General features: G+C 42.8%; 1 protein-coding gene across 1 annotated transcript; it reads left to right on the forward strand.

The window, feature by feature from the left end:
* Nucleotides 1-5,930: 5,930 nt before the first annotated feature.
* On the forward strand, nt 5,931-51,300 carry RUBCNL (rubicon like autophagy enhancer). Its single transcript, XM_054719759.1, has 14 exons — nt 5,931-6,085; nt 7,526-8,138; nt 11,947-12,029; nt 12,707-12,917; nt 24,058-24,159; nt 24,654-24,714; nt 25,276-25,408; nt 27,468-27,613; nt 30,712-30,776; nt 40,879-41,117; nt 42,854-42,915; nt 47,093-47,246; nt 47,867-47,957; nt 50,749-51,300. The coding sequence occupies exons 2-14, from the start codon at nt 7,619-7,621 to the stop codon at nt 50,859-50,861; spliced, it is 1,980 nt and encodes a 659-aa protein (XP_054575734.1). The 5' UTR covers nt 5,931-6,085; nt 7,526-7,618; the 3' UTR covers nt 50,862-51,300.
* The last annotated feature ends 20,789 nt before the right edge of the window (nt 51,301-72,089 follow it).

Raw genomic sequence — 72,089 nt, forward strand, 5'->3', positions numbered from 1 at the left:
AACAAGTACCCTTTTCCCATCTTCAACAGTTATCAATATGACCAATTGTGTTTTATCCATATTCACTGACAGCACTTCCCACTGTATTATTTTAAAGCAAATTCAAGAAATTCTGTAAATTACTTTTAAATACTTCTGAATATATTTCTAAAAGATAAGCACTTAACCAAACAACCATGGTACTGAACCTCTTTGACTTTGTTTCCCATCTATAAATCGGGACCAGCCGAACCTTCCTTGTAGTGCTGGTTTCAAGATAAGGAAGGATGCCAAAGCCCTTAGTGTAGGATTTGGCAGTCAGTGCCCAGTCACTGCTGGCCATCATGCTGATGATCTGTCTTTACCAGCCCTTGTTTTTTATCTTTATTTTTCTAGATGGTGCTGTGGTGGTATTTTCACCTCTATTTCCTCTTGTCTTTCTATACCTATGTTAGACACATTTATTAAGTATTCCTTTGTAGATTAAAATTAACTTTAGACTATAATCCTATATAATAAAATCCTAATATGCTAAGTGTTCAGTCATCTGGTCGACCATTCAACCAATCAAAGCATAATATGCTAATGATATGCTAAGGCCACTCAACCGCTTGCCATGATGTGCACTGACCACCAGGGGCAGACACTCCAACTGATAGGTTAGCTTGTTACTGGGCCCTGGAGCCCTCCCACAGTCACTCCTCGGCTGGCCAACCTCCTATATCCCTCCCTGGTGCTGATTGTGCACCGGTGGGGTCCCTCAGCCTGGCCTGTGCCCTCTCGCAATCTGGGACCCCTTGGGGGATGTCAGAGATCCAAAGCCCCATCCCACAGGCCAGACCGAGGGACCCCACTGGTGTATGAACTTGTGCACCAGGCCTCTAGTAAAGTATAAAAAGCATTTACTTGATGAAAATGAGCTATAGCTCAAGAGACACAGATTCATGTAGAAACCTAAATTGTATTCAACCAAGCCTTTTATAGCCAAAGTTCCCACCCAAGTTTCCAATTACGTCTGTTTTTTGTAAATGAGGCATCCAGAGTGAGCTGTTCAATTTGGATGGGGCTGGTCTAAGTTCCTTGGTCATAAAGAGGAAACTAGGAACTCCCTTATAATAGTTGACTCATGTGGCATGAACAAGCAGGGCATAGTGTGGGAAGCGAGGATTTAGTCTGAGGGTCTTCCTGGTGTAGAGAGTGCATGAGAATCCCTTGTCAGCAAATGGCTCCAGGCTCATATTATTCACAAAATTTGGGCTCTTGATTGACCATAGGAAGTCCATCTCAGCAGATAAATTCCTTATTGGGGTTCACATCAAGTGAATCTTTCTTCTGAAGTCCACAGCCTTCATTTATTCTCTATTTCCCTTTTAACTTTCAATGCCTTTGTTTACAGCCTAACTTATAGCTTATGCTCCTTTGATATCTGTAACCTATGAAATACCAGTGCTTGCTAGTCTTCCTAAACTGTTTTGATGAGAGATGGGTACTTCTTCCCATTTCATTTTTTTGACAGCATTATTGAGATTCAGATAGAACTCACATAACATACAATTTACCCAATTCAAGTGTACAATTCATTGGTTTAAGTACATTCACAGGTATGTGCCATTATTACCAGTAGATTTTAGAACATTTAGAACCTCAAAAAGATATTCTAGAGGCCCAGTGCATGAAATTCATATTCATGCATGGGGGGGGGGAGGTGTCCCTCAGCCCAGCCTGCACCCTCTCCAATCTGGAACCCCTCGGGGGATGTCTGACTGCTGGTTTAGGCCCGATTCCACAGTCAGACATCCCTCTCACAATCTGGGACTGCTGGCTCCCAACCACTCGCCTGCCTGCCTGCCTGATTGCCCCTAACCGCTTCTGCTTGCCAGCCTGATCACCCCCTAACTGCTCCCCTGCCAGCCTGATTGACTCCTAACTGCTCCCCTGCTGGCCCGATCGTTCCCAACTGCCCTCTCCTGCTAACGAAATAAAAAATTTCTTGCTAATTTTAGTCCAAACAGAACATGTAAATACCAGTGGAAAGAGCTTTGGATCAGGTGTCAGACTTTTGGTTTTGTTCTACTTTTGCTAATTACTAATGGTGAGACATTGGGCAAGTCCCCTAATGGTCTCCATTTCAGTTCTCAAATAGGCATAATAAAACCTGAAATATCACGTTATCATTGTTCAGAGTGAGAATGGGAAGCATGACATATGTAATGACCACAGGATGTTAGTGATTTATGTGTCTTGGGAAACCATGCAGTATTTCTAGATAAAATACGTAGCGTGCCTTCATCTTTGCCTTCATTGAGTTTTCCCCTTCTCATCCCACCCCACCCCACCCCACCTATTTCTCTTAACTGTTTTCTGTGCTTCCTCTGTGTTCTTTTGACAATAGACCTTCAAAACTAAGAGTCATTGCCAAAGGGTAAATTAGTCATAGAGGAGTCCATGTGATGCCACCATTGCAATATGTTTCCCTCCTAGTTTTTTAGTATTAGAACAGAGTGTTCAGGTTGTACTGTGGTGAAGGTGCAGTTGTGTGAAATTGCAGTTCACTCTAATTCCTGGCCACTGTGATGGAAGCTGTGGCATCACATTATTGAACATCTTCATGGTTTCTGTTGGATATGTGATAGTTTGAGTCTATCAACATCTTTGGGAATGTGAATCTTTGTTTAAAGTCAAAGCATGAAGAGACGTGTTTGGTTACAAAAAGAGGTGAAGAGGAACTGTGTTAACCAAAGAGCTCACACGCTATGGTTAAAGATCCATTCATTTTTTTTTTTTTTTGCTTGCATTAAGACATCATAAAATTGATAGAAATAAATTTCACTTTTTATCCTCAAGTCTTGTTTGTAATTCCTATTCTCTAACATCCTTTCTAAGGAAGTGGTTGGCAGATATTTTAGGCCATGATCTCCAATTTTTTTCTAAACAGTGACGTCTTTTCTTGACTTTCTTTCTTGGGCAACAGAAATAATCAACATAACCATACTTAGATACTGCTCATTTGTTTGTTCATTCTTTCATTTATATACTCAGTATATATTTATTGAGCACCTACATGTGCCTCTTTCTAGTTCTGGAACAAAACAATATCTAAAATAAAAAATTTTAAAACTTGCTCTCAGAGATTTTACATTCTAGTGGGTATTAGTCACTGAGCTTAAATAAAATAGGGATTAGGGCTAAGGAGTAAAGAGAAAAATAAGAATTGGGAAGGGGAGAGGAACTATTAGGGAGAGGAACAGTTGCCATTATTTATAGAGTGACCAGGGAAGCCTCACTGAGGAATTAACATTTAAGATGAGTCTTTATTATGATGGTCCTATTTATGTTTTCAGTTAGTAGTGCTGGGGCAGAGAAATCCTAAATCCCAAGTCTGCCAATTCAAGAAGTAACTTCAACATTGTTAGGGAAATTAGGAGCTAAAGCCCTCATCTGCCAACAAAGTGCTGGCTGCTTATGGTCTGAAAGACAGTTGTGAGGTCCCTATAAAGGTCATGGTGGCTCATGTCCAACCGTCTTAAAAAGGTTGCATCTTTACAGCCACTAATGTGGTTCTATAGCAGCCCTAGTGATGTAGTCATTCGCGACAAGACCACTGACTGATGGACAGGGACCCATCTAGAATGACTTGGCTGGGGAGTCTTGGAGTCTCTCTTTGTCTCTAGGGCCTTGGCTGCTGCCTGTGTAGGAAAATCTCAATAGAAATGACGGTAAGCTTTGCAACTTGACTTCTCTACCTTTAAAATGTTTTTGGAAATTGATTTTATCTTTGTACCTAACCATCTCTTATTCAAAAGACCCCATTTATGACAGTGGGAAGCACTTTGAGAAGATGTCACACATTGCTTAGACGCACATTACCTACTGCCTATCAGTACCTGGAATGTATGAATGTTTGTTTAGTCACTATCTTTCCTCCATCAGAATGTAAATAACTGGAGGGCAGGAAGCCTATTTTAATCACAACTGTTAACCTAGTGCTACCAAAATAAAGACAATGTGGTAGATGATCAAGAAATATTTGTCTAATTGAATAACTAACAGACTTCAAGCAGTGTGGCACCAAGCAACACAACTAGCAACTATATGATAGTATCTTATGGATTATCTGAAGATCAAGAAATGGACATGTTGACCTCTTATCACTAGGGGCTGGACTTATCAGTAGGGCCCAATCATTGCTCTCTCCTCTGTGTCAATCTGCCTCTCAGAGAAAATCATGTTCCTTAATGAGTGTTCAACCTGGCTTGTCATCTTCTCCCTGCCACTACCCAGCTGTGACCTTAGACATGGCTTTGATCTCGGTGGGCCTATTTCAGCTCTCAAAGATTATCATTTTATAACCTGGAAAAGCCAACACCCATTGGTGTGATGCAAGAATACGTTTCTAAAGGAAGTGGAGCAAGCACCTGCTTCTGAAAATTACTTTTTATAAGGAAGTCTGTTTTTGTTCAAGGCAGTTAAGTCAATTCTGTACCTGGGAGGTTTGTAAATAATATCATTCTTTTTTAATTATTGACTTCAATCTGTTTATAAAAAATACTGGGATTTGTTTGAGGCTTTGTATTTTTTATATGATTTTATATCTGTCATCTCTCACACACGAAAACAGATATGAAGTATAGAGAATTGAGAATAAAACATGACTTAAAACATGACATAATTCTCTTGGAAATAGAGAATGTCATCATGAACTATGGAGGCAGAATTAAAATTGGAACTAGTAACAGAAAATATTTGGTAAAAGAAAGCCAACAAGAAGCAACATGAGCAAAGATGTTTATTGCTATATATTTTTTGTAGTGAAAACTAAAAATAAATTTCCATCAATAGGCATCTGAGTAAACTATGATGCATTTATACTATAGAAAGTGGTAAGACAGTTAAGACGAATGATATGATATATACCCTCAAGAAATAGTATTGAGAGAAAAAGAAGGTAGGTTATAGAATATGGTCAGTATAATCCCATGTGTGTCTATAGAAAAGAAAACAAAGCATATTTCTGATCTGACATATGTATGTTAGCTCATGAAAAGGTCTCAGAGGAATAAAATGGTTAACAATGTTATAATAAAATGGTTAACAACATAACAATGTTATGTCTGGGAATGAAGTAGGGTTGGTGGTGCTTGGTGCAATCAGAGTTCTTCACTTTCTGCTCTAGGCTTCTGTGCTTTGGACATTTTATTAAAGCATAGTTATGGTTTTCTTTTGTAATTATAACATTTAAAATGTTATAATTTTGGAGAGCAAAAGATGTGACAAAGAGCAATTGAGATACAAGGTAAGATTTTAGGTTGGGAGAAGGAAGATGAAGCACTTCAGGGTAGCAAGTTCTGCCAGTTATCACCGTATTCTGTGATATTTTGTGAGAGATGATTTGGACATTGCACAGTGGTTTCAGGATGGCATATAAACATATCTACATTATTCCAAAAGATGTGACCTCGAGCAGAAGATTCCCCCAATAGACAAAAGCCAAGAATTTTTCATAGAATTTTCACATGTACCTTTTTGTCTATTTGCTTGGTGGGAAAATTTTCATATATTTATGAAACATGGATTATTTCTATCTCTGTATGAATAATTCTGCCACAATAATAAAGCAGTTATATCTATCACAGAAATTGTTTCTCCAGCTTGTGACTTTATTTCCACTTCGTTGGATTTGTTCATTTAGTTTGTCATTTTTATTGAGTCCTTGTATACAACTCTGTGACCTGGCAGAGAACAGACAACAAGGCCTCTGCTCTCATGGAGCTTATAGTCAGGTGGTGAAGGTGAATGACAGTAAGAGCCAATAAAAATACCAGGAAGTGAGAACTCCTATGATGAAAATTAAGCAAGGTGATGTGATAAGGTGTAATGGGGGAACAACTTCAAGATAGGTAGTTAGGAAAGACTTCTTGAGGAAGTAATTCATAAACCAAGGCATACAACAAGACAGGAAGGAGCCAGATGAGCGATCATTTGGAGGAAAAACATTCTGAGCAGAGGGACTAGGGTGTGCAAGAGTTTGTAGGACTAAAAAGTTTGCTGCATGGTTTGGACAAAGATAAATGAGAAAAGCAGGAACATGTCATGCTGTAAGGACAAGGTAAGGATTTTAGATTTTATTCCCAATTTGATGGGCTGCTATGGGCAGGGATCTGGAGGGAGGTTAATTACAGGAATCTGATATAAGTTTATTAAAAAATATCTCTGAATACCTTTTGATTACAAATAGATAATAGTAGAAGTGGGGAGACCCACTGGAAAAATAGAGGAGGTCCAGGTGGGAGAAGATGGTGACTTTAGAATAGGGTGGTAGCTATAGATATAAACTTGCTAGGCAAATATAGGATCAGAGATAACTCCTAGATTTTGTAGCTTCAGCTATTGGAAGGTGTGTTTCCTGAGATCGAGCAAACCAGGGAGAAACAGGTTTGGGGGAAATCAGTGTCTTTTTTGTATGTATTATGTTACGATGCCCACTGGACATATGACAGGCAGTAAAATATGCTAGCCTGGAGTTCAAGGAGAGATCAGGAATAGAGATCCATGTGGGAGCCATCTACGTACATAATGATGGTATTGAAAACCCTAGAAATGACTCCAAACTCTCATACTCACTGTGTGCCCCACCCTTTATTTAGGTAAAACTCGCCTAAGCAGAATGCTTGTTTCCAGGTCTTCCCCTTTCTGACCTTGTTTTTGCTGTTGAGGTTGCTTTGAAGCCGTACAGTGTGAAGAGCAGTGGGAGAAGAGCAGAAAGACACTGTGCTGGGCCTGTAGTTACAGTGACAAGAGTGCTTCTCATTTGTGTAGCTCTTGACATTTTAATCATTACCTCATTTACTAAAACTAAAAACTGAGCTGAAAGTGAGCAGACCATATTTTAGATAGATTCTAGATTTACACTGTGTTCTTTAGTTATGATAAACTAATCATAAATTTATATTGCTATTATAATATAAACATTATATGCTAATGTAAGTTACATGTTTTTAGTGCTATTGATTGTTCAGTCTCAAGTGCCATTGTCTACTTTGTTGAATTACAAACACAAACTAAATAAAAATAAGAAACTTTGAAAATGTGCCTTTACTTCTAGATAATATTTCCAATTTTGTTTTGACATTTACTTTTATTGGAATAATGCATGGATGCTTTACATTTTTATTTGTTTTATCAACAGTATCCTTATACAACTTTATACTTATAATAAAAACCCTCTTCAATTATGTTTATGCTTTGAAAACTCTTTCTTACCCTCATGTTTGCTGCTAGTTTATGACAGATTTTATTTTATTTTTTTATATTTATTGTTGAAACATCCCCTTTCCCCCCATTGTCCCTTTCTAGCCCGCCTCTGCTCTGCACCCCAGGCCTTCACCACACTGATTTATTTTATTTTTTGACTTATAGATCCAAATGGATTAACTGTGTTGTTTAGGGTGAAGTACAAACTCTTTGTTTTTCATATCCTCAACAGAAATTGCATTAAAAAAATATGGTTGAGCCCTCATTTATCTTGAATGATTCTTACTCACTGCAGATCAACTCTCCAGCCCTCCTCCTGGCACACGGTGAAGCCAAGGCCCTGATCTAGTAGGACAACGGAATTCGCATCCACCCTGAGCCTGGAAAGATGGTGTCCCAGTCCTTGGGCCAGCAGGATTTTCCTGTGGAGCCCTGGGAAGCGGGGAGTGATGACTCTGGTGACACTGACGGTTCACCCAGCCTCCTGGACACTGACTGCCCCTCTTGCCCATCAGACGTCAGGTTCACGAGGCACAAAGCTGCCTGGATGAACCCCCAGGATACGCAGCCTCCGCTGCAGGATTTGCCGCCTCAGGTGCCAACAGTGAGGAACCCTGGCAGCAACTTTGTGGGGGATGCTGCCTCTCCGGTGGGCACTTCACCTTTGTCTCTTGAGAACTCCGTGGTGGAGACATCATTGTGGAAGGACACTGTGGGCTCCGTGGGCAGCTCAGGTACAAAGAGCAGCGACTTTTCTTTTAACCCCATGCAAGAGCGCGCAGTGCCCCCAGGACGCTCTCCTTGGATGTCTCCGTTCACAAGCTCCAAGGTATTGACTGCTTCCCTGTGTTCTGAAGCCGACAGTGCTTGTTTCAAGCCTTCTCACCTGACAGCTTCCACTGACGCAGGTAACTTTAGTCAGGGACTTCCCTCATTCCTGTCCGTTCACACACTTGCTTTGTCTTGGTCTAAAGGTCTAAAGCCTGCCTCACTGTCTTCCTCTTAAGAAAAAAATGTCATGGGTTTACTCTTAGACCAGAAGCCAGTGCATTAACTCATGTAATATTGTCTTTGGCCCATCTACCTGGACCGTCACAGCTGTGAAATCAAGTATTTCCTTTCTCCTTAGACTGCAGGGAAATGCCATCCTAGCTCAATGTAGTTGATAATCAATGCCACCAGTTAATTTTGAGCTGCTGTGTGCCTTCAGGGACTTACAGCTTATGAAATTACCTGCAAGGCCAGGCATTGGAAGAACTCTCAATTCACTGTGCTGGTGTTTCCAGACAGAGTGGGCTCCATTGCACACAAGTACTTACTAGGAAATGAACTTGCCTTTCCTGTTATATTTACCTGGATAGAGTGTGACTAGAAAACAGTCAGTTTTAAAAGTAGTAACCATGCCCTGGCTGGTTTGGCTTGGTGGATGGAGCATCGGCCTGCGGACTGAAAGGTCCTGGGTTCGATTCTGGTCAAGGGCACATGCCCAGGTTGCAGGCTCGATCCCCAGTGGGGGGTGTGCAGGAGGCAGCCGATCAAGGATTCTCTCTCATCATTGATGTTTCTATCTCTCTCTCCCTCTTCCTTCCTCTCTGAAATCAATAAAAATATATTTATAAAAATAAAAATAGTAACCACAATTTCCCAAAGGCTATACAAAACTCTTTTTAAAAATTAAATTAAGGGTTCCCATTGCTATGAGGTGATGCACATATTCCTAAAATAATGAAATTCCTAAAAAGAGATAATCCACGCAAAATGCCACTGAGGAGTCAATAAATTAGCTATCGTTGTTATAATTTGTAGCATGCTTATTTCATTTTAAAATATTCATTATTTTATATTCATGCTTTGCATTAATTTATATTTCTGTTAGTCAATGAAGTAAAGTAGTCAATGAAGTTCTTTCTGTCAGAACAATTTTAAAAGCTGCCTATGTGTTGTGTGTGAGTTTGTATGTGTGCATGCTTGTATGTATTTATATCTCACTAGCAGGAACCAGTCCTCCCCTTTCCTAAAATATGGGATTTATTTGCTCTATTGGAAACTTTGAAAAGTCAAAGATGATGATAGTCTTCAACACATTAATCATTGCTGAAGAGTAGCAGATTTTGGGCAATCTTTCAATGGACTAACTATAAATAAGAACCAAATTTGAGCAAAATAAAACACTTTGATTATAGGCTTTTTTAATGTATTTTTGCTCATCTGCCGGGATAGTTCTCAGGCAAAGAGTAATATGCAAATTTAGTGGTTGCCAGATAGGAGGTTAGCCTCCTACTAGATTGCCTCACAGGGGAGAGTGAAGAGAACACGGAGAAAAGGGAAAGCCCTCTCCCCTGCAAACCACCACCACTATGACAAGTTATATAGTGACAGAAGGGTCTCTTTAGGGACTGGTATACGCTTGACCCAAATCATTTGTTGTATCACTGCATAGAAGTGGTTGTGCAATTTTAAATTATCCTGTAACTTTGTCTTTATAGAAAATAGGTACCCCAGCCCCAACAATCTCTCTGAGTACCTTTAAAAAACCACTCTGTCTTTTGGGAGTATTTCTTCAACTTGGCAAAGGGATTCATTCCATGGGATTAAAAAAAACAAACAAAAAAACAAGTCCTGAGTGATCGGGTCTTTCTGTCTCTGGTGTGGGCGGCAGCCATGGGGAGAACAGGCATTTGCCTCTACGACTTGGGATTTTCCTGTGATTGGTGCATCTCTAGTGGCAGCAGCAGGGTTTTCCTTTCCTAGATAAAATGGTAAGGAAAGACCCCTTGAGCTGTCAGAAACAATTCCACAGTTTCTTCATTTGCATAGGACCTACACATTTACAAAGCACTTTCACAATCTCTACTCTTTTAATTTAATAAATACCCCAATTCAAGAGATGAGAAAAATTTTTTTATTTATTTTTATTTTTTAAAATATATATTTATTGATTTCAGAGAGGCAGGGAGAGGGAGAGAGAGATAGAAACATCAATGATGAGAGAGAACCATTGATTGGCTGCCTCCGGCAACACACCCCCATGGGGGATCAAGCCCGCAACTCGGGCATGTGCTCTGACCAGGAACTGACTATACGCCCCCTCCCCCCCTCCCCCCGCCCCGCACATGCCCTCACCCCACCCCCCCAGTGTCTTGTGTCCATTGGTTATGCTTATATGCATGCATACAAGTCCTTCGGTTGATCTCTTACCCCGCCCCCCCAACACTCCCCAGCCTTCGTGCTGTAATTTGACAGTCTGTTCAGTGCTTTACTGCCTCTGTATCTATCTTTTTGTTCATCAGGTTATAATGTTCTTTATTATCCATAAATGAGTGAGATCATGTGGTATTTTTCTTTCACTGCCTGGCTTATTTCACTTAGCATAATGCTCTCCAGTTCCATCCATGCTGCTGCAAATGGTAAGAATTCCTTCTTTTTTAGGGATGAGGAAATTTTAATGCATAGACTCAGCTGGTACATGGAGAGCTGGAACTGGAATCTACACTGTCTGATTTATCTCTGTACTTTCCTCTACGTTCAGGGTACAAAAACGATGACTGGGTCAAATTCAGCCAGCCTCCTGATTTCACAAATAACACTTTGCTTGTTTTGTCTATAGCTGCTTTCTCATTACAGTGGAAAAACTGAGTAGTTGGAACAAATGCCATATGGACCGCATATCCTACAATATGTACTAGCTAGTTGCTCTTTTCTGAAAAAATTTGCCCACTCAAGATGGCTTCTGATTCTAAGAGGTTCAAAGTTTTCCATGGCCCCGACCAGCATGGCTCAGTGGTTGAGCATCAACCTAAGAACCAGGAGGTCACGGTTCAATTCCTGGTCAGGGCAAATGCCCAGGTTGCGGCTCAATCCCTATTATGGGGCGTGCAGGAAGCAACCGATCAATGATTCTCTCTCATCATTGATGTTTCTGTCTCTCCCTCTCCCTCTCCCTTCTGCTCTGAAATTAAAAAAAAAAAGTTTTCCATGGAACCAGTGGCTTCCTTAAAGATGAGGCAAGGGATTTGAGTGATCCTGCTTGTCTCTCTGTCACCCTGAAAGCTGTATAATCATTAAGACATTGGCAGCATTTTCTTCTAATTTAGTGGATTGGGACAACCCAGCTTTTATGGCTCTCACAATGTTTTGACTTAAATGCTACAATAAGAAATCACATATGTTTTGCTGGCGTTCATTGCCAGTAATGGAGTTGCTTAAGGGTACAGACTGGATGAGTCAACTGAATATACTTTCTGCATTTTCTTCTTATTTTTGATTGTAGGAAAACCATTTTAGAGAGACAAAGCTGACATTTTTCAGATACTTTCTTTCTGCAAACAGGAAGTTTGTGGTCAATTGCAGGGAGTTAGAGAAGTGAGTCCATGACTCTTATGGCTGTTTCTAGACTGTTTCTTCTCACCTTTCTTCATCTCTTTTAGGTAGTTTCCATAACTCTCTTCTCTTTCTGCCTCATTGGTCTCCTCCATCCCAGGGTTCTTCCAGGTGTTCTTATTGTTCCAAGGGCCTCTTGTAGAATGATCACCAATAAGGCAATATCTGCAAGCCCTACCACCAGAAGAGTCATTCTTCTTTTGTCATCCTAATTTATTCTAGAGTTGTGCTAATTAAAAAACAATATTTAAAAGCCACTCCCTAGAATTATTTTGTTTTCGTAAATAATCTTTGGACTTCTTTTTCTCTATTTTTAATAACTTGCTGTATTGTCAGGTGCTGTTCAAATCAATGGAAGAAGCATTTTGTTAAATTCCTTCTCACAAGAAGCATTCATGCTTCCAGTTGATGTAGAAAAGGTGAATATTTTACTTTTACTTTTTTTTTTTTTTTACGCCACAGAGAGTGTTAATCCTTTAGATAGTGCTGTTATGATTCATGAGGCATGGCAAGTAGGTTTCATTTCAGCATTTGATTGATAGAGGGTGGAGGCTGCCAAGAGCCCCAAGCTGAGAAGGGCTGTGAGGCAGTGTCTATGCTCAGCTGGAAAGTCTGCCATGACTGATGAATGATGTCAACCATTGGGCCACCACCAACCTAGGGTTTTATATCACAAGAAATTCAAATTGGGTTGTTTATTGATTGCAGTGGACTATGTCTTATGTCTGGAAGATATGGGCTATACTAATTAACTCCATTTAAATATAGCTTCTTGATATATTTTTTTTGGTAAGAGAACGTGTATTTGGTAAACTACAGAGGTAGAAAAAGTAATTCCTAGAAGAAATGGGCTTAGGAGACAATTTATGGAGGTAAAGGAAGAGCCCTTGGAGCTTGGGAGTGAGGAAGCTAATGGCAATGTGCCTGGGGTGGGGGTGGAGGGGTGGTATGGGAGAGGGAAGGAAAAGGAAAGGGAAAGGCACAGGTAGCTCCTGGGAGGGAGAGTGCCTGCTTCTTGATTTTTTTAAATCTAATATACCTCAATGAAAAAAAGTTGATTATCCTTTTGTATTTTAACTGATGATTTTTTCTATAGGAAAATGCCCACTTTTATGCTGCAGATATGATTATATCAGCAATGGAGAAAATGAAGTGTAACATCCTGAGTCAACAGCACACAGAGAACTGGAGTATAGAAGAAGCCAGTGGGTCACTTGGGAATGATCAAAGTGACTCTGAAGTGACCTTTTATACCAATATAAAGCAAGAATCCGGGTCTTCCACTTTTTCAAACAGTGGCTATGAAGGCAAGTGGGGCAAATATGAGAAAACTTTATGCTGTAATCTCTACACATATTTATCTCCTCTGTTAAATCTGGAAGTACATCTTTAAATCCTTTGTCTAAAACTTCTGAAATAACCTACTAGTATATTATCCTCATCATTTGTGCCATTTGGTCTTGGGACCGGTTAGTATGCTCCACTCCATGGTTAAATCGATGTGTTGTTGTTGTTTTTCTTGGACTTCATCCTAATTTTCCTTTTGGCAATGGCCGAAGTTTTCCATCTTCCTTTGCTTTCTGTCAACATAGCATTCTCCTAACTCTTCTTCCCTTCCGAGTCCTCCTTCATTCACTCCACAATCAAGGAGCCTGAGGGGTGCTGGGTGCTGGGCATCTCCAGGCAACAAGATGTGCTCCTTGCCTCCAGGATCTCTCGTGCGGGAGCCCGGCTGTGTGGGATCACTGGGTAATAGGCAGGGACCCAGTGCAGCGGGGCCCAGAGTAGAAGGAGCTCCAGGGAGTTCTTCCTGGAGGGGAGGATTCCTAAGCTGAGAACTGAAGATAGGGTTTGTCATTTTCTTACCATTTCTTAAGTGTGAGTCCTGCTTCAGTCCTAGCTTCTTCTCTTTCTACCCAGAGATTTTATCCACTGCAACATCTTTCCATTATTCCCTCTCTGTTGACATCTCTCAAATCTGTGTTTTCAGTCCTGCAACTCTTTTACATGCTTGCTCAATATGGCTGGGACTTGTGGAACATCTCCACCTGAATGGCCTCCCAGGATCTCTAGCTTAACATGTCTAAACCAGTCATCTCTCTATCACTTGCTCACAAGCCCCTTTCTGAAAAAAGAAAAAAAAAAGATTAAAAACGAATGCTTGCTTTTCTTTTTGATGTCCTTTACCTGCATTTTAATCAGGACCCTTTCAGGAGGGAAGAACTCACTCCCTGTGGCACATATGTAACACAATGCCTGGCATAAAATAGGTGTGTAATAAATTGTTGTTGGATCCACTACCTGGCTCAAATTGAAAGGAACATTATTTAGAAAGTATATAGAGCATCCTCACAGAACCCAGTGATGGGAAATATAAAACTGACCAGTAAAAAGGCAGCTCTGGCATCTGTATTTTCTGGGGCAACAAAATGCAATTGCTATTCTTCATGCATGCAGTTGCTTCATTCCCCTTTTCCACAGCCTGACTTCTTCATCCCTACCCACCCCTTAGCCCTTGTTTCTGTCCGCCATATCCTTGACTTCTCAGTCAGGGCCTCACAGCTCAGCCTAGTCTTGCTGGACCCCAAGTATAGGTTACCAGGAAGAGCATGTGGTGGCACCTGCTTTAATTGGGTGTCCACAGCTGGTCAGCTAGCTGTGTGACCAGTTGGGCCAGGGAATGCAATATAGATTATCATCCCCTCTGAGGCCACCAGTGGAGAGAAAAGGCATGTGGTTCATATTTCAGCACACTATCTTTGACGCTTTCTTCTTCCTTGTGCCTATACCCCTGTCCAGTTCCTAGTTAGTGAACAAATCAATTCTGACTTCTCAGTAATAGTGACATCCCCTCCATCCATTCTCCAATCCTGCCTTTTACCTGAACCACTGCAGCAACCCTCTGGCCAGTCATTTTGTAAGAACTGCATTTAGGTCCTCCATATGTATTTGCTGCCTTTAATTTTCTCTCTTTGCTTTCAAACTCTTTTCCCTTATTATTGACCCTACACACATCTGTCTCTCTAGTCCTCTAAAATGGCCTGCTGATTTTGTTCCACATGGATTTTTAGCCTCCCGGGAACCAACTTCTCCATACCCTCTCACCAGGCATATCCTGCCATTTCTGTCGTACCATAGGCTTCAGTTATACTAACCTGTTATACTTGTTTGTAGACATTTCTCATAAGCTCCCGCCTCCCTCCCTTTACTTCAGCGAGGCTCTCTTGGAACACACATTAGTTCCTTCATCATTCCCATTCTTCCAAAGTAGTTTTTTTTTTTTTTTTTTTGCCACCAGCACTGTGATGTGTTCCCTGATTTCTATCAGGAGAGGAGTACCATTCATATGGGATGAAACGTAAGTTGTGCTCTGGAATGCTCTCTAATTGTCTAGGCTCATGTCTCCCCCTGGAGTTGTGCAATGTGGAGCTCGCCTCTGAACTTCTTAAAGCCCATGGCATACAACTGTGTTTCCTTAAATTCTTTGGTAGATGAGATTTATCTAATTTGTATATGCATTCAGCATAGTGCCTTGTTTGAAATGGGTATTTTATAAAAATGTGTTAAATGGTTGAATACTAATGTTTAGATGAAATTTTAAGAATATATATGTTAAAGAAATTTAAAAATATTTCTACCATCCAAATAAAATATTTATCTTTTACTAGTATTAAGTATCATTCTTTTAAAATTTATTTATTATTCATATTTTTTATTATTGACAGTATTATAGCTATCTCTCATTTTCTCCCTTTTTGCCCCCCTCCACCCAACCCTTGCCCCACCCCAGGCCTTCCCCAAACGATTATATGTGTCCATGGCTTATGAATATATGCATATATGTTCCTTTGTTAATCTATTCCTGTCCCTTCCCAACCTCACCATTAGAGATCTATTATTCTGTTCCATGCATCCATATTGCTGGACCTATTTTATCCATCAATTTATTTTTTTCATTGGATTCCACATATAAGTGAGATTGTGTGATAATTTGTCTTTCATCCCTGCAGTAAATCCCACTTAATGTACTGCTGGCTGATTTGCTAATATTTTAATGAGTATTTTAGCATCTATGTTTAGCAGGTTATTGGCCTGTAATTTTCTTTCTTTGTAGTGTCTTTATCTGGTTTTGGAATTAGGATAATGCAATCCTCATAAAAAGAGCTTGAAAGTGTTTCTTTCTCTTGGGCTTTTTGGAGTAGTTTGAGAAGGATAGGTGTTAGTTCTTTGAATGTTAATAAAACTTCCCATTGAAGTCCTCTGAACCAGGGCTTTTGTTTGCAGGTTTTTTATTTATTTAATTATTAGTGCTTCAATTTCATTAGTTGTTTTCAGACTATTCTGGTTTTCTGATTTTTCCTGATTGAGTTTTGGCAGATTGTATGTTTCTAGGAATTTATCATTTCACCCAGGTTGTCCCCTTTGTTGGCATATATATGTTCAAAGTATTTTCTTACAATCCTTTGTATTTCTGTGGTGTTAGTTGTTACTTCACCTCTTTCATTTTTTATTTTATTTACTTTGTTTCCTGGTAAGTCTGGCTAAAGCTTCATCAATCTTATTTATCTTTTCAAAAACCAGATCCTGATGTTACTGATCTTTATTTATTTATTTATTTTTTACTCTCTATGTCATTTATTTACACTCTGATCTTTATTATTTCCTTCCTTCTACTTTCTCTGGACTTTTCTTGTGTTCTCTATCTAATTCTTTAAGTTGTAGGTTTAGATGTACGTTTGAGTTTTTCCTATTTCTTGAGGTAGGCCTGTAATGCTATGAACTTCCCTCTCAGGACTGCTTTCACTGTGTCCCATAAATTTTGGATTGTTGTGTGTTTATTTTTGTCTGTTTCCAGGAAGTTTGTTATTTATGCATTGATCTCATTGGTAATCCATTCATTGCTAATAACAAGCTATTTCATCTCCATGTGTTTGATTGTTTTTGAAGTATTTTTTTTTATTGTAGCTGATTTCTAGTTCAGGCCATTGCCATCCAAGAAGATGCTTGATGTGATTTAAATCTTCTTGAATTTGTTAAGACTTATTTTGTGTCTTAACATGTGGTCTATCTTTTAGAATAATTTATGTGCACTTGAGAAGAATGTGTGTTTTGTCCCTTTGGGATGAACTGTTCTGTAAATATCAATTAGATCCATCTGATCTTGTGTGTCATTGAAGGCTATGGTTTCCTTGTTGACTTTTTGTCTAGAACAGTGGTCAGCAAACTGCGACTCGCGAGCCACATGTGGCTCTTTGGCCCCTTGAGTGTGGCTCTCCACAAAATACCATGTGCGGGCACGTACGTACAGTGTGATTGAAACTCCATGGCCCATGCGTAGAAGTCAGTTTTCGGCCTGGGCAAGTCTATTTTGAAGAAGTGGCGTTAGAACACTCAAGGGGCCAAAGAACTACATGTGGCTCATGAGCCGCGGTTTGCCGACCACTGGTCTAGAAGATCTAGCCAGTGATGTCAGTGGGGTGTTAATGTCTCCTACTGTGACTGTACTGTAACACATTTCTCCCAAGTTATATATATATATATATATAGTCTTCCAAGTTTTATATATATATTTAGGTGCTCCTTTATTGGGTGTGTATATGTTTATCAGTATTATGTAGGGTCCTTCCTTCCTGGCCTCTTACTATGGCCTTTGTTTAGAAGTCTGTTTTGTCAGATATGAGTATTGCTAACCCAGCTTTTTAAAAATTTCCATTTGCATGGAATATTTTTTCCCATCTCTTCACTTTCAGTCTGAATGAATCTTTTGTTCTGAGGTGGGTCTTGTATACAGCATATATATTGGTTATGTTTTCTTATCCATTCAGCTACCCTATGTCTATTGATTAGAGCACCTAGTCCACTTATATTTAAGGTTATTGTTGATAGGTACTTATTTATTGTCAATTTTTTTAATACTTATGTTCCTCTCTCACTTGATTTCTTCTTCTTCTTAAAGCACTTCCTTTAACATTTCTCACAGTGCAAATTAGGTGGTAATGTACTCCTTTAGCCTTTTTTTGTCTGGGAAGCTCTTTTATCTTCAATTTTAAATGGTAGCTTTGCTGGATAGAGTAGTCTTGAGTTCAGTTCCTTGCTTTTCATTATTTTAAATACTTCATGCCAGTACTTTCTGGCTTGAAGTGTTTCTGTTGAGAAATCAGCTCACATTCTAATGGATACACTTTTGTAGGTTTTGTTTTGTTTTTGTTGTTTGTTTGTTTGTTTTTGTCTCTCTCTCTTGCTGCTTTGTCTTTAAGGTTTGTCATTTTAATTATGATATGTCTTGACTGGGCCTCCTTAGGTTTATCTTTATTGGAACTCTTTGTGTTTCCTGAACTTATGTGACTTTTTTCTTCACCAGGTTAGGGAAGTTTTCTGCCATTATTTCTTTAAATAGATTCTCTATACCTTATTTTCTTCTCTTTCTCTTACCCCTGTGTTGCAGATATTGTTCTGTTTCATGTTGTCCCAAAGTTGCCTTAAACTATACTCCTGCTTTTTAAAATTCTTTTTTTTTTTCTGCTCTAATTGGGTGTCTTTTTCTACATTGTCTTCCAAATCACTAATTCGATCTTCTGCCTCATTCCATCTACTTTTGATTTCTTTTAGTGTATTCTTTTTAAAAAATATTTTTTTTGTTGATTTCAGAGAGGAAAGAAGAGGGAGAAAGAGATAGAAACATCAATGATGAGAATCATTGATCAGCTGCCTCCTGCAAGCCCCCACTGGGGATCAAGCCCACATCCTGGGCATGTGCCCTTGACTGGAATCGAACCCAGGACTCTTCAGTCTGCAGGCCGATCCTCTATCCACTGAGCAAAACCAGCTAGGGCCCTTTCAGATATATTATTCTTCATTTCTGACTGGTCTTGTTCATGGTTTCTATTTCTTTTTTTATGCTGTTGTAGTTCCCACTTAGTTCCTTATAATTCTTACTAAGTTCCTCAGGCATCCTTATAACCATTACTTTGAGCTCTATGTCTGATAAATTGCTTGCCTCCATTTCATGTAAATATTTTTCTGGAGTTTCCTCCTTTTCTTTCATTTGAGGGTTTTTTCTTTGTCCCCCCATTTTTGCTGCCCATTTATATTTGTTTCCATGTGTTAGTTCAAACTGTTATGCTTCCCCCATCTTCGTGGGGTGGCCTTATGTAGTAAGTGTTCTGTGGTGCAGCCTCTTTAATCTTCTGAACTGGGTGCTCTAGGAATGTCCTTTGGTTTATTTGGGCTCTCCTGTTGTAATTTGGCCTTGATTACAATTGTTCCATTCATGGGTTGGATCTCTTCTCAGGCTGGCTGACTGTGAGGTTTATCCCCGACTATGTTGTGTGAGCTATTGTGACAGGACAAAGCAAAACACAACACAACAAAACAAGAAACAAAACAAAAACATACAATATGCCCCTACAACAACAACCACAAAAGCAACCACAAAAGAAAAGAGAATTAGGAAAGAGAACAAGAATAATAAAAAAAAGAAAAAAGAAAATCTACAAGAAGGAAAATACAGGGAAGAAAAAGGGATATGAAAGTGCAGAGGTGAAAGAAAATAAGAATAAGGAGTAGGGGAAGAAAATGGTATAAAAGAAAAGAGGAAAATAAATTATGAAATGGAAAAAAGATGAGAAAGAAGAAATACAAAAAATAAGAAAGAGAAAGCAGGAGAAAGAAGAAAAAATAGAGTAAGAAAATGAAAGAAAAATGAGATATATGAAAGAAAAAAAGAAAGGATAGAATAATAACAAAGCAATAAAGAAGGTAATGCAGGGAAAAAGCAGTGAAGTGGCATTCGTCTCAGCAGAGTTTAGTGCCTCCTGGGAGCTCCCTTTGGATCCTGCTCTTCTGTTGGCTGAGGCTGACTGTTCTGTCTCCCAAGCCTGGGCCTCTTGGGAGGTACTTTGGTGCTAGCCAATGTCAGAGCTGTCCACGTTTGGCTCTCAGCAACCTGTTACAAGCTTTAAGTGATCCAGAGTTTGTGTCTGTCCCCACAGCACTTGACTGCACATGGGAGGGTCCAAGCTGCACTCTCAGGCCTGTTTGTTAGCAGCACAAAACCCAGTTAGCAAACTTCCTCATTTCCCTGCATTCTGCCTCCACCTGCCTTCTCCTGCCAGCCAGCTGTCAGTCTTAATACCTGAAAAGGCTATTTTTGAAAGGGATTTTGGTGGAATTGGAAGTCTAGACCTCTGGGTCTTCTGTGTGTGTGGGGGGGGGGGGGGGAGGGGGGGGCGGTGCCTTTCAGATTTCAGGGAAAGTGGTGGGTGTGTTTCCCCAGAGCTACTCCTGTGAGAGTGTTCCAGAATATTTCACTATCCTTAGCTGGGTAGAGATCCTTGTATACAGTCTAGTGGGTTCTGCTAGAAAATGGGAGTTTCTATCAGCTCTCCTGTGAAGAGTGAGCAGGATGGTGGGGCGGACAGCTCCACCCCCAAACCAATCTCTGAGGCTCCCTGAGACTGTTTAAACCCCCAGGCTTGGCCTCTGCTGCCATCTCGTCTACAGTGATTGAGATGCAGAGTGTGGAAGCAGGTTCCTGAGGGTGGGACAAGCTGTATCCCCTGGGGTGGGGTATTTGACTTGTCTTGAGCTGTGGCTTCTGGGTGGGGTCTACACATCTCAGGAAAAATGGCCACTTCAATTTGGGGGTTTATGACAGATTGCAGATCTCCTGGCTGCCACTTTTCCATATCTACCCCGAAAGCTTCCCACTCCAGCCTCTCCTCAGGCATCTCCAGTCCACATTGCTCTCTCTCCATCAAAGCCTCTAGTGAATAGCTACAAAAAAAATCCTGTGCTCTGGATTAAAAAATAAATAAAAATGTGGCTTTATCTTCAACCAGCTCTGGTCTTCCCAGGAGATAGAAGCCCCCTTCTTTTCATGGCTAGAAGCTCTTGGCTCTGGTGCTCCGGCCTGTGGAGCCCTCAGATTCCTCCTCACTCTTGGCCTACTGCCTGTGGAAGCTGGGTCAGCCCCTCTTGTAACCTCCCCTTCCTTCCAGGCTCCAGGTGTTTTCTGCCCTTCCTTGTTATGTCTTCTCCTCAGCTGGACTTCAGTTGGTAATTCCAGGTGAATGTTCCCCAGTTTAGTTTTATTTCTAGTCTGGCCCTGGGAGGAGGTGCCACCATCTTCTCCTCCTAATCACATTATGGTGACAGATGCTACTCCATGAGGTAGGTCAATTCTTTAAATTGTAAGTTGAGCCTTGCCAGCATGGCTCAGTGGTTGAGCATTGACCTATGAACTAAGAGATCATGGTTAGATTCCCATTCAGGGCACATGCCCGAGTTGTGAGCTCGATCCCCAGTGTGGGGCATGCAGGAGGCTGCTGATCAATGATTCTCTCATCATTGATGTTTCTATCTCTCTCTCCCTCTCACTAACCTGAAATCAATAAAAATATATTTAAATTGCAGGTTGGTCATGAGAGCATTAAATTAAAAAAAAAGAAAAAAGAAAAGAAAGTATCAGTGTGCACCTCAGTGAGGTTAGTGAGGATGAGCAAGGAGTGCTTCTTGGAACTTTTTTAACAGTTAAATATATGTTTGTGCTTACACTAAGTTGCAATGTAAATGGTCACTACTGTGGATCATGGTCAAAAGATAGTGGGAAAGACAGAAATAGGTGGCATTGCCCCCATTTTATCCATGAGGAAACCAAAGCTGAGAAGTTTATTGCCTATTCTTACCTGGCTGGGATGGGGCAATGCAGTGTTAAACTGGCCAGTCACCTATGAAGCCCACTCACATAACCACTCTGTAACACATGGACTACACTATTTCCCTAAACACCTGTGTTCATTTCTATGTTTATTCAAGTGAATTCAGTTTTACAGTAATTATATGCTCATATTAATGTAATTACATCACTAATCTATCTATATAAAAGACTAAGTGTCCATCTGTCTGACTGGTAGCTATGATGCACACTGGCCACCAGGGGGCAGATGCTCAATGCAGAAACTGCCATCACACGCACTGGCCATTTAAAAATAAATGGTGTGGCGCCCACAAAGCAACACTCAGCTTCCCCCAAGTGGGTCACAGGCCCCACCACCACCCTGGAGTGACACCCCACCAAATTGCAGCCAACGCTGCCAAGACCCCATGGTGCAAAATGCGGCCCACAGCCCAGCCCAGCCCAGAAATGGTCACTGTGGGCGCTGGGTAATGATGTCACGTAGCAGCACTCCACTTCCTCTCCCTAGTGACTAGCCTCCTTGGAGTTTCTTCAGCCCAGGAACCTGACTTGCTTTATAGCCAGGTGCAAACATTTTACACTTTAACCAAATGTTTGTGAAGCTTTTGCACGTGCCTCATCTCATTTGATCCTCACAGAAGTCCTAGAGTAGGTAGATAGGAGACTCAGTAGAATCCTATTTTCTTTTCATTAGCAAGATGTGAATAGCGATATTAAAATATTTCTTCTAATTAATTTCCCTTCAATGTGCACAAATACGTGCACTGGAACACTAGTATGATTATATTAACAGTATTTCATGTCCAGTTTTTCAAGTTGTTATGACTTTCACATTTTTCAATGATGTTATTTCTTGAGTTAACAGTGATTTACAATATCAATTCCCTATTATTTGGCATTAAAGTAGCTTTCAGTATTTTAAATAGACTACAAATAGCTCCTTGGTGATGAAAGCCTTCTTCTTTCTTTAAAAACAAAAAAGTATTTATTGATTTGAGAGAGAAAGAAGAGGGAGAGAGATTGATTAGTTGTTCCACTTATTTATGCACTCATTGGTTGCCCTGACCGGAGATAGAACCCACAACCTTCGTGTATTGGGATGACACTTTAACCAACTGAGCTATCCAGCCAGGTCCCAAAGTCTTCCTCCTTCATTAAATTTTCTTTTTAATGACGTTCTTACGACAATTCCCCGGACTGGTATTAGGGGTAGAAAAGTATGTACATATTTTATTAGTTTCCTAGGGCTGCTGTGACAAAATACCATGAACTAGGTATCTTAAAATAATAGAAACTTATTGTCTCACATTTATGGAGTCCAGAAGTCAGAAATGAAGTTGTGGGAAGGGTTGGATCCTTCTGGAGACTCTGAGGGAGAATCTGCTTCATGTCTCTCTCCCAGCTTCTGGTTGTTGCTGGTAATCCTTGATGTTCCTTGGCTTGTAGACGCATCACCCATTCTCTGCCTCCATCTTCACATCTCTTTCTCTATATATATCTGTGTCTGTATCCAAATTTCCCTCTTTTTATGACCAGTCATTGGATTTAGGGCTCATTCTACTTCAGTAGTACCTCATCTTGCAAAGACCCTATTTCCAAATAAGGCAACATTCACTGTTTCTGGGTAGACATGATTTTTTTTTGGGGGGTGGGGGGGTAGTGGGGGGAGGGATACCACACTATTCAACTCAGTACAGTATTTATGTCACCTATATTTTTTCCCTCACTGTGAAGCTGAATTTTTTTTCCCCGTTACCATTTTTTAAACCTTTGTATTATTGGAATTTTCAAACATATGTAAAAGCAGGCAAATTACTCTTATGAACTCCCACAGACTCAGTGTGTTTTACTTAGTGATAGTGAATGTAAGAACAACACAAAAATAGTTCCTTGTGTGGTAGGCAGTTAGACATGAGCAGAGCAAGGATGATGGGTCAGGTGCCACAGAAGGTCACCGGGGAGAAAAGCTCTGGATGTCTAGCAAAGGATAAAACTGGGAAAACAAGAACCTCATCCCCAGGGTGACCTTTTCTTCCCTAGCACATTGCTGGTCATGTGGTTTAGACCCTCTGACCTTTATAACACTGGTCATGCGGTTCGGACCCTCCCCTGACCTATCCTCCCATGGCATGTTGCTAGGCATATAGGCTAGACACCCACCCCTCAGAGGGAAAACAAACAACGGGGGCAGAGAATAGCCCTTAAGCGTTAAGCTCCCAGGACAACGAGGTTTTGACCTGCATCAAATTCATCTAGGCCTCAGTTGTATTTCAGCTCCAGGCCCAGAGAAGCAGCAAAACCAGACAAGCAACACCAGTGCCTTTCCCCACACCCTCCCACTCTTCTTCCCCCAAGGCTCATTTTCCTGGCTTCTCTCTTTCTCCTAAGCTCCAAGGACCCTTCTTTTTCCTCTGTAACTTGTTTCCTGAGCTCATTTCTTCTATATCTCACTTCTTCTAACTCTATGACTTTCTAAATAAATTTTCTCTTGTAATTTCAGTCTTGGCTCTGAATTCTTTCCTAGCCAGAACTCCGTTACCGAAGTTGCTGAATGAAGGTTTGTTCTGACTCCGCTGATCTAACACCTGGTGCCGTTTTCTCTGCTTACTACACTTGCTTTTTAAAAAGATTCTTGAAGCTGAATTTTAAAATTCTTAGCCCTTTTTATTCCTAACTTCTATAGAGTTGCATGTTACAGATTGTGCACTTTTTTTCTTGTTGGTAAAACCCCCTTTTCTTTCTTTCTCTAGGTTGTGCTGTATTACAAGTCAGCCCAATTGTTAAAACACCGACTTACTGTGATGTGGTGAAAGAGGCCTGCAAATGTGACTTTGATAAATTTGTTATTGTAGGTAAGATTTAGATACTCCTCGGATATGACTAGATCCCTCCCTCCTGTCCCCTTTCTATCTCCCCCTCTCCCTTCCTCTCTGAAATCAATAAAAATATATTTAAATGCTATTTTTTTTTTAAAAAAGAAAAGAAACATCAATGATGAGAGAGAATCATTGGTTGGTTGCCTCCTGCACATCCCCCACTGGGGATTGAACCCACAACCCAGGCATGTGCTCTGACTGGGAATCGAACCATGGCCTCCTGGTTAATAGGTGGACAGTCAATCACTGAGCCACACTGGCCAGGCCAGGTGGGTATATTTTGAAATTCCGTCTTTGGTTATTGGCTGTAGCCTCATAATAGAAACTCAAAAGACACTGAATATGAAGATGCTGAATAAGTGGTTCTTTCTGAAATGAAGGGGAGCTATTTTTGAGTGCTTATAAAATTGACTGTGATTAAGTAAAACAGACTAAAAGACCTCTCTACTCTTTCTTCTATTTTTCCACAGAACTTGGAGAGTTCAGCAATACCACAGAAAGCTGTGGATGTTCCTGTAGCTCCTCTAAGAGGTATCTCCCTTTCATGTCCTCCTTCACCTAGGCCCCCGGGCCATCACCTCTGAGATACTGAACTCCAGGCCTCTGTGAACATCTCAGACCAAGTTCAGTCAGTTGAAATGCAACAATCACCACTCAAGTTTCTACAACGTTTTTATAGTGTTTAAAGACTTTTGTATACATTTGTATACATTCTAATGTAATCCTCATGGATAGGCTTTTTTAAAACCCCATTTTAAAGATGTAGAAACTAAGGTTCAGACAGGGTTGCCTCAGGGCACAATACTGTTAAATAACAGAGGTAGGATTTGAACTTAGGTCTTCTAACTCTAAATCCAGTGCTCTTTTCACTATACCTCTCAGTCTTGGTACCCTCAATAAATAAAGCTGCTCTGTTGAACATGGAGGAATTGTGTTGAGTAAGATAACTGTTGGTACCATGGTTGATGCATGGTCTCTTATATGATGCCTCCTCTGAGTTTTTGGAGAGGGAAAGATAGTTGAAAATCTGAAGAAGAACCTTATACTCCTCATGAATATAATTGTTAATTTTTTGCATCTCTTACATTTCAGTGTTATTTATGAGCCAAACTTCAATTCGGCTGAGCTAATAGCCAAAGAACTGTACCAAGTATTCCGTAAGTGCTGGATGTTGTCAGAAGTTAATTATCAGCTGGCAGTTTCCCTGAATGCATCTGGCTCCATAGTAAGTATCAAAAAAAGTTGACTTTGAATGGAAGTTTCCTAAATTCACATTTTGCCTGCTATTCACTTCAGACATGTATATGTTTCCTTAGTCACTGGGTGTTGGGGGAGGAATTGAAAGGAAGGATGAATCTGAAATTTATTGAGTATTTATTATGCACCAGAAATTCACATTTTAATTCTCATGTGTCCTATTAGGCAGATGCTATTATCATTTTTATATTATAATTTTTATATTAAGACACCCAGCAGGGCTGGTCAGTGTAGGTAAAATTTAGATACTCCTCGAATATGACTAGATCCTTCCCTCCTGCCCCCTTTCTATATCTCCCTCTTCCTTCCTCTCTGAAATCAATAAAAAATATATTTTTAAATCTTATTGTAGGTAAGATTTAGATACTCCTCATGTATCAGCAGGAATTATGCCTCATGCTGCCTAATTTGAAAGTCCAGGCTGGTTCTGAGGTTCCAGGTGTCTGACTGGTGGGGTCAGACCAAACCTGGGTTCAGCAACCTCAGTACTTGGGTTCTGGCTAGGAAAGAATTCAGAGCCAAGACCCAAACATTTTTGGGGTGAATTACAGAAGTAGAAAAAGTCATTTCTAGAAGAAGTGGGCTGAGGAAACAAGTTATAGAGGTAAAGGAAGGGCCCTTGGAGCTCGGGAGTGAGGAAGCTGACAATAATGTACCTGAGGCAGGGAGAAGGAGGGGAAAGGGAAATGAAAAGGCACAAGGAAAGCATGCTCTCCTCCCTCCCTGGAGGGAGAGACAGCGCTCTCCCTGGAGTCCCTGGAGTCCCTGGAGCTGGCAGGGTCCTCTGTCCTAAGGGTTTTAAGGGTGGAGATTTTAGGGGCGTCCCAGGGGAAGATCTCAATAGAATATTCAGCAGTTTTCCAGGTGTGTCCTTTCAGGGTCTAGGTTTCCACTGATTGATTGGCAAGGACCAGGCAGGGGTCATTCTTCGGTGCAGCAGGTCAAGAGGACAGTTGTGGCTGGTTTTGTTGCTTATCTGGGCCTGGAGCTGTGATACAACTTTAGGCATAGATGTTATCTCTAGGGAGGGAAGATCAGGAGGTACTGGTCCAAATCTCATGACCAGATATATGCTAGGGGAGGAAAGGTCACCCTGGGGTCAAGGTCCCACCCTACAATTGTCCTTTGTTAGGCACCTGGGGCTTCCCACCCCGTGTGACCTTCTGTACCTGGCCCATCGTCCTTGCTCTGCTCCTGTCTGTCTAACTGCCGACCACAGTTCCCTGTAGACCACTCTGCCCCCTGGCAGCATGCAGCTCATGGGGGACAGAGAACTTTGTGGCAAAGGCTAAAATAAAAGTAGCCCTATAACTCAATAAATTTAATAAAATTAAATAAACAAATAAACTAGGGGTAGGCAAAAATCTCTGGAAATGCAAAGGAGGCAAAGGCCAGCTGGAGCAAAAATGACATTGAGGTGTGTGAGGTGTTTATTGAGCAGAGTGATTTGGTGTGGTTGGATAGCATGTGTTTGCCTGTCTGTGTGTGTGTTGGTGGGTTGGGGGAGGGCAGTGGTGATCCTGGGAAATAAGGCTTGAATATTAGTGGCCCAACTATGGAGGACCTAGAATGCTGATTTGAGGAGTTCAGATTTTAAATGATAAGAGGAAATTTAATGGTTCGGAGGGGAGCCAAGCAGGGGAATGGAAGATGTTTCTGGGGAAGTCTGACAACCACAGAAGGTTCTGATTGGCAGCATCTATCAGCCTATTTACTAAAATGCTATCTATAAAAGCATTGCAGGTCACAGTGACCTACTTGCAGTAATTTGAAGTCTGGAAACAAATGAAATACTAAAATAACTAAGAAACAAAGAAAAGTGACCTCAGCTGGGTGGTGTTTTAAACAATTTTTCTCCAGATGGCTTCAGATACATGAAGGGCTCTTGCCATGTCCTTTAGTTCAGTTGAAAGCAGTTTTAATTTATCATGGTAAGTTTTAATGTTGGAAACACATTTGAGTGCTCTTTTAATTTCAATTCCTGATATAGGCTTGTTTAAGTTCCTAAATTCTCTCTTGTTATGCAGGTTGTAAATGAAGAGCATGTCCAAAAAGACTTTGAATCCAGTGTGGATTTAGGAGAGGAAATTAAATTTAACTCAAGGATCAGAGGGACAGAAGACTGGGCACCCCCTAGATTTCAAGTCATAGTTAATGTTCATCCACCACAGAAGTAAGTTGGGGTTGCAGTTTGGGCTTCCAGTCCAGTTAGAACAAGTTAGTTCTGTTACCCATGTTGGGGTTCTTGGGTTCCCCAATATAGAAATTGAGAAGAAACCCCTGAGAAATTATCAGACATCCTACCTAATAACAGACAAATATGCAAATTGACCGTACCTTCGCTATGCCCACGACTGGCCAGGAGACGCGGGGGGGGGCGGGACTCGGGGTGGCTGGGGTGGCCGATTGGGCCGGTGGGATGCTCAGCTGCATCGCCAGCGGCAGCGTGAGCTCAGCATCTGCGCCATGGCTGTGCTGCGGCACAGAAGGGGCCTCTGGGGCAGCGAGCCCACGTCCCGCCGTGGACCATCAAAAGCAGGGGAGCTGGGTGCCTGTCCGCTCAGGCACCAGTGATCAAAAGCGAAAGCATGGGAGCTGGGTGCCTGTCTGCTCAGGCACCAGGCCTTTCAGAAGCCTCTGCCCCGCCGGAGGCTTCTGAAAGGCCTAGTGCACCAGCGGACAGGCACCCAGCTTCCCTTAACTAAGGGGATTGACTTTTTCAGGAAAGAGTCTAACTTAGGACATGACTACCTGCCATAAATTGCTTTTAGTTAAAAAGTTTTAATTTCAGACCATCCTTTAGGTTTACTTTAAGTCTCTGAGTTTGCAAGGTCACCATGCAGACCTTCCCTGGGCTTGTCAGGTTAGCATGTAGCCCCTTTCATCCACAGGCAGATTTTATTAAGCTTATGCTGGAGCACAAGGGAGGCAGCACAGAGTAAAGGAAGGTAATCTGAACTGCCCTGAGGGTTGGCTCTGCTTGGCCCCTTTTATGAGCTGGGGACAAAGCAGGCTGTGCAAAGAGACAGTTCTTCTTGAAAAAGGTGGGCTTGCAGAATTTCTATTTCAGGGTGGGGTGATTTCACTTTCCAGCTGAGTTGCCTGGTAACCATGTTTCCACCTGTACTGTGAAGGTAAGATGGCAGACTGCTCATTACCACCACCTTAGGAAGGTCATATAGCAGGCAAACCTTGATCAACTGAGTGTGGTCAGTAGTTACAACACCTGTAAGAAATCAGGCAGTTATAAGGAAATAAAATCAGCTACTTCTGCATTTTTAAGTAGGGAGTGGAGGGGTGGTGACATTCTTGCAGTCAGCTCATTTGGTGTTCCTCTGGCCACTTGTCTTCCTACCTACCCGCTATTTTTTCTGTTCCTGGGCCCAAGTCCCTAAACTGTCTCAGTTCCTACCTGATTCTGGAAGTAGGAAAAGGAAAAAAATAATACACTTAGGGACAAAGAAAAATTTTTTTTAGGAAAAGGTAGGTTGGGCATATTTTTCTGAGTTAGCTTTCTTGGCACCCGGCTTTTGAGGGGCTCTGTAAGTTTTAACAAGTTGAGATTTAATTATGAACATTACATAGCAACTGAAATAGGCTTAAAGGGACTATTTTAAGTAGCTAATAATGAACCTGAAAAATCATATACAATAATTTTAAAAGATTGGATCCTTCTATTTTTTAGTGCAATATATATATGATATGCAAATTAAGCCGGGACACCATAATGTCATGACCAGCTCAGGAGGAGGGGCCAGGCGTGGGCCCAGAGCCTGAGAGAACAACAGACAGGGGGGCTGGAGCGGAGACACAAACCCACAGGGGGGTCTGGTCCTCAGCAGCCTCACAGCCAGGGTGCACCAGCAGTCCTGTTTCTGTGCAAGAGCTGCAGAGGAAACCCTTTTCTGACCGCTCATTGGCTAAGCTTGTGGTATGCCAGTTGCTTGGGTAATAAGAATCCAAGAAGGTGATCTAGGGTTTTTCCACCTCACTCCTGGAGGAAAATACAAAGGTCCCCTGCTAGAGGGGCTAAGAAATGTCATATCCTGCCCTAGCCAGTTTTGCTCAGTGTATAGAGCCTCAGCCTGCGGACGTCAGGGTCTGGGTTTGATTCTGATCAAGGGCATGTACTAGGTTGCAGGCTCCTCCCTGGCCAGGGCCCGGGTCAGGGCTCATGCAGGAGGCAACCAATCGAAGTGTGCCTCTCACATTGATGTTTCTCTCTGTCTTTCCCTCTTTCTTCCACACTCTCTAAAAATCAATAGAAAAATATCCTCAGGTGAGAATAGAAAAAAAAGAAATGTCATATCCTATGAAAGAGACATCTTGAAAATGCCTAAAGAAAGTTGTCATTTTTTTGTGGTGAAGAGACTGGAGTCTGTTGATGAAAACACCTTGGTGGCTGTGGCAGCCAGCAGTGGCAGCAGCAGCGGGGTGATGGGCTGGCACCTTCCCCTGATCAGCCCGGTTGCCTTCTGCAGAGGGAGGCCAGACTGTGGCTTAGGCCTGCTCCCTGTGGGGAACAGGCCTAAGCCATCAGTAGGACATCCCCTGAGGGTTCCTGGACTGTGAGAGGGGGCAGGCTGGGCTGAGGACCACCCCTCCCCGCCCTCACTGCACAAATTTCGTGCACTGGGCCTCTAGTATGAAATAAAAATCAATTTTTTAAAAAGAAATTTAATCTTGAGGAGAGCTCCTGTAGTTAAGAAAAGGCACATGGGTAGGGTTCTGCATATTTTTGCCATGACCATTTTTGCTGACCCTAAAGTATAATAAAATTTTATAACTTATTTTGTATTTCCAAATCACATGTGAAGTCATGGCACCAATAGTTCAATAGAAAACACTTCACCAAATGGTTTCTCACCAGAAATGTATAGTTTTGTCTTACATTATCCTTATTTGTTTAAATTTCTTTGGATCCACTTATGGACTTCCCAAGTACATCACCTCTTGGTGTCTGGTCTACCTGAACTTTCTCCCTGCATTGCCTGTTTCTAGTTCTCTCTGGAGAGAGGATCCTGTGCATGCACAGTGTGAAGTCTCTAAAGATCTTGGTGGAAGTGTTGTCATACTAACTTCTGCTTTAGTGACCCAGGGATTTCAACTAGAAAACTCTATTGAGTAATTCTATTTCTTCACAAGGGGAAAATGACAAAATTAAGGCCCCAAGCCAAGAAAAGTATCATGATATCAGTTTATTTTCCAATAAGTGAAAACTTCTCCATTGGCCTTTTCTGACATGTAACTGTCATTGTTTTCTATACCTAGGAGGGATCTCGTAGTAGCAGCTCAGAATTTTTTCTGTGCTGGCTGTGGAACTCCAATAGAACCTAGTAAGTATGGAAATGGACTGATGGCTTATTATGTGATAACAGGGCAGAGAATCACAAAATTGGGCACTGCATTGATTGTGTGAGAGAAGTTAGTATGAGAACTTCATAACATTGTCCTCTCTTTCATAAAGAGGCCATTGTGACCTACAGGGTTATGTGACTGGCTTTTCAAACTCATCTCCTAGTTCCCTTCCCATCTGGGACTCAGCTCCAGCCACAAGGCCTCCCTGCTGGTCCTTGAAGGTGGCAGGCTCACTCCTGACTTGAAATGGCAGACATCCCCAAAGTTGGTTTCCTTACTTCCTTCACATCTTCACTCAAAAGCCATGAAGTTTTCCCTGGCTGCCCAATTGAAAATGTTCACCTTGCCACAAACATACACGTGTATGCATTATATTACTCTTCCTTCCTATTCTAGCACATATCTGCCTAAAATGCCTTTTTAGATTTTATTGGTTTTTCTTATTATTGACTTTCTTCCTCCTCACTAGATTCTAGGTTCCATTAGGTCAAATGTGTTGTCTCTTTTATTCATTGCTTTAGCCCCTGCTCCTACAAGGTGCCTGGCACATAGCTCAAAAGATAAATTTGTTGAATGATTGAACAGCTGACCAAGGAGCTAGCCAAACTCCTCTGAGAGGGTTTGAGGGGATCATCCCTGGGATAGCTGAGGCCTAGAAAATCAAGGTTTGCCCAGTCAGAAATGCAAGTTGCCCACTTGGGACTAGGAATGACTTGTTCTGCTGTGAGAGTGTCCATAGGTCTGACCCTCAGAAAAACTGGGAAGAGGAGCTTTATGGGAAAGGGTTCCCTTGACTTTTGATAGGCAGACTTTGAGGACCTCCCCCTCAAGAAATAAAAATAGAAAGCAGAAATCTATCTGGACATTCTTCTACAATGTTGAATGACCATTCCAGCCATGCATCACAGTTGTTACTAATTTTAATTAAATAACTCATCTTCCCAGTCTAGTAGGAACCATGTATATTTGATTAACCACTGTATTCTGGTACCTCAGTAAATATTGAATGCATGAGTCAGAAACTATGAACACATGACTATGATTCCACCAACTTTTCAAGTACTTCCCTAAATTTATTCAAATATGAATTGCTTGCCCACACTGTTGATATAGTCCTTCCCTTATAGTCATCAGCCAAGTAAATAACAAGAACAATGCAGGCAACAAAAGAGAAAGTCAAGAATGCAATGTGATTTGCAGCAAGGGAAATTAATCTGAGCTTGAGGGTGGGTAGAGTGAGAATTTTTGTAAGGAAGTGATTATCCCCAGAAGAGTGTGTTGGGGGAGGGTGTGGAGACTCACCATGTGCAAAGGGCTTGAGGCTATTGCAATGAAATTTTGTGTTACTAGATACTATGAATAAGAGGAGAAAACATGCTACAAAGATAGGCAGTGCACAGACCCTAGAGGCATTATCAACCCAACCGTGTAAATAATTTTGGACTTTTCCTGTGAAATTCCTGTAGTTCTTATGCTACCAGAGAGCCCCCTGAGTTGGAGGGGTTGGCTCTCCCCTCCTTAGCTCTTGAGAAAGAATTCAAATGAGTGACAAACAGCAGTGTTGAGCAAAGCAAGCAAATTTATTTAAGAAGAAAAGTAAGTGAATTTTCTAAGGAAGCAAAGCAAGTGAATTTATTAAGAATATAGTTGGCATAAAGATAAGTGGGCAACTCAGCTAGTCTGAGCACCCTGCCTGGTGAGGATTCAAGAGGTTTTATACCCTCCACCCTATAGGTTTCAAAGCTCCGCTGCCAAATATTTTGGGAAGCAGACTAAGTTTCAAAGTCTCCTATATTATTGTGGCTTATCTCAGAATGTTTATACATACATCTGGTCATCTTGTTTAGTAAGACCTAAAACAGCTGACTTCTTTGTTTAGTGGGTGAGATAAACTCCCCTTTTTCTCCTCTTCCCCCCTCCTGCTCTAACACCTATCTTTTCTGCCTAATATCCCCCAAGTGATACCATCCCAAAGTTTTGGGGATTTTGTTGTTTGTCCCTCAGACTTTATCTGTCCTTGTGTTTATCTGGCACAAATGACATTATTTTGGTCTTTGTTCTCTATTTTCCCAAGCCAGGGTTATTTAAGCTATGTATTCTCTGGTTAGGGAGGAGCTGTCTAAACCATTTGCTCTCAAGTGTCCTTGATTGGGGAAGATAAGGTCATGTGATTCACAATCTGGCTGCAAGCTGCCCAAACTGTTTGGCCTTGTTTAATTTTCTTGTCTCAATTTTCCCATTCCACTTACCCACTAGCTTCTTACTATCCTGCCATACTTAGGGCAATTTTTTTAAAACTTTTTATTTTTAGATAATTTTAGACTTACAGAATAGTTACAAAAATAGTACAGATATCCCATATACCCTTCACCTAGCTTCCCCTAATACTAACATAATCATAGTATAATTATTAAATGTGAGAAATAAGTATTGTTACAATCCCATTAAATAACTACACAGACTTTATTCAGATTTAAATAATGTTCTTTATTGGTACTAGGGTCCAATCAAGAACGATACATTTGAATTTAGTTGTCATGTCTCCTGAGTCTCCTCTAATCTCATATTCACAGAGACACTTAAAAACTGAGCAGCAGACAACATGACATTTTACCCTTTAATACTTAAGCCTCCTATATAATAAAGAGGAAATATGCTAATTGACCATCACACCCTCAGAAAGATGGCAGCACCCACAGCCAATAAGGAGGGAATATGCTAATTGATTGCCACACCCTCAAAAGATGGCAGCACCAAGTCCCCTCAGCCCCGTCGGGATGGCAGGCGCACTGCACGACCAGGCCTGCCCCCAGGTGGGCCCGACTGTTCCGTGTGCCTGCCTTCGGAGTCCCCCAGTCCCCTTAGTCCCCCAGCCGCCCAGAGCCAGTCCGAGGTGCAGGAAAGCCTCGGATGGCAGCTGTCCAGCTACCCAGGGCTGGCCCAAGGCATAGGCAAGCCTTGGATGGCAGCTGCCCAGCTGCCCTAGGCCGCCCGAGGCTCAGGCAACCAGGGCTGGCCAAGGTTTGTGCTGCTGGTAGTGGCAGCAGCAGAGGTGTGATGGGAGCATCGCCTTCCCCTGATCACCAGGTCCCCTCCCACCCCTGAGGGCTCCCGGACTGTGAGAGGGGGCAGGCCAGACTGAGGGACACCCGCCCGCCAAGCAGCAGAGGCAGTACAGCCCTACGGGCCTCTAGTATTTTAATACTAAGAATTATGGGTAGTTATCACACCAAAGAAAATAACAATTGTCGATATTGTCTAATACTAGTCCATATTCATTGTTGTCCTTAAGTTGTCATTTATAACTAATTTTTCTATACAGGTCTCAACCAAGTTTCATCCATTGCATTTAGCTAGTATTTCCCTTTAGTCAATTTTCTTCTAGAACTGCAGTATCCATGATAGCCATTAGCCCCTGTGGCTACTTAAAATTAAATTAAAATTTATTTAATTTGGGGGAGTGACATCAGAGGAATGGTAGTGTAAGGGCACATCTATCCTCTCCCCCTAACATTTCAACAAAATAACCACCTATAATTCAACAAAGAAGTCCCTGCTCAACACAGAAGCATGCCTGAGAGACCGGCACACTGGAACAACTAAGGTGGGCTCCTTGGAATAAGCGGGGAAACGAGAGAAGGGAGGGAAGCTGAATATGGCTACAGCGCAGCTGGGAACTGACAGCAGCAGTGGTGGGCATTTTCTTCAGCTGGTCTGGACCAACAGAAAGCTAACCCAACAAGTGGCTGGCTGTTGGAATAGCCACCGGAGTGGCGGCATTGTGTGGTTGTGCACACAAACAGTGAGAGAGAGTGTCTGAACCGTGGGGGCACGTTGTGAATGAGATCTGAGTTGCATGCTTAAGCTGCGAGTCAGCAGACACCCTCCTTACAGAGTTGCTCCCCACAGCTGGGCCTGGCTGCCCACTTTCAGGCAAAGAAAGTAGATCGCAGAGCCCTGCCACTGATGAGACTCCCAGGTCTCGCCTCCCATTGCCCTTGGATGGTTTCCAGGACTGTATTGTCTGTAGGCCAAGAGCTGTTGCCGTAGAAACACAGTTTCCCTGTGTGACTGAACCCCAGGAGGGGCGCTCGGGCTAGCCCACTGGTCTGCAAACCACAACTCTTTGGCCCCTTGAGTGTGGCTCTTCCACAAAATACCACATGCATACAGTGCGATTGAAACTTTGTGGCCCATGCGCAGAAGTCGGTTTTCGGCCTGGGCGAGTCTATTTTGAAGAATTGGTGTTAGAACACTCAAGGGGCCAAAGAGCCGCGGTTTGCCCACCACTGGGCTAGACGATTGGAGCTCAGGGACTGCCATTACCATGAAGGAAAAATAAACCTCACCCCCAAGCAGCAGAGGCAGTACAGCCCTACGGAAGCCGCAGAGGCTCAAAACTGTGAGGACACAGAGGAAAAACATCTTACAATTCAGTGCCATCTACTGGAGCAGAGTAGAAAGACCTCCTCAGAGATAAATGGGAAAACAAAGGAGAACAGCGAACACCGTGAACAACCACCACAACAAAGATGACCAGAAAGAAAATGAAAAAATCCCCAGAAAACAGTCTGGAACACACGGAATTATGTGAGTTGAATGACAGAGATTTCAAGATTGCAGTTCTGAAAATACTCAATGAGATATGAAAAAATACTGACAGGCAATTCATCTTACTCAGAAAACAAATTAATAAACAAAATGAGTATTTCTCCAAAGAAATTGAATTGTTAAAAAAGAATATAGCAGAAACCCTGAAAATGAAGCAGGCAAAGAAATTAAGAGTGAACTGATGAGGATAGAAAACAGAACCAGTTAGAGAAAAGAACTAGTGATATTGAAGATAGGAATCAAGAAATGATGCAGAGGAAAGAAGAGAATAAAGAAATATAAAATAGTCCTATGAAAGACCTCTTTGATTCCATAAAAAAAAATAACATCAGAATCATAGGCATAGTGGAGGAGGAAGAGAGAGAGAGTATGGAATGGAGAGTTTATTAAAACAAATAGTGATGAGAACTTCCCAAATCTATGGAAAAAAAAACTAGATCCTCGAATCCAAGAAGCAAACAGAACACCTAGTTACCTCAATCCAAAGAGGCCTTCTCCAAGGCACTTGGTAATGGAGCTGTCAAAAATTAGTGACAAAGAAAAAATTCTCAAAGCATCCAGGGAAAAGAAGGAAGTGACCTACAAAGGAAAACCCATCAGAATTTCACCCTACTTCTCAGCAGAAACTCTACAAGCAAGAAGAGAGTGTAACCAAATATTCAAACACCTGAAAGAGAGAAATTACCAGCCATGCATATTATATCCAGCAAAATTATCCTTTAAATATGAAAGAGAAATAAGAACATTCCAAGACATACAGAAACTGAGGGATTTTATCACTAGAAAACCTCCTTTGCAGGAAATACTCAAGGGAATTATTCTGCCTGAAAAAAAGAACATAAGGTCATAACACTACCAGTAGGATTGCCAAAAACTTGCAGCATAAACAGGGATAATGTGTGACAATATAAACATACAAGGGGAAGAGGGACAGGTGTGGATAAGCAAAGGAAGATGAAGACCAAATGTACTCAAAAGGGAAAAAACTATGGTATATATGCAACTTCAGTTTTTATAAAATTAATGGCAACCACACACAGAAATTCCCCAAACAAGACATATAGCTTAAAAAAAAAGAGGAAACAGAGGAAAGATGTATGGAATACCACAAAACAAAAACAACAGATAGAAGCATAAAGGAAAAGAACCAATTGAGGCACAGAGTTACCAGAAAAAAAATTAATTTAAATTTAAAATCCAGTTCTTCAGTGATTCTAGCTACATTTTAAGTGCTCAATAGCCACATGTGGCTAGTAGCTACTATATTAGACAGCACAGATATAGAATATTTCCATCCTCACAGAAAGTTCTATTGATAGCGCTGTTGTAGATTTTTGCTTCCTTTTCCCCCCTATAATTTTGACTTTTCCTAAAATGAGAACAACTGTGGTTTGGAGCAGGGTTTCTTGGCCTTTGTACTATTGACTTTGTTGGGGTTGCTGTCTGATGCACTGTAGGATATTTAGCAGCATTACTAGCAGCTATGCGTTGTAACAACCAAAAAGTCTCTAGACATTTCCAAATGTCCCTTGGGGTAAACAGTCACTCCTAGTCAAGCACCAGATTTCGGGTCTTTGTTTTGTTCTGTTTTAATTAGAGGATTGAAGAAACCAAAAAAGATGGACATAATTTATTCTGTATTGATAATATAATGCTTAGTATATATTCCATAAAATCTGATGAATGAGTGATTGGTTATTGAAATGTTAGTATTTTAGATGTTAGGGAAAGATGAATTATATCCAGAAAATTTATAGGCCCTTTGTTTTTTTCTTCCCATCTTGCTAAGTTTGATTAGAAATGTATAGTACAGCCAAAATCGGTTTGGCTCAGTGGGTAGAGCATCGGTCTGTGGACTGGAAGGTCCCAGGTTCAGTTCCTGTCAAGGGCATGTACATTGGTTGTGGGCACATCCCCTGGTGGGGGGTGTGCAGGAGGCAGCTGGTCGATGTCTCTCTCTCATTGACATTTCTAGCTCTCTATCCCTCTCCCTTCCTCTCTGTGAAAAATCAATAAATATATTTTTTTAAAAAAAGAAAGAAATGTATAGTACAAGAGCCAGCGTATACCTCCTTTTTTGCCCATCCTATATAATAAAAGGCTAATATGCAAATCAACCGAGCGGTGGAATGACCAGTCGCTATGACACGCAGGGGGCAGACACTTAATGCAGGAGCTGCCCCCTGGTGGTCAGTGCGCTCCAGAATCTAGGCTCATGGCTGGCAAGCGCAGTGGCGGTGGTGGGAGCCTCTCCCGCCTCTGTGGCAGCACTAAGGACCCCTCAGGGGATGTCCGCCTGCCGACTTAGGCCCGCTCCTGTGGGGAGCGGGCCTAAGCCGGCAGGCGGACATCCCCCGAGGCATCCTGGACTGCTTGAGGGCACAGGCCAAGCTGAAGGGATCCACCCTTCCCAGTGCATGAATGTCATGCACCGGACCTCTAGTTTAGTATAAAATGTACTGGAACCCTGTCATAAGCAAAATAATACTCATTATCTGCTACACCAGAGATTTTAATTTGGGGGGCGGGGGGAAGATAGATGCAATACAATAGACTTTTCAAAGTTTCAAGTTTGAGAACTCAGACATAATTATTAGGTACTTAATAAGTTTTTAACAAATAATTTGTCAACCCTAGAGAGATGTCACATAATTAAGAGTTTAATAATAGTGCATGGCCTTGCTAGCATGGCTCAGTGGTTGAGCATCAACCTATGAACCAGAAGGTCATGATTTGATTCCAGGTCAGGGCACATGCCTGGGTTGTGGGTTCGATCTTCAATAGGGGGGCGTGCAGAAGGCAACCGATCAATGATTCTCTCTCATCATTGATGTTTCTATCTCTCTCTCCCTCTCCATTCTTCTCTGAAATCAATAAAAATACATTTTTAAAAATAATAGTGTATGTACATATATATGTACTTACAATTATCCTCATTATTCACAAATTCCATATTTGTGAATTCGCTTGCTCCCTAAAATTTATTTGTAACTCCAAAATCAATGCTTACCATGTTTTCGTCATTCACAGATATGCACAAAACACCAAAAAATTTGATTTGCCTGAAATTTGAGTTTCCTGTTGCACACGTTCCCAGCTGAAGTTGAACAAAACAATACTTTGCCTTCTTCTTTTAGTTCATACAGTAAACAAGTCCTTTCAACAGTCTATTTAGTACCTTTTATAAAATATTTTATACTTTTTGTTGGTGGTTTTGCTATTTAAAATGCCCTCAAGCATAGCGCTAAAGTGCTGTCTAGTGTTTCTAAGCACAAGAAGTGCCTTACAGAGAAAATGTATGTATTAGATACGTTTCTTTCAGGCAGAGTCACAGTGCTTTTGGCCCTGAATTCAATGATATGAATCAGCAAAATATATTGAATAACGTGTCTTTAAACAAAAAACACACATAAAACAAACTTACGTGTTGATCAGTTGATGAAAATGCTTTTCCCAGAGACTTATAGGAACTTAACCTTGTATTTCCCTCAGGAGCAACGCTTTAGTATTCAATTCAGTGTTCATGGCAACTTTCCAGAACATTAACTACTACAGATAATAAGAATCAAGTATTTATTTGTCTGTATTTAAAAGTCAACTCTGAGTGTGACCTGGGTGTGAGGATAATCTGTGCAAGTGCAAAGACATTCGTTTTTGCCCTTCCCATCCATGGACTGTGGCAGATGGGAAGTGGGATATGATGGCTAAAACCTGGAGCTTCCCATCCATGGACTGTGGCAGATGGGAAGTGGGATATGATGGCTAAAACCTGGAGCTTCCCCAGTCCAGACTTGGGTTGGAATCCTGCTTGCCTGCTTACTGTTGTTGGTTTTTTTTTTTGTCTGTGGTATGTGGTTTAACCTCCCTATATTGTGCTTTCATCAGTGAAGTAGGGGAAGTACCAGTCCTCACCTCATAGAGATTCAAGCACAAAATGATACAGGCATGCGTAAGACATTTAACCAGTGCATGACACAGACTAAATGTTCAATAAAGGTTTGCTTCTGTGGTCACTCAGACCTTGATTATTTGTAAAGTCCTTCTATATTCAGAATCTACAGTGTGCTCTGTACTGTGGGAGCTATTTTGCCATCACTGTTTCATTTAGTTCTCGCAATATCTGTCAACTAATAGGAGTCAAGTGGTGAATGATAAATATGAACCTTGGCTCATGTTAGATAGAGCCTACTGTTGAGGAAGGGGCACATAGGAGACTTAACTGAATCGCTGTTTTCTTTCTTACGGCTGGGTGATGGGTACCCAGGTATTTGTTACATTAGTCTCTGTACCTTTTTCTTGTCAGTATGTTTTATTGATGATGCTTCCAAGAGCAATGCATGTTTATTTCAGCAAATTAAAAGTGCAAAAATCCTTTCCCTTGCCTTTCAGGAGTGTTAGCTTTTGGACTGTGCATGTATTCTTTTTTAAAAACAAAATCAAGATCATGTGCTACATACCTGTAACTGGATGTTCACTGCCTGTGCTCTTCCATGTATTGCATAGGCTGTCTTGCATTTCACTGTGGAGTGCACCATATTTATTTAGCCAGTTGCTTCTTAATGATGTTTACTAGTAGATTGCTCCCCACTTCATTATAAATATGCTGTAACCAGCACCATTCTATATCTCCACTTGTGCACGTTCGCATTTCTGTTCAAATGTCAGCATTAGGGTTCATGCTGCATGGTTAAGAATTAAAGTATATCATGGAAATGTCCTCCTCTGGGGTAGTGCTCCTGTCAGCACGTGAATGAGTGCCCACTCCCCATGCCTCAGCTGCTCTGGATTCTCTAAATTTGTGACAGTTGAGGCAAAACCAAGTATGTCAGTCTTTAAATATGCATGCCTTTGATCATTACTGAGATGGTGTGCTTTTCACATCGTTACTGGTTATATGCATTTCTCCACTCCATGTATTGCCTGTTCTTACCCTGTGTGCATTTTTATATTTGTTTCTCACTGATTTATTCAGGAATTCTTTTGGATACTACATTTTTAACGTATATATAGTGCTTTAGCACGTATAAAGCACTTTTCATATGTATAATACCTATAATCCCATTTTGAGTTTCTCTCTGTGGCCTCATGTCAGCCTGAAGAAATTCCGACTTGCCCACCCCCCAACCCCCTTAGCCTCCTGCCAATGAGAGACCCAGTCTGGACTCCCGCCAGATGGCAGACCCTAAGTCTCACTGCAGTTTACGCCGTCCATCTTCCAAACCCAGCAGTACGTTGGGAAGGTTCTATGTTTCCGACTTCTGTTCCACAAAAGCAAAGCGCATGAATGGCCATGATTTAAGGCCTCCAGTCCCTGCCACCACCGCTTTCCCAGCTGCTGTGAGGCTGAGTATGGCTTTAGCAGCATGTAATCGGTAATCAGCATTGAGCCTTGCATGAAATTGGAGGTAGGGCCACAAGGTAGGTTTTCAGCATCAGCTGATTGGTACTCATCCCCTGTGTGCTCCGCAGAGTTTGTAAAGCGACTCCGATACTGCGAATACCTGGGCAAGTATTTCTGCGACTGCTGCCACTCTTATGCGGAGTCCTGCATCCCTGCGCGGATCCTGACCGCTTGGGACTTCAGGAAGTACTACGTCAGCAATTTCTCCAAATGGCTGCTGGATAGTATATGGCACCAGCCCATTTTCAATTTGCTGAACATCAGCCACAGCCGGTATGCGAAGGCCAAGGAGCTGGACAGAGTGAAGGTGAGCAGCGGCCTTTTGGGGGAAGCCAGTCCAGCAGCTGAAAGGGTCTGCTGCCACAAATAAACATTACACCTATCACGGGGGACCCAATTCAGACAGACCCTCTGAGGGGCGGGTTTCCTGTTGTCCAGTGGATGGCATTTATGCTTCAGGGCCGCTGGCCTGCATTGGCTCTAGCAAAGGCACCATGTCAGGTTGTATATTTATGCATAGTTTTGCGTCTACACATAGCTTTTAAATTTTATTATCTAGTTTATACTAATAAAAGAGTAATATGCTAATTAGACTGGGAGACTTTCTGGAGACCTTCCAGACGTCCTTACGGACAAAGCCGGGGGCTTGGCCAGCCTGCAAACCACCCCCAAATGGCCCTCAGCCCATCACCCAGGCTGGACCCTCACCCTGATGGGGGCGTGGCCGGACTGCAAACCACCTCAGGCCCCTCGCCCAGACTGGCCCTGCCCCCCAAGGAGACCACCACCCTGATCCAGGACCCCCTTCAGGGCAGACCAGCTGGCCCCCACCCATGCACCAGGTCTCTATACTAATAAAAGGTTAATATGCTAAGTAGACTGAGAGACCTTCTGGGAGACCTTCCGGACAAAGCCATGGTAGCGGGGCCGAGGCAGAGGTGGTTAGGGGCAATCAGGCCAGGAGGGGAGGGCAGTTGGGGATGATCAGGCCAGTAGGGGGGGCAGTTGGGGGTGAGCAGGCCAGCAGAGGGGGCAGTTGGAGGCGATCAGGCTGGCAAAGGAAGGGCAGTTGGGGGTGAGAAGGCCGGTGCGGGGGAAGTTGGGGTGAGCAGGCTGGAAGGCAGAGTGGTTAGGGGTGATCAGGCAGGCAGGCAGGTGAGCGGTTAGGAGCCAGTGGTCCTGGATTGCGAGAGGGATGTCTGACTGCTGGTTTAGGCCCGATCCCACAGCGACATCCCCCTGCAGTTGGACATCCTCCGAGGGGTCCCAGATTAGAGAGGATGCAGGCTGGGCTGAGGGACACCTTCTCGTGCACGAATTTTGTGCACCAGGCCACTAGTTTTTAAATAAAATTGTATATGTTAGAGTGTACAAAATGACTTGTTACACGTAGTGAAATGATTACTACTCAACATATCCATCTCCTCACATAGTTACCTTTATGTATTTGTGTGTGTGTGTGTGTGTGTGTGTGTGGTGAGAGCACCTGAAATCTACTCTGTTAACAAATTTCCAATATTCAATACAGTATTGTTAACTATAGTCATCATGCTGTACATTAGACCTCTAGAAGTATTCACTCTATATAACTGCAACTCTGTGCCCCTTGACCAACAGCTCCCATTTCCTCCATCTCCTTGTCCCTGAGAACCAGCATTCTACTCTCTGCTTCTATGTACTTGGCATTTTTAGATTCCACATACAAGTGAGACCATGCCTTCTTTTTTCTTTTTATGTCTGGCTTATTTAATGTCTTTCAGGTTCAACATGTTGTTGCAAACAACAGGATCTCTTTCTTTTATACATGGTTGTGTATTTTTCTTAAAGAAAGCCAATGGTATGTAAACTTCAAAAACTGGGTCCATCCTGAACCCTCTGCAAGTCTCAGGACTCAGTCTTGAACCCTTGCTAAATAGACTTTACTTTAAAGGCTTGTTTCATAGTGTTGTAGCATTTCCAGGTTAGAAATAACATTTAAATTTGACATACATTTCCAGTGTCATTTATTACATTATGAGTATCCCATTTTGTTTCTGACATTAGGAAATCCAGGAGCAGCTATTTCATATCAAGAAGCTATTGAAAACCTGCAGATTTGCTGAAAGGTACCAATGTTGGCTGGGACAGTCTGGGCATGTGAGTTGGGAGCACTGATAACCTCCACACATTTGCTAATCCTCTGTATGCCTCCTGGCCTGGCCCCTCCAATACACAGGGCCTCTTAGTTTTCCCTCAGTATTGGGAGGGGGATTGGTTCCAGAAACACTAGGATATCAAATGCTCAAATCCCTTCTATAAAATCCTATCTAATAAAAGAGTAATATGCAAATTGACCATGACTCCAACACACAAGATGGCTGCCCCCATGTGGACACAAGATGGTTGCCACAAGATGGCCAGCAGGGGAGGGTAGTTGGGAGGGACCAGGCCTGCAAGGGAGGGCAGTTGGGAGTGATCAAGCCTGAAGGGGAGGGCAATTAGGGGTGACCAGGCCGGCAGAGGAGGGAAGTTGGGGGCGACCGGGCCTGCAGGGAAGGGCAGTTGCGGGGGACCCAAGCATGCAGGGGAGGGCAGTTAGGGGCAAACAGGCTGGCAGGGGAGCAGTTAGGCTTCAATCAGGCTGGCAGGGGAGTGGTTAGGGGGTGATCAGGCTGGCAGGCCAAAGCAGTTAGAGGCATTCAGAAAGGCAGACAGGTGAGCAGTTGGGAGCCAGCAGTCCTGGATTGTGAGAGGGATCCCAGATTGGAGAGGGTGCAGGCTGGGCTGAGGGACACATACCCCCGTGCACAAATTTCATGCACCGGGCCTCTAGTGGCATAATATTTGCATATCCTATATAATAAAGTGGTAATATGCAAATTGACCCTCATGCTGTAAGGCTGTCATGAGATGGTGGTGCGCACAGCAGAGGTTGGGTTCCTGTAACACAAGATGGCTGTGCCCACAGCAGAGGCTGGGTCTCGTAACACAAGATGGCTACACCCACAGTGGAGGTGGGGTTCCTGTAACTGTAATGAGCGATCAGCAAGGACCTGAGGCTGTGCCCCCTGCCTGCCTGGCAGGGCTTGATGGGGGACCTCAGGCCACACCCCCGCTGGGCAGGGCTTGATGGGGGACCTCAAGCCACGCCCCCCATCCCAGGCTGGGGGACCTGAGGCTGCGCCCCCCACCTGGCAGGGTTTGATGGGGGTGGGGCCAGCCGGGTCTGGGTCTTGCATGATTTTGAGGTGTGTGCAGGAGGGTGGGAACTTGACTCTGGGTCCCATGGCGCACCCCAGACTCTGACAGGAGGAAGATTTTCATATACATTTTACTAATTTTCTTTCATCTCTGACACTTCTATTATAGAGAAAGGGCAAATAGCAATATTAAAATATTTCCTCTAATTAATTCCCTTTTAATGTGCATGAATTTTGTGCACTGGGCCACTAGTAACCTATATTTGTATAAAGGCTACAGCAGGCTATGCTTATCCATCATGTCATTCACATGGACTCAGCATAGTTCTTAGTGCATGGTCACTTCAAGTATGGAACTTTCTGGTATATATTTTTCTGAATATTTTTTTTATCTGTGTTTGGTTGAATCCTTGGATGCTAAACCCAACCCACAGATACAGAGGGCTGACTGTAATTACCTCGTGTCTCTCCTTGGGAATGTAAACCTTTTTAGAGTTATTAAACCTTCTAGCTCACTCTTAGTGAATTTACTTTTTTAAGAAGAATGGGTCAGGATGAGACAACTCTAGCCAGTGGCCTTTTTATTATTTTTAAATTGTGGTAAAATAAACATAACATGAAATTTTCCATCATATGGTAGCCACTTTTTAAGTATACAGTTCAGTGGGGTTAAGTACATTCACATTGTTATACAACCACCACCAACATCCATCTCCAGAACTCTTTCATCTTGAAAACTGAAATTCTTTGTCCATTAAACAATAACTCCCCAGTCACTCTTCCCCTCAGTCTCCGGCAATAATCAGAGATTATATGTACCTATGAATTCGACTACTTAAGTACCTTATATAAGTGGAATCACACAGTATTTTGTGACTGGCTTATTTTACGTAGCATAATGTCCTCAAGCTTTGTCTAAGTTGTAGCATGTAGCAGAATGTCCTTCCTTTTGAAGGCTAAATGTATGTATATACCACATTTGTTTGTCCATTCATTCATCTCGGGTTGCTTTTGTGAATAGTGTTTCTCGGGTTGCTTTTGTGAATAGTGTTTTTTTTTTAATTGCTTTTTTTTAAAAAAACCTGACAGCTATGTCAAACTTTTATTGGGTATAATAGTATTCTTGAGTATGATGTGGTGATAAATTTAAGTATTTTCCTATTACTGATAGATTTTTAGCCAACAGATTTTTAAATATCTTAATATTACATAAAATAGATTTAAATATCTTTATATATATTAAACCTAATAGAGTTGTAATATTTAATATACATTTAAGTATATTTCTAATATATTTTGTTATTTAAAAAACTAATTACTTAGAATAATACCCTCTAGGTCCATCCATTTGTCACAAATGGTAAGATTCCATTCTTTTTTATGGCCAAGTAATATTCCATTGTATATACAGTATATACCACATCTTCTCTATCCAGTTGTCTATTGATGGACACTTGGGTTGCTTCCCATAGCTTGGCTATTGTAAATAGTGCTGCAGTGAACATAGGGATCCATATGTCTTTTCAAATTAGTGGTTTGTATTTCTTCAGATAAATACCCAGAAGTGGATTGCTGGGTCATATGTAAGTTTTATTTTTAATTTTTTTGAGGAACCTTCATATTGTGAAATAAGTCAGTCAAAAAAAGACAAAGACCATATAATTTTACTTATATGTGGAATCTAAAATACAAAATAAACAAATAAACTAGACTTATCAGGGGATAAATCACTATGCTATATACCTGAAACTAATATAGTATTGAATGTCAACTGTAATTGAAAAATAAATAGTTTTATAAGAAACCTAAGTTTTAGCTGAATCTCTGCCCACATCCATAGGTATGTCCTTAGGATAAACTTCTCCAAGTGAAATTTCTGGAAGCTTTGGCTATAGAGGTATAGGCATGAATTTTTTGACAGAGAGATTTTTAAGTGGAAAAAGAGTATATTAAAGAGTTAAGATTATTTGTTATAATAGGATCATAGGATTAGAGATATATCTTTTTGTTTTGTTTCAAAGTTTCTTTCAGTTTTTAATCTTTACTTAATGATGATGGATTGCTTTTGAATTAAATTTCTTGTGGAGGAGCATGTCTTTAGTAGTCATTTAGGCTTGAGCTTTACCTCATGGCAATGCTGTGACAGGTTAATTATGCCTCAGAACCTCAGTTTTCTTGTATGTAACATGTAACAATACCCACAATTCTTACCATCTACAACAATTTCTTGCATATCCATTCTGTGCTTCAGATGAACAAATCAACAGGACTCCTGTTAAGTCCAGGGAGGGAATCGGCACAATAGTCCATTGCTGGGTTGTGTGTTGGGTACATACGTACAGAGCCCTGAGGATGCAGAGGAGCATTGTGTTCATAAGGGAAGGGAGCAGGCAAGGCGTCCAGAGATGAAGCCTGAGCTGGGAATGGAAGCAGGCTGAGGGAGTGCCCAGGCTGGATGGAGAATTAAATATGGTTTGGCATCACTAGAACTTCAGGTCCAGTGTAGGCAGTGGCTGCCTTCGGAATGCAGTGTGTGGTGATGCGTCTCATCACTGATTTAGGGAATTTAGGAGGAGGTCCAGAGGGTTTGGAGAAGGTTTTGTTCAGTTTTGAATGTCGTTGGTGCATCCAAGTGCCTGTGACCAGCCCACAGATGGATGGTCTTGAGCTCAGTTTTGAACTCAAGGATTTGGGAGTTATATGCCTGAGCAGTTATTCTTCTGCCATCTAGGGCAACTGTCAGTGACAGACTTGAAATTTAGCTGGAATCAGTAAGGTAGTGAGTTTTATCCCAGTACACAGTTTTAAGACTTGAAATAATATTCAGTTTTCTTTTGCTTGGTCAGTCTGCAAGAAGCACATTTCTCTGCTGGTTCAGTTTTTTGAAATCAGTATGGGATTTTACCTTGGCTTCCAAGTGAACTCGCAAAATCTAAAGTGTTGAATGAGAAAGGTTAACTTGTTCCTGGGGCTCTTTTAAAAAATCGAGTTAAAAAGTAAGTGTGACTGCCAAGAGAAAACAACTACCTGCTCACCCCTTTCCCTCTTCTCCTCCAGCCTGTGTGGGTGGGTTCTTGAATCCTCTTTGTTTTCTCTCTGGCAGTGCATTAAAAGAGTTTGAGCAGGTGCCCAGACATTTGACGGATAAGCTCTACCTGTTCTCCCTGGAGGACCTGGTCAGGGTCAAGAAAGGGCTGCTGGCACCCGCACTCAAGGACATTCTGAACGCTTCCCTTGCTCACGTGGCCAGCTGTGAGGTGAGGTTCACAGGGGAAAGGTGTGTTCCTGAACTGTCTCTTGTGTTTCAGGGCCTGTCCTAGGTATTCTGCACTTTATGTCATTTAACTTTTACAAATTCTGAAGAAAGTGCTGGCAATGCCCTTTCCAGGTGGGAAAAATGAGGTTCACAGCTGTCAAAAGAGTCTAGGTAATCCTGGTGGTAAGTCTCAGGGCTGGGATGCAAGCCTGGGCCAAGCGGCTTCTTAGTCTGGATTCCCATCTGTCCCATCTGTGCCAAATGCGCAACGTCAACTCAGGATCCAATGGAGCAGGAACTCTTTGTCTGTAGGGACTGGAGAATCGCAGTGCAGCTATCAGAAACAAAATTAGATAATGTAAGAGTCCATGTTTAAAATCATGATCTTGCTCTGGTGCCTTAATCCAACTCAATGTGACGTTTTTCCATGCAAAATGAATGCACATTTATTGTTCTCATCCACTCATTGCAGCAGAATGTAACACCTTGTTCCTTCCAGAGGCTGGAATTGTAGACATTTTAAAATGGCTACTTATCAAATTCTGTAAAAGTAGTGACTAAGATTCTCCATCGAAAGAGATATTACCAATGAAGATTTTAACTCTTTGACTCCTCTTACAGCTGTGTCAAGGAAAGGGCTTCATTTGTGAGTTTTGCCGGAGTACAGCTGTCATCTTCCCATTTCAGATCACAACGTGTAGAAGATGTTCAGGTATCTTAATAAATAAATAACATAAGCTTATCCTATCCAATAAAGAGGGAATGGCAAATTGACTGTCACACCATCACAAAGATGGTAGTGCCCATAGCCACAAGATGATGGCACCCAGTCCCCTCAGCCCCGCCAGAGTCCCCCCGTCCTTTCACCCCCGCTGGGAGGGGGGGTGGCAGGTGCATGGTATGGCGGGACCCGCCATCAGCCTCCCAGTTGCCCAGGGCTGGCCCAAGACACAGGCAAGCCTCGGATGGTGACTGCCCAGCCGACGCCCAAGGCCCAGGCAAGCCTCAAATGTTGGCTGCCTAGCCACCTAGCCACCTAGGGCTGGCCCGAGGTGCAGGCAAGCCTCGGATGGCAGCTGCCCAGCCAATGCCCGAGGCACAGGCAAGCCTAGGATGGCAGCTGCCCAGCTGCCCAGGGCCACCCAAGGCTCAGGTAACCAGGGCCAGCCAAGGCTTGTGCTGCCGGCAGTGGCAGCAGCAGAGGTGTGATGGGAGCGTTGCCTTACCCTGATCGCCGGGTCACCTCCCACCCCTGAGGGCTCCTGGACTGTGAGAAGGGGCAGGCCAGGCTGAGTGACCCCCCACTCCAGTGCATGAATTTTCATGCACCAGGCCTCTAGTAACTTAATAAGTGCAGAGTTAACATCCTATCTAATAAAAGAGTAATATGCAAATTGACTGTCATTCCAACACATAAGATAGCCGTCCCCATGAGGTCAAAGATGGCTGCCCCCATGTGGACACAAGATGGCTGCCACAAGATGGCCTGCAGGGGAGGGCAGTTAGGGGTGACCAGGCTGGAAGAGGAGGGCAGTTGGGGGAGACCAGGCCTGCAGGGGAGGGCAGTTGTGGGTAGACCAGGCCTGCAAGGGAGGGCAGTTGGGGAGAACCAGGCCTGCAAGGGAGGGCAGTTGAGGGGGACCATGCCTGCAAGGGAGGGCAGTTGGGGACAATCAGGCCTGCTGGGGAGGGCAGTTCAAAGCAACCAGGCCTGCAGGGGAGGACAGTTGGGGGTGACCAGGCCTGCAGGGGAGGACAGTTAGGGGTGACCAGGCCTGCAGGGGAGGACAGTTAGGGGTGACCAGGCTGGCAGGGGAGGGCAGTTAGGGGCAATCGGGCCAGCAGGGGAGCAGTTAGGCATCAATCAGGTTGGCAGGGGAGTTGTTAGGGGGTGATCAGGCTGGCAGGCAGAAGCGGTGAGGGGCAATCAGGCAGGCAGGCAGGCAGGCAAACGGTTGGGAGCCAGCCATCCTGGATTGTGGGAGGGATCAGGCCTAAATGGGCAGTCGGACATCCCTTGAGAAATCCCAGATTAGAGAGGGTGCAGGCTGGGCTGAGGGACACCCCCCACCCCTGCCCGTGCACAAATTTCATGCACCGGGCCTCTAGTAAGTTTAATAACAAGCACAAAATTAGCTTAAGCTTGCCCTGGCCTGTTTGGCTCAACAGATAGGGCATTGGACTGCAGACTGAAGGATCCCAGGTTCGATTCTGGTCAAGGGCACATGCCCAGGTTGTGGGCTCAATCCTCACAAGGGGGTGTGATTCTCTCTCATTGTTGATGTTTCTATCTCTCTCTCTCCCTTCCTCTCTAAAATCAATATATATATTTAAAATTAGCTTAAGCTTAATAATAGCTAAATAACATTTATTTAAATTATAATGATGCTGGTTGTGCTATATGTTGAATTGGAGCTAGTAAAGTTTTGGGTGCACAGGAAGGAGTATTTGGGTGCAGCAGGGATAAAGGGTGATGTCTCCTAGCACAGGGTTTGAAGAGAGGAAGTGGACCCAGCTTTGCCTGTGCCCAATTCTTCTATACCAGGGTAAGCTACAGCACTGCATTTTGTAGTTGAATCCATTTTGTAGTTGGATCGCAGTCATGCCCAACACTGAAGTGTTACCTCTGGCTTCATTTGCGCTACAATGGCAGAGTTGAAAAGTTGTTATGGAGACCATATGGCCCACAGGACCTAAAGCATTTACTATCTACCTATTTACAGAAAAGGTTTGCAGATCCTTGTTCTACTCTATTAGTGCCCCAGGAAATACTGTGTTCTCTAAACTGTTTCATGGGAGAGATATGGTAAGAAATCTGCCTTCGCCCTTGATATGAGCAAGCCCTCCTCTTAGACCACTCAAGTGTTGTTTCCCTGGCTCATTGGGCAGTGTTCCCTGCAGGGAAACTCTGAGGCAGGGATTTGCATGCAGAAAGTTCACTGTGGCACATTCTTAGGCTCAACACCCATAGGGGTGTGAAGACAGCAAGGTTGGGCAGAGGGAGAAGCTGAGCTGTGATGTGGTTGCAGTGAAGGCTTAGCACAATACAGGGAGCTCTGAAGCAGGAGTGGCCTTCAGCATTGTTTCAAATTGAGGAAAGGGGGCCAGCCAAGTCTTTAAAACCCACATTGGTCAGTCAGTCACCCAACATGCTGGTGCTAACAAGAGGACATGACCTTGAGCAAGGCAGCTCTCTCCCATTAGGGCCATTTCCAGGGAAGGGACACCACCCCTGAGCCATTGGTTAACAATATTCTCAGCAGCTGGGAGAATGTCCCTTGGGCAGATCTGGGGGCCACTGCAGCATCCACTCATCAGGCTTTCAGAGGTCAATGTTCATGACCTGTTGAAGACTTTATAATCCCTCTGAGTTTTAATCTGCCTGATTTCTTTTTGGAAGAATCTGGCTTCCTGACTCAGATCCTTTCTCTCTTGGGGGTGAGTGTACATATCTGAGAAAACAAGATAGCCCCTTTGCTTATGGCTGTCCTTCTTGCTTGCAGAGTGTAGAGCTTGCTTTCACAAGCAGTGCTTCCGGTCCTCTGAGTGCCCCCGGTGTGCAAGGATGACAGCTAGGAGAAGACTTTTGAAAAGTTTGACCTCTGCAGCGACATGATGCCCCAGTACTGTGAAAAGACTGTTCAACATGCCTATGACAACACCAATTTGTATCTTTTATTGATAACATTGTTTTAGATATTGAGTATTATATATTAAGAAGAAAAATGGTCAATATTCTCTTTATTATATCTTTAGTATTTTAAAACAATGCAGATTTGTTGTCATTAAGCAAAGGGTTGTTACTGGCAGTTTTGTTTACAAATAAACACTGCTACTATTTATTTTAAGAGTTTTTATACTAATAATGTATTTGCATAGTTGTATTTAACTAATTTTGGAGCTTATTTTTTTATGAATTTTAACTGGCATGATGAATTACTCCATTCTTCCTGTAAAGCTGTTTGTGAAGTGGATTGGTACTTTCACTGATTAAAAATACAACCAAAAATCTCTTTGCTTAGGTTTTGTTTTTGGCTTAAATACCATTTTGTATTGTATCAGTCTTACAAACTTTATTTCAGGGTTTGTATAGAGAGTACACACTACGTCTGCTGTTACATCTATTTCAAGATGAGTTTGAATTGCTTAATTGCCTGTGGAGATGCTCTTTGAAATATTGGCTTCTTCAGATGGCTCAAATCAAAAGTTGTTTTTGTCATCTCTTCAACACACTCAGTCAAGGGATGCATGGGTGAGTAGAACCTTATCCCTGCCCTTTAGGATGTTGTCTCATAGGTATAAAGTCGAGCATAAGATATTTGAAGACGTAAATAAGGTGTGGGAAAATATTGCTAATTACAATGTGATAAAGCAGTACAAGTTGTTCCCTAACCCCATCCAGTCCGGTTTGTGTGTGTGTGTGTGTGTGTGTGTGTGTGTGTGTGTGTGTGTGTGTGTGTTTTATTCAGTTGGATAATATTGAGCACATGAAACAAATTAGTATCTCCTATCAATGTGGTGTTTTTTCATCCTGTCACTTGTTTTCCGATCCTGATGCCTCTGCCAGATCTCTGCTCCCATTTATTATTTAAGCTGTGTTTCTTTTAAAAAGAAATATTGTCACATGGGATAAGATAAATAAGATAAATAAAAAATATATTTTATTCTTACCCAGAGTTTATAGTCTATGTTAGGAATCAAGGGTCAGAGTGGAATGTTGATATTCCTTATAACAGCTCTATGAGGTTCATGTCAATATCTCCATTTTGCAATAAGGAAACTGCGGCTTCAAACAGAGAAATAACACACCTAGGTCCCCATAAGGTGTGCATGGTAGAGGTGGGATTGGCATTTTACTTGGCCTGCCTCCAAAGCCATGTTCCTACTTCCTACTTCTTCTGTAGTATCCTTTTGAGGTAATATGAACAAAAACAACTTTAACTTGTAAGTTTTGCTTCAGTCTCAGTTAGTGGCATTGGGCTGAGTGGTTTCTCACATTGCCTTGCACTGATTTGAGGAAGTTGCTGTGGCTTGTGCATTGCTTGAAGGTCTCTGTGCTCTGGTGCTGTGTCTATAAGGCGCTGATGAGTATGTGTAGGACACAACTTTGATGTTGAGGAAGAGTGCACAGCAACTCTCAGGAAGTGATGCTTTTGATTTCTTTATTTTGAGCAAGAATGAATCAATTTAAATAACCATTGTAGGGAAGTAATTAGTTGTGACATATATTGCTCTTTAATGACATTTACTCCTTACATGGTTTTTCCATGCAACTTTTCTTTGGCCTCCAGAAAAAAGATGAAAATTTGATCTTTCTCATCAGACTGTCACCCACTGTGAGGCATTGAGTTGCAGTGCTGTGATCCCAATGATTAATTTTATGCCTTTACATGGTTCACTTAGGAAATTCCAGTAACTTGTTCTTTATAGCCATGACTCTCAGCTGCAGGTAGGGAGTTATATCAGGGGAGAGTATAAAGGGAGTGAGAGTGGTGAGGTATCCCAAAGATGTTCTGGTATGTTGAATTGGGTGAGAATTATTGGATTGATTCTCAGATCTGTTACTTCCTACCTATGTGACTCTGGGCAAGCTACTTAAGTGATCCGAATCTCTGCTTGTAAAATTGAGTATAATAACTATCTGTAGGATTAGAAATGAAAAGGAAGCACCCAGTAGAAGACCTAGTACAAGCAGGCAAATTAAAAACTGAATTATGCCACCTATTCTATATCTCTGTATAAGTTACTCTCTGATTCTAAATTTAACATGAGAGCGAGAACAATAGAATGATACTATTAATGGGTTGTGTCCCCCCAAAAAAGAAATGTTCAAGTTATAATTTCAGGTACCTTAAGTGTTATCTTATTTGGAAATCAAGTGTTTAAAGATGAATTAAGTTACGATGAGGTAATACTGGATTAGGGTGGATCCTTATCCAATAACTGGTATTCTCATAACAAGAGGGAAATTTGGACAGAGATTTAGTCAGAAATCACAGGGAGAATACCATGTGAAGGTGACAGAGATTGGGGTGATATGTCTATAAGCCAAGGAACATCAAGGATTTCTGGCAACCAGCAGAAGCGAGGAGAGAGACATAGAGCAGATTCTCCCTCAGAGCCTCCAGAAGGAACCAATTCCACTGACACCTTGATTTTGAACTTCTAGCATCCACAACTGCGAGAGAATACATTCCTGTTGTTTTAAACCACTCCGTTTATGGTAGTTTGTTATGGAATCCCTAAGAAACGAATACATCTGCCATTTGGAGTTATTAGGTTAAATGATGATTAAGTAGCCTGTGTAAAAGACCTGGTGTGCCCTAAGAGGCATTATCAAGTATTAGACCTCATACCTTCAGGCATCAAGACACAGAAAATGGACTTTAAAAGATAACATGAAAGACTATACTATCTATACAGGGTGAGGCAAAAAATGGGCTTATAGTTTTTTGGATGGAAAATAATACAATAATTAATAAATAATAACAAAAAATAACCGTGTTTCGCATACTCACAATTATAAACCTACTTTTGCCCCATCCTGTAGATTTGTGAGTGTCTATATAGACAGAGATCCCCAAAACAGAGCACTAGCAACTGAATACTACTGCCTCGTTTACCTCAGCTCTTTAGTGTTGGAGAGAGCTGCTTACCCTCAGGTTTTAGGAGACAGCCATGAATTTGGAAGGTAGTGGTTTGAATCATGGTGGAGGAGGTAGAGGATGCTCGCTGTTACCTCACTAATTGAAAGGCAGATGAAACCACCTTAATATTCAGATGTAATAGAAACTGAGGTATATCTTAAGATAAATCTTAAGAACCTGATTGTGAGCGTTAAGAACGCCCTCCTCTTCCCTTGTCTGCACAGGGTTGGAGTGGGATTGATGCTGAGAAGTAAGGGCAGCTGTACCTGCCCCACGCTGTCCTCACTGGTGAACCCACTCATGGGCATACAACAGAGGACAGGTTCTTATAGCCCCTCCCCATCCTAGCTTCATGTGGAGGACCTCAGAGGGTGAGAGAGGCTATTAAAATGGTGTCATGATATCCTGGAATAACTGCCTGTGAACAACTGTGGGCAGGTCACTTTTGCAGCCCTTAGTTGTAGGTGTCTGTAGTATACAATCCTAGGGGATAGGGAGCCAGTCGAAAACAAGACTCCATTTTCAAACTAAGTCTGAGGTATCACTGGGATATCCATCAGGTGGAGGGAAGATCTGTGGAGAAAGATCCATACAGAAGCCATGAAGGAGGTGACTAAGATATTTGTCAAAGTATAGGCTCCAGCTGGAGGTTGAAGAGGCGCCAAATAGTAAGTCAGCAGTGCTGTCATCCAGCCCTGGGCATGGGGAACAAGGTATGGACTCTGCAATCAAGGTGCTCACAGCCACCCCCAGGGAGGCTGGCAGGAGCAGGATGACAGGTAAAGTAAATAGAAGTCAGAGTGTATATTTTCTGAGGAAAGGGGAGGAGAGAGGGGAGGGGAGAAGAGGGGAGGTAGGGGAGGGGAGGGACTCCGGGAAGAGCAACACAGAGGCAGTGTGGTGGGAAACAGGCTTCTCTGGGGAAGGCTGAGTAGACCAGCATAGAACTGAGGGGTTTGGCTGGGAATGAAGCTAGAAAGGTTAGCAGAGCCTTTGACATGGAGCCCAGTGATATTTGAGGGCGGGGCGGGGGGGGGGCAGGGTTGGACTCTATAGGAGGCAGGGAGTCTATGAAGAAATTTGAAGAAGAGATGGGCACAACTCAACTTCCACTCAAGGAAGAAAATACTGAGTGCAGCTGTAGGATGGATCAGAGCAGGGAATGGAGGCTGGTGACTGAGGGCTGCCACAGAGGAAACAGAAAGGGAGGGATGTTTGAAAAAGCGGGGGATGGGGGGGAGGACTAGGGTGAAATGATTGAGGCATTCATCTTAGGTGTAAAATTCAAGGGAACCCCCAAAACTCCATATTCAATAAAAGCCATGTTTTCATACAATTTTAAAAATTAATGTAAAAATAATCCTCCTATATAATAAAAGCCTAATATGCAAATTGTCCCCTTGACTGGGAGTTCGACCCGGGGGGCAGGGCTGGTCGGCTGACTTTCCTTGGCCCTTCCCCCCTGCCAATCGGCCCCGATCGGGGTGGGCCAGCTGGACCCCACCCATGTACAAATTTGTGCACCAGGCCTCTAGTCAATGAGAAAATCTCAAAATTTCAAATAAAGACAGGATTCTACTGTCCACTGGCCCAACTTGGCCTTATTCATCTCATCCAAATCCCAGCCTGTAGGAAAGACACTGAGGAGACACAGTACCTGGAAGTTGAGCCTGGAGGGGTGGGGAGGCTTGCAGGTGAAAGTCCTAGAACAGTGATGGGCAACCTTTTGAGCTTGGTGTGTCAAACTTCACCAAAAAACTGAGCATAACTCAGGTAGTGTGTCACTTTGAGGAAAAAACATTATTTCGCAAATGTTTCATCCTCGGCCTGCGGCCGCCTTAGCGGCCACGTGTCATCAGAAATGTCTACGCGTGTCAGTGCTGACATGCATGTCATAGGTTCGCCATCACTGTCCTAGAAGATAAGGGAGGCTGTGAAGCCATCTAGGAAGAAGGTAGCATTGTTAACTAAGAAGGGGACACACTTGAGAAAGAGGTTAGAGCTGACAGTGAGCCCTCTGTGAGAAAGCTTGACAATCAACTAAGAATGAGAGTTTGGTAGAAAAACAGGTGCCAAAGCTCCTGAGTTGGAATAGGGAAGGGAGTCGGGGGGGGGGGGGGGGGGGGCGGGGGAGAGAAGAAAGCCTTGGTTCACCTTCAGGGGCTAGATAATCAGAGGCTCAGAGAGAAGAGACTCACCACTAACATTTGCAGAGGCCATACAGGAAAACAAATGCAGCTCACATACAATATAGCTCAATGTTTAAAAGTTAAAGTATAATATATCCTCTTACCATGATGAATATATTCTCATCAGGACCCAGGAGGGAAGGTTTGAATTTTAAATTCTCAGAGCCCCGGTGCTCTGCTCTGGCATGATGGTTCAGGGATAGCTGGTGATGGGCGGAGGCCTGCCCCTTTTCTCTTGCCACCTCTGGCTCCATCCCACAAGCAGCTGCGCTTGGCTGCCTTTTGATCTCAGTGGGGCAGTAAAGATCACCTTTAGGAGATTGTGTTATTTGAAAGACCGTGAATGGTCTTTCTCTATTGCTAGTGGGAATGGGGTTCTTATGATATCTCGAGAAAAAGAATTTTCTCAGACTTGTACCTGAGAATGAGTGATTTTTATTTGTGTGGAATTATATCTCTGGTTTTCCAAAGTCCCGATTAAGAGAAATAATTGAGTCCTGGAAGATGTGCAGCTGGAGAGTCAGTAGAACTAGAAGCAAAACTAGTGTCCAAAGTTTCTGTTCCATGGTGGAGCTGGGTTTTGTACAGCATCAGGCTGGTTATAGTCCATTAGTCCATTGTTTGGGGTCCGCATGGCCATGAGCCATGCCAGCAAATGCAGGGGTGTGAGAGCCCTGTAAGCCAGGAGTGCAAGAGAGCAAGAGCAAGAGCGTGAACTCCTTTGTGTAGAAGTTTAAATATCAGATCTTCCCAGGCCTGCAGTGGCCACGCATACTCTGGCCAATGACCTGTTCCCAGGTATGACTCGCAGGTAAGTACCTTGCCTGTTTCACCCAGACTTTACAGGGCATACTTCTATTCTTCCCCTGTCTAGTCCCTTCCCCCCGGGATCTGTGGAGAACAGACTGACCTGAGGAGTGTTAAACTGCAGCTTCCTGGCAAAGCTGCACAAATGGCATGCCTATATATTTGGCCTTCTCTTTGTTCCTTTCTAATTATTCGTAACTAAGTTGTTACAACAGTATCAATTGGAGCAAGGGAAAGGTCCTGAGCAGCTCCTGTAAGTGGTCTGGGCCATTGGGTAGGGCATTCTGGAATACTCAGAGCACTGTCTAAAAAGGAGGGTGGGGATTTGGGTTGGGCATGTCTGCTTGGCTTTTGTCCCATCACCTGTGGGGGGTGTGGGGGGGCATAACCAGAGGAAGGTCACAGCAGGGCCTGAGTTCTAGGATCTAAGGGCACACTGACCCCAGGCAGGGGCTAGGCTAGGGAAAGAGCAGGAGCTAAAGGCAGGAACAGACTGAGATGAGAGTGAGGACGAAGAGATACTTGGAGGCATAGGCAGAAGCCCAAAAATGTACAGAGAAAAGTACAGAATTTGCCTTAACTCTATTTCAGTCTCTTAGAATCTCAGTCCCCCTCAGATAGGAGAGCTTCTCCTAAATGTGTGAGGAAGTGGTGGACTTGTTTTCTCAGTTTGATGCTGAGGTTTTTCCAAATGTGTTTGCTGTCTGCCTACTATGACATAAGTCATAGGAGCATTATTTTGATACAAAATTTTTGGGCTGGAACCCGTATTCTTTGTTCATTAGAGTCAAAGAATGAATCCACGGACAGAGGGTAGTATAGCAAAGGTGGAGATTTATTGAAGAACAAGTACAGACTCCCACAGGGGGAGAGGCAAAGAGTCCCACAGAATGGACTCCCACGTAGGGAGGGGGAAAGGGTCCCACCAATTTCCTGTTTCCACAGTTTATAAAAGCTGCAGTTCCTGTGTCCTGATATCCCCTCTGATTGGTCAATATTCCCTTCTGAATTGGTTACTATAGTAACTCCTGATGAGACTGTAGAGCAGAGCATTAACAGTCACAGGCAGGGGGCATGGCCTGAAGTCCCCCAGCCTGGCGCCAGAGTGGGGGGCGCAGCCTCAGGTCACCTGCCCTGGCCCAGAGCCACACAACCTCAGGTCCCTGCTGATTGCTCATTAGGGCTCGTTACGGGAACTCAGTCTCCGCTGTGGGTGCAGTCATCTTGTTATGGCATGACAGTCAATTTGCATATTCCCTCTTTATTATTTAGGATGAGATATAGCACCCACTCTGCAGTGTTATGATGATAATGTAAGATCATTAAAGTGAAAGTGCTATAATGTAAAATAGTATAGAGAGGTAACTTAGAATAATTACTCTTTTCTGATGCTAATATCCATAAAAACCTAAAGATTTCCACTCTCAAGGTGGAATTGCTATTGGCTTTCTTGAGAGTCATTTTCCAACCAGTCTTCTTTTATTGTCAGAGCCGGGATCAGGCCCCATCTTTAGATGAGAGAACTGGTTGTGGGCAGTGACACAGCTCTATTAGAGTTGTCAGATTTAGCAAATAAAAATATAGAATCCTCCAGTAAAATTTGAATCCTATCTAATAAAGAGGGGATATGCTAATTGACCCTCACACCATCACAAAGACGGCAGCACCCACAGCCAATAAGGAGGGAATATGCTAATTGACTGTCCCACCCTCAAATATGGCAGTGGCCCACAGTCAATAATGAGGGAATAGGCTAATTGGCTGCCACGCCCTCAAAGATGGCATTGCCCACAGCCACAAGATGGAGGCTCCCAGTCCCCTCAGCCCCGCTGGGGCGGCAGGCACGCAGCAAGGCTGGGCCTGTCCCCAGGCAGTCCTGGCTGCTCCATGCACCTGCCTCCAGAGTCCTCTAGTCCCCCAGTCCCCTTAGCCTCCAGCTGCCCATGGCTGGCCCAAGGCACAGGCAAGCCTCAGATGGCAGCTGCCCAGCCACCTAGGGCCGACCTGAGGCATAGGCAAGCCTTGGATGGTGGCTGCCCAACTGCCCAGGGCCACCTAAGGCTCAGGTAAACAGGGCTGGCCGAGGCTTGCGCTGCTGGCAGTGGCAGCAGCAGAGGTGTGATGGGCATCGCCTTCCCCTGATTGCTGGGTCCCCTCCCGCCCCTGAGGGCTCCTGGGCTGTAAGAGGGGACAGGCCAGGCTGAAGGACCCCCCCACTCCAGTGCATGCATTTTCATGCACCAGGCTTCTAATTTTATAAACAGAAAATAAGTTTTAAGTACAACCTGTGCAATTTTTATTTTTCTAGCAACCCTGAACTCTATAGAAAGCTGAGTGGATATCAGTCCTGTGCTGTGACTACTCACTGTGGCCTTTGATCCCACCTTGGCCAGCCTTCCAGGGCACATGGCACCCTTTGGCCAGTCGTTACACCCAAGGGGCTGCTCTTGGTGACCATAACCAATTCCTGGTGCTAATGGTGTATGGCTCTGCATGGAGCTCTCCTGGTACAGGAAGACCAACGTTAATTTTCAGGTCTTTGTTGCCTGTCTTCTGAGTCTACTTTTTGGGTAACCAATAAATACCCAGCAACTCAGTGGACTCCTGAGTTGAAGTCAATTTAAAAGTCAATCACTAAGTATCTGTCTTGTGCCAGGCTTTAGGCATAGATGTGAATCAGATCTATTGCCTGCTCTAGACAAGTTTGTAGCCTGAAAAGTTGAGTTTCCACAACAATCAGAATTGGCTTCTGATTCCAACTTCTCCTTGATTCTGTTAGAAATAAGGCGAGCCCCCAAAACCAGGGTCCTGGCAGATCACAAAGGATACTCAGGAGCCAGACAGCAAGGCAAATATCTCTACTCCTGCAGGAGGTTGCTCACGCACATGGTCTGGCAGCATTCACACACTGAACAGGTGGTCTGCTCAGGATTTTATGCCTGACAAACTTCGTCTGTCCCTCTCTCTTGATTGGAAGAGCTTAGGCTCACAGTCTTGCATGATTGGCTAATTTAAAGAAAAGGGAGGGGTTGATCTTTACCTTTTCAAAATGGTGGTGCCCAAGGGAGCTACAAGTCACGTGAGCCAAAATGGCAGCTGCCCAAACTCCCTTCTTTGACAGAAAAGATTAGTTGTTTATTCTCCCAGTTCTGAAGCATGATTTGATAAAAATGCTCAAGTGTAGCTCTTCCACATGCAAAGCCTGGAGTGGCTTAGGCTTCGCACCACAAACACGGCCCGATGCTCTCCTTTCCTCATGGAGTAGTCCAGGAATCCGGCAGAAGTTTCCCCAATGTGTATCCTAGGGAACACTCTATATACATCCTGAACACAAGCACAAACACATGCAGAATTTGTTGCCTTTTTCTGACTAAACTTGATTCCTGTTAGGGTCACTGAAGGAGGAACACATGAGGCCAAAAGTGGTAAGGGATTATAAATTTACTAGTGGCCTGGTGCACGAAATCTGTGCACAGAGGCAGGGGTTCCCTCAGCCCAGCCTGCACCCTCTCCAATCGGGGACCCCTTGGGGGATGTCCAGCTGTCACAGGGATCGGGCCTAAACCGGCAGTCGGACATCCCTCTCGCAATCTGGGACCACTGCCTCCTAACCCCTTACCTGCCTGCCTGCCTGATCACCCCTAACTGCCTCTGCCTGCCTGCCTGGTTGCCCCCAACTGCCCTCCCCTGCTGGCCTGATCTCACCTCCAACGGCCCTCCCCTGCCAGCCTGATCTTGCCCCCAACTGCCCTGCTGTGCCAGCCAATTTGGTTCTGATTGGTAAGTTTCTATGCCAGTCAGCATCAAAAGCTCCGCCTCCTAGGCAGCCATTGGTTCTTCACAGCACCAACATTTGGTTCTGATTGGTCGGTTTCTATGTCAGTCAGCATCAGAAGCTCCGCCTCCTAGACAACCATTGGTTCTTCACAGCACCCACATTTGGTTCTGATTGGTCAGTTCCTATGCCAGTCAGCATCTCTGGGCCTATCAACGGGGCCTGATCAGAAAGGTGGGGCTGATCAGCAGCCCCTGTGGAGGCCTGGAGAGAAGTGGAGGTGCAGCTGCTGGCCAGACTGGGAAAGAAAGAGAAAGGCAAGTCCTGATCAAAAGCTGCCACAGAGGCAATGGATCAGTCCCCACTTCTCTCTTCAGGCCTCACTCTGGCCCTGATTCACAGCCCCCTCAGCAGTCAGTTTTGGGGCACCACCCTGCAGCAGAAGCAGTCAGCGCTGGGTTGCCGTGGCAACCCAGCGCTGACTGCAGGACTGACTTCCGGTTGGTCAAGCCTTGTTCTTACTAGACATTACAACCCAAGGTTTTTATATATTAGGATTATATTAATTGGGTACCAGATGGGCTGAGCCCAAAAATGGTGCCAGCACACAGGGATGGGGAATCAGAGATTTTAAAGGACTCTAGGGAGGCTTTTCTGGGCAGAGAATTCTCTGGGCTGGTCCAGATCCTAGGAAGGTCTGGAGGGGAGAGATAATGGTCTTAGCAAGTGGAATGTGGTCTAAGCAAAAGGGAATGTCTATTGTGAAGTGGCCTAAAGGTCAGTTCCCGGGAGGGGGGTATCAATTCAATTATTTGATCAGACCTAACAATTCCAAATAGGTTAACTTCCTTTATTAATCACCTCCTTTCCACCTCATCCTGAAGTTGATGACCATGTGACATTGTGTTTCTGCTTTAGTGCCCAGATGGACTACACTGCGGTAAAAAAGAAGGAATTCTTACCATTTGCAGCAGCATGGATGGAACTAGAGACCATTATGCTAAGCAAAATGAGCCAGTCAGAGAAAGATAAATATCACATGATCTCACTCATTTATGGAATGTAATGAACAACATAAACTGATGAACAAAAACAGATCCAGAGACAGAGAAGCATCGATCAGACTGTCAAATCTCAGAGGGAATATAGGGAGGGTGGTGGTAAGGGGGAGAGATCAACCAAAGGACTTATATGCATGCATATAAGCCTAACCAATGGACACAGACACCGGGGGGGTGAGGGCATGAGTGTGAGGGGGGCGGCAATGAGGAGATAAGGACACATATGTAATACATTAATCAATAAAGAAAAAAAAGTTGGGCAGGGATGATTCATGATGCCTGTACTAAAGCCCCTGCCTCTAGCCCCTCAGGCCAGCTCACCCAAATGAGCTCTCAGTGCACCTGCAGCCCCCTCCCCTAGCTCCCGGCTGTGGAGAAAATAAAGCAGAAAAGAAAGATTGGGCTAAGATTGTGGCAGCTACCATATATACACTGACTTCTTTTCCAGTTCTCAAAGTTTTGTTGCTAATATCACCACCCCATCCTTTCTGTTTTTGTGAGTTTGTAACTTTAAAATAATCCCTTAACTTCTTTTTTTATTGTTGACAGTATTACAGATGTCATCTATTTCCCCCTTCTTTGTTATTGTTTGTTGTAATTTTTCTCTAAATGGGAAAGGTAATGTAGTGTTATTTCTGATTATGAAAGTCATTCATTTTCACACTAAAAACCCAAAAAGTTTGAAAGTGTATACTTATTTTGTTATCTATTTTTCTATAACCATAAAAAGGATTATTATAATAAAAGTTGTTTTATAACATACTTTCCTCAATCAATAATATTAGCTATCTTTCCATATCAATTCACATTGATCCAGATAGTTATTTTAATGCCTGAACATATCATCTCCTGTGGTTCTACTATAATTTATTTAACTAATTTTTTGTCTAACTTTTTTGCTATTATATATACCCTATTGTCATCCTATCTAATAAAGAGGTAATATGCAAATTGACCATCACTCCACCACACAAGATGGCCGCCCCCATGTGGACACAAGATGGCTGCCACAAGATAGCTGGCAGGGGAGGGCAGTTGTGGGCGATCAGGCCAGCAGGGGAGGGCAGGTGGGAGGGATCAGACCTGAAAGGGAGAGCAGTTGGGGGCAATCAGGCCTGCAGGGGAGGGCAGTTGGGGGGGACCAGACTTACAGGGGTGGGCAGTTGGAGGGAACCAGGCCTGCAGGGAGGATAGTTAGGGGCGACCAGGCTGGCAATGGAGGGCAGTTAGGGGTGACCAGGCCAGCAGGGGAGGGCAGTTGGGAGGGACCAGACCTGAAAGGGAGGGAAGTTGGGGGCAATCAAGCCTGCAGGGGTGGGCAGTAGGGGGGAACCAGGCCTGCAGGGGAGGGTAGTTAGGGCCAACCATTTCGGCAGGGGAGGGCAGTTAGGGGTGACTGGACCAGCAGGGTATGGCAGTTGGGGGTGACCAGGCTGGCAGGGGAGGGCAGTTGGGGGTGACTGGGCCAGCAGGGAGGGCAGTTGGGGGTGACCAGGCTGGCAGGGGAGGGCAGTTGGGGGTGACCAGGCCTGCTGGGGAGGATAGTTATGATCCACCAGGCTTGAAGGGGAGGGGAGTTGGGGACGACCAGGTCAGCAAGGGATGGCAGTTGGGGGCAATAGGGCCAGCAGGGGGGCAGTTAGGCGTCAATCAGGCTGGCAGGGGTGTGGTTTGGGGGTGATCAGGCAGGCAGGCAGAAGCAGTTAGGGGCAATCAGGCAGGCAGGCAGGTGAGTGGTTGGGAGCCAGCAGTCCTGGATTATGAGAGGGATGTCCGACTGCCCGTTTAGCCAGGATCGGGCCTAAATGGGCAGTCGGACATCCCTCTAAGTGTCCCAGATTGGAGAGGGTGCAAGCTGGGCTGAGGGACACCCCCCCCCATGCATGAATTTCATGCACTGGGCCTCTAGTTTTCTTATATCTACGCCTTTATAATCAGTGTAGTTATTTCCTTAGAATGGTGATTTTCTTTCCTTCCTTTCTTCCTTCTCCTATTTTTTTCTAGCTGCTCCTTTGGCACCAGTTTAAATTATTGCTCTAAGATAAATTTTAGAAAATGGAACTGCTAGATCAAAGTGTAAGTATTAATGTTTTTATAAATGTTACCAAATTGCCCTCCTGAAATAATGGATCAATTTATATGTGCTCTGGTTGTGCTTGAGAACTTTCATTTCTCAGCAATCTACCAAACACTATTCTGTTTTTCTTTTTATTTTATTTTATTTTATTTTATTTTATTTTATTTTATTTTATTTTATTGTTTAACGTATTACAAATAGTAGTACATATGTCTCCTTTTTCCCCATTGTTTTTCATTTTTTTTACAGATATATTTAAGTATAAATGGCATGTAATAAACCACACAAAATTATCACTATCCTTTTAAATCTTTGCTTGATATATGAAACATGATGTCTCAATGATTTAATGCACATTGCTTTAATTACAAATGAGACTGAGCATCTTAGCATATGTTCATGAAATATTATTTTCTGTGTTGTCCTCATCACCCATTTTCCACTTAATTTTTAGTCTTTTTCTTAAAGATTTATGACTTCTCCTTAGATAGAAATTCAGATTTGGATATGCCATTAAAGCCAATGTTAAAATTAGAATGACTATGTACTCCCCAACCGCTTGGCTAACATCTGTACCAAGACTTGCCCTGTCAGGCACTACAGCAACAACTTCACTGACCATGGATAAATAAGAAGGAAGAGGACACCATCTGGGGAGGAAGCTGCTCTTGTAACTGTACCAGTCAGGGCTCCACCAGAGGAACAGAACCAGTAGTACACATATACACACATGCACACGCACGCACACGCGCGCACACGTATATACGCGCCTGCACATGCGTGCACACACACAGGTTTGTTTGTTGATGGACTGATTGATTGTAAGGAATTAACTTACATGATTGTGAGGTTGGCTAGGCAAATCTGAAACCTATAGGGCAGGCCCTCAGAAAGAGCGGGTACTCTTGGGCAGGAGCTAAAGTTGCAGTCCACAGGTGGCATTTCTTCTTCCTCAAGAAAACCCCAATTTTGCTCTTAAAACCTTTCACTGACTGGATTAGGCTCACCTAGATTATCTAAGATAGTTTATGGGGTACCTAATAGAAGATAACACTTAAATGGCATTTTCTGGTTTAAAATGTTTTCATGTACAAGGTCTCAATGATAACTCTTCACACCCTTATAGGTGAGGCACTATTAATTTCATTCTAAACATGAAGCACAAAGAATTCATTTGACTTGCCCAATGTATAGCTAGTGGATCACAGACCTAGCAAGCAACAAAACCCAAATTATGTCCTCAAGATTTAAAAATGGATATCTTTTTTTTTGTATCTATAGTTCTGGAAAGAGGATTCCTTGAGTGAAAACGTATTAGAGAATAAATTTTATATAATTAGAGAATCCAATTTTAAATTACCATTCCAACTTTGGAGTAGAATTAAACACACCTTTTTCACAGGAACAAGGCATGCACACCGACACTTAAACATCAGTGATCAGAGGCTACTCAGTGACTTTTTCCATGACAACAAATTTCCTTAGTGATTTACTCACTTGAGCTCTAGCTAGAAAAAAAAGTGACATTTTTATGCACGAGTGGCCAGATTATTATGATCTCTGAACGCATAATAATCTGGCCACTCAGTGTGTGTGTGTGTGTGTGCGTGTGTGTGCGTGTGTGTGTGTGTGTGTATGTGTTTTAGAGGCCCGGTGCATGAATTCGTGCATGGGTGGGGTCTGGCCAGCCTGGCCGGGGGAGGGAACATGGGTGGTTGGCTGGCCTGCCTGCTGGTCGAACTCCTGGTTGAGGGGACAATTTGCATATTAGCCTTTTATTATATAGGATATACACTGAGTGGCCAGATTATTATGCACTCAGAGATCATAATAATCTGGCCACTCAGTGTATATAAAATAGATATCTAATAATTTCATGCCTTGATAATGTAATTTGGGTTTTGTTGTTTGCTAGATCTGTTACCTATAGGGGATGTGATGAATTATCATTGAGACTTTGTATGTGAAAACATTTACAACCTGTAAAATGCCATTCAAGTGTTATCTTCTAAAAGATATGTGTAGGGACTGTTCTGATGAGGACATTAGAAAGGTGAATCATCACTAATGAAGAGCCATCTTTTTGTGCTTTTTATGCCTGAGACCCCTCTCTGACTTTTAGCTTGAGAGGAGAAAGCTGAGATAATCTGTAGGTGTTTGTTTTTATAAACATGGGTTTGTGGTAGCAGTGAGGCCCCCAGGTGTGGGTAACTATAAGGATAAACATGTGTCAGAGCTGAGGGGAGACTATAGATGGACTCCAGCCTTCCTTTGGTTTAGCCCAGTTCCTTTAATGTGGTCTCTGGGGCACCACAATGCCTTCTTGTCCTACGAAACTCAGTGCCACATTGATGCAAGCCAAACTCACCCACTTATTACTATTCTCTCAGTCTTCCCAGCTATATTAGCTTACGTTAACAGGTAAATATATCCTCCCAGTCCTATACCAACCTCAGAGCTGGGGTCAGGTTAGGACTTGAACCATAATCTTTATGTTTGTGGCGTTTTCTTTGTCAACAGCACCAAAGACTATGCTGTCTAATAAAAAGAATGAAATGGCCCAGCCACAGTGGCACAGTTGGTTGAGCATTATCCTGTGCATCAAAAGTTTGCCAGTTTGATTCCTGGTAAGGGCACATACCCTGGTTGGGGAGCATGCAGAAGGCAACCAATCAATGTTTTTCTCTCACATGGACCCCTCTCTCTTTCCCTCTCTCTCAGCGTCTCCTCAGGTGAGGATAAAAAAATAAAATAAAATGACAATTTACTTTCGTTGGCTTGCATTGGTAGAGACTGAGGTTTTATATTTTGAAATAAATAGCCAAAGGTCTCTCTGATTGGTGACATTGATTCTGAACATTAAATAACAAAGAGTAGACATGCAAAGACATGGCAGCTGACCACAGATTACCTCCTTACTTCTCAAGAGTAGAATTTAGGTAATCAAAAGCCAAAGTTGAAGTGAATTGAGAGGCATAAGATGTATCCCTACTTATAGAATATACTATACACCATGCACATGTAGAGATAGGGTAGGAACTAAATTTGCACCTATTCCAACCTCTCACTCCTTGAGGTCCTGGCTTCCGGATTTGGCCTCTGCTTGAACACTTTCAGAAAGCACAGCATGTGCCCGCTAGGAACTTTCTCAGACCACCTACCTTTTACCCCTGATCCAAATTCCACATTGAAGTTGTTGTTTGTGGCAAACAGGCTCTTCTATGGGATTGTGAGAAAAGCAATTCAAGGATCCACGCGTGGGAGATTGTGATGTGGCAAGGTGGTTCATTTGTAATGTAATATCAAAAGAGTTCTCCTGGCTCTGCAATGTCCCATCTCTCTCCATTCCACCATGAAAAAAGCAGGACCAAAGCCAAGGCCAATGCTCAGAGTTTCTGCTTCATAATCCTTTGGGGCCTGTGTGGTCTTCTGAGGGTCCTCGTGGCCACTAGACCTGCATGGTTTCAAGCTTCTGGGCAGGAGAGAACATTAACAAACAGGGTGAGTGTGGGTCACAAGCGAAAGAGAGAGAGAGAGATTCTTTGTTCACCCATTATTATGTATTCTCAGACTTGGGAGGAACCAGAAGCTTATTCAAATAACTAATCAGCTTCCCAAACTTTCGTTGGCTTGCACTGGGGTCCACCCCTAGCCAATGATCTTTTCCCCAAATTAGACTGGCAGGCCTCCACGGCCAACACCTCCCCCTGTGCCATTTTAACTTTATTGTGCATGTATTTACCTCCCCATTTGTTCTATCCCTTCCCCGAGTGTTCTGCAGGGAATGGACTGGTGGTTCTCTGGGGGGAGTGTGAAGCTGTAGCTTCCTGGTGAAGCAAGCAGGCCTCTGCTTTCTAGCTGAATATGCTCAACAATGTCTCCCCATTTGCTTCCTTTCCCATCAATAATTACCTTACTGTGGTAAGAAAATCAGCCTCAGTAAATGGAAATCTGCCCCATTTCAATGTTCTTCGGGGTAAAGAGACACAAAGTATCAGTTTTGGCTCCAAACACTACTACCCCCAGGCTGCACTGTCAGTGTCACACAAAAGAAGCTAGGATAGGGTTGAAGCCCAAAGGTCTAGGATATCTCTTACATGCATCACTCAAGTTATATGACGGACATGCAAGTCACCTTACCTGTTTGGATCTTCATTTTCTTAGCTATATGATGAGAAGAAATGAACTAAATCAGTGTTTCCAGAAGTGAGTTCCCTGGACCATTGGTCCTTTGAGTTGTTCCATCAAGAAAAGCATTCTATGGTCTAAAGCACTGGTTTCAACCAGGGCCAATTTGCCCCTGAGGGGACATTTAGCAATGTCTGGAGGTATTTTTGACTGTTGAGATTGGGAGGGGGACTGCCAATGCTTCCATTAGGTAGAGGCCAGTAATGCTGCTAACATCCTACAATACATCAGACAGTTGTATGACTGCGAACAAGTTGCTCCCACCTCCGGTTCCACTAGCCTCCGTTCTAGACTGGTAGTAACAGCACTACCCATCACACAGGATGCTGTAAGTGTTAAGAAAGGTAATATGTGTGAAGCTTGTAGATCAGCATCTGACACTTAGAAAGTCCTAAATTAAATGTTAATTATTATTACTTAAGGGTTTTGTTGTGTTGACTTTATAATTTCCTCAAGGTGCTGTGGTTATTTTAGGTGAGGCACTGGCGACTTAGCTTTGCCTCAAAATGTTTTCAAATCTAGTTGTGAACCTGGACACAATGGGTCCAATGCTACCTGTCACTACTTGAGCCAAATTAAGTAGAGACAGGGTTGAATCATATATGAGTGTTTATTCCAATACTGCTGGCAGTATGGGAGAGCAGTTGGTCACCCTGGAAATTCTGCTCTGACCCCCCCTCGCCAGTTGGCTGATGCAGGAGGGAGAAGATAGCTACAAGCAGCTTCGAGCTGCAAGTGTAACATGGGAAGGGAAGAGGAGGGTCTGCAGTCTGGCCTTCAGGAGCTCAAAGTCCGATAACAAGGTGACTAATCTATGATGTTACAAATAACTCAGCCCGTTCCTGGGACCCGAGAATGGTCAGCGTTCCTGAGGCAAATTCCCCAAGGGGATCAGGGTCCGGGCACAGCAACCAAACCAAGCGTGTCCTGTCCTTGTTCTCAAAATGTATTTCTTTTCTGATTAATGAACCCATTTTTTTACACCCTTGTTTAATCCTACAATTTCCCAGGGTCTATAAGTAAACTTTTTATCTATAGTTAGTAAGGTGAATAATTATTAAACAACTGTGGATCTATTCTTATTATATGCCCCTTCCCCAGGCAGCTTTGCCAACATCCTTGTTCCTATTTCTCAGGAACTGCTGAACCACAGATTCTAGAGCCAGAAGAGACCCTGCAAATTATCTAATCCACTCATAAATTTCTCAGTTACAAGTCATAGGAGGTTAAATGTGGAGCTGTTGAGTTTGACTTACAAAACAACTCCAAGTACATTCTCTGTGGAGTTGGATAGTAAGACAGAAACACCAACTTTTAAAAAATGTGGACAAAAATAAGGGCTACATCTGACAAGCTCATGGGACATCTGCAAGGAAAGCTGTAAAAACTCAGAGACCTAAAGTAACCACACAGGATGGTCTGAAATGAAAACTTTCTAACTAAAAGGGAGTCATAGTGGGTAGTCATGTCCTAGGCCAGTACCTTTCTTGACAAAAAGCCAATCTTTATCTTAACTAAGTCTGTCTATTGTCTTTTTAAATCTATGATAACATACCTTTGGAATGTCAGAGTAATCCCCTTATCCTAGACACCACAGGGCACAATCTCCCACCAGAACAAGAGTCCACAGAAACCTTCATCACTATCCTGTTCCCCCACACACCATCTCTATACGCTGTAATGTTAATTTTTAACTATCCTGTACCACCAGTGTAAAAGAAGTATGTGTCTATTTGTTTTACACTTTAGCCCATCTCAGAGACTTCCCTGCTTTGCTTTCTCCTGCCTCCATAATCTATCACCAATAGATTTATGGAATCCCCTTATGTCTTCCCCTTTGTAATATATAAAATAAGGTGCAAAACTGCCATTTTCTGGAGCATTTTCTCAATCTGTTTAGTAGATGTTGCTTTCTGCTAATTGTCATCAGTTTGGCTCAAATAAACTCAAAATTTCTCTACAGATTTGGATGTTTCTTATACCAACAATATTTATACAATTTGTTTTTTTTAAACTCTTGTTAATGTACAAGCATTATCATTTAATTTAATTTATTTAATTGCTTTTATTTTCTATATACAGAATTTTATTAATTTAAGAGAGGAAGGAAGAGGGAGAGAGAGAAGAAACATCAATGATGAGAGAGGATCATTGAAAGGCTGTCTCCTGACAAGTCCCACAGTGGGGATCGAGCCCTGAACCTGGGCATGTGCCCTGACCAGGAATCAAACCCATGACTTTCTGGTTCATAGGTCAATGCTCAACCACTGAGCCACGCCAGCTGGACCAATCATTATCATTTAAAAGACAAATTACATACATGGAGTGTCTGCCCCCTGAGAGGGAGGCAACCAGCGGCAGCAATTGCCAGGGCCAGCCAGCGGGCGGCGCCAGGCCACCAGCCAAGGTGGGTGCCAGCGGTTCCCCCACTTCCTCCCCCCTCCCCCGTAACCCCTGCCATCATCCTACCTGCAGGTTGCCCCACAGATTGGCGCTGATCGCTGGCCAGGCCTAGGGAACCTACCCTATATATTGGAAACAGTCTCTTAGATTTAAAAATTAAAACCTGGCAAGACTACTACTCTAACACCGAAAAAACAGGATGATGCAGCGATGACATGCATGGACTCTGGTTTGCACATTTTGTGGTCAGCTCTGATTCTGACACTTATAACTGTGTGACAAATCCAATTACTTAACTTCTCTCTGCTTCAGTTTTTCCACCCATGAGATTGGGAAAATGGTACTACTGCCTCAGAAGGATCATGTTATGTACTACTTTTTGTAATCAGGGCAAAAAAATGTAGCTGCCCATACAACAGCAAGATGCCTTTCACCCGTATGAAAAGTATGGTCACTGGTGCATGCAGTGTCCCAGATTGAGAGAGGGGAGTTGGACATCCCCCGAGGGCACAGGCTGGGCTGAGGGACCCCCACCCCATGCACGAATTTCATGCATTGGGCCTCTAGTCTTTTAATAATGCTTTGTAGTTTTCAGTATATAGGCTCTTCATGCCTTTGTTAAGTTTATTCCTAGGCATTTTATTGTTTTGGTTGCAATTGCAAAATGAATCATTTGTTTTCATTTCTTTTTCTGAAGTTTCATTGTTAGTATATAGGAAAACTGTGGATTTTGTAAATTGATTTTGTATTTTGCAACTTTATTGTTTCTAATAGTTCTTTTTTTAGTGGTGTCTTTAATGTTTTTTTGTTTTTTTTAATATACAGAATCATATCATCTGCAAAAAGTGACACTTTTAGTTCATCCTTTTCAGTTTGAATGCCTTTTATTTCTCTCTTGCCTGACTGCTCTGGCTAGGACTTCTAGAACTATGTTGAATAAGAGTGGTGAGAGTGGGCCTCTTTTTCCTGTTCCTGATTTTAAAGGAAAAGCTTTCAGTTTTTCACCATTGAGTATGATATTGGCTGAGGGTTTGTCATATGTGGCCTTTATTATGTTGAGGTATTTTCCTTCTATACCTATTTTATTGAATGTTTTAATCATAAATGGATATTATATCCAAATATTTTTTCTACATATATTGATAGTTATTTGATCTTTTTCCTTTTGTTTTATTAATGTGGTGCATTACATTGTTCTATTTGCATATGTTGAACTATCCTTTTGCCCCTGGAATGAACTTCACTTGATTGTGATGTATTATTTTCTTAATGTATTGTTTTATATTTTTGCTACTATTTTGTTTAGGATTTTTGCTTCATATTTATTAGAAATATTGGTCTGAAATATTGGTCTGTAGTTTTTTGTGTTATCCTCACCAAGTTTTGGCATTAAGGTTATGTTGGCTTCATAAAGGGTGTTGGGAAGTATTGCTTCTTCTTCAATTTTTTGAAAGAGTTTAAACAGAATAGGTATCAAATCTTTATTTGAATGTTTGGTAGAATTCACTAGTGAAGCCATATGATTCTGGACTTTTATTTTTGGGGAGGTTTTTGATGGTTGTTTCACTGTTGGTAGGTCTATTTATGGTAGATTTTCCAGTTCTTCATGATTCAGTCTAGGAAGGTTGTATACTTCTAGGAAGTTACTCATTTCCTCTAGGTTATTGAATTTGGTAGCATATAGTATTTTATAATAT

The sequence above is a fragment of the Eptesicus fuscus genome, chromosome 8 (genome assembly GCF_027574615.1).
Source record: "Eptesicus fuscus isolate TK198812 chromosome 8, DD_ASM_mEF_20220401, whole genome shotgun sequence".
NCBI lineage: Eukaryota > Metazoa > Chordata > Mammalia > Chiroptera > Vespertilionidae > Eptesicus > Eptesicus fuscus.

Excerpts from the sequence above, each read along its gene's own strand:
- RUBCNL (XM_054719759.1), top strand. The coding sequence starts at position 7,619 with ATGGTGTCCCAGTCCTTGGGCCAGCAGGATTTTCCTGTGGAGCCCTGG. Across the intron at positions 25,409-27,467 it reads TGAATGCATCTGGCTCCATA|GTTGTAAATGAAGAGCATGT; the intron begins GTAAGTATCAAA and ends CTTGTTATGCAG. Across the intron at positions 47,247-47,866 it reads CTCACGTGGCCAGCTGTGAG|CTGTGTCAAGGAAAGGGCTT; the intron begins GTGAGGTTCACA and ends CTCCTCTTACAG.